Source organism: Gouania willdenowi, chromosome 5 (assembly GCF_900634775.1).
Source record: "Gouania willdenowi chromosome 5, fGouWil2.1, whole genome shotgun sequence".
Classification (NCBI taxonomy): domain Eukaryota; kingdom Metazoa; phylum Chordata; class Actinopteri; order Blenniiformes; family Gobiesocidae; genus Gouania; species Gouania willdenowi.
In genome coordinates this window covers 27,743,432-27,805,662 of record NC_041048.1, presented here as the reverse complement: position 1 = coordinate 27,805,662, position 62,231 = coordinate 27,743,432, and the positions used below count along the sequence as shown (strand labels likewise).

General features: G+C 39.7%; 2 protein-coding genes across 4 annotated transcripts; one reads left to right on the top strand and one right to left on the bottom strand.

Moving 5' to 3' along the window:
• Positions 1–1,672: 1,672 nt before the first annotated feature.
• On the bottom strand, positions 1,673–33,766 carry LOC114462961 (trypsin-like). Of its 3 annotated transcripts, XR_003674046.1 has the most exons (7): positions 33,636–33,766; positions 25,692–25,856; positions 25,422–25,578; positions 24,737–24,878; positions 6,016–6,221; positions 3,802–4,842; positions 1,673–3,168 (listed from the first exon to the last, which is right to left on the bottom strand). XR_003674046.1 is itself a non-coding variant. In XM_028446106.1 (6 exons), exons 2-6 carry the CDS (start codon positions 25,756–25,758, stop codon positions 4,743–4,745), a joined length of 672 nt encoding a protein of 223 aa, XP_028301907.1. In that variant the 5' UTR covers positions 25,759–25,856; positions 33,636–33,766; the 3' UTR covers positions 1,673–4,742. The 3 variants fall into 3 exon arrangements, 2 of the variants coding, with proteins under 2 accessions (XP_028301907.1, XP_028301906.1); XM_028446106.1 differs by having other exon boundaries at positions 1,673–4,842; XM_028446105.1 differs by lacking the exons at positions 1,673–3,168; positions 3,802–4,842; positions 6,016–6,221 and adding exons at positions 16,038–16,622; positions 20,863–21,120.
• Positions 33,767–49,299: 15,533 nt separating this feature from the next.
• Positions 49,300–51,688, top strand: LOC114462965 (calcium/calmodulin-dependent protein kinase II inhibitor 2-like). The gene is made up of 2 exons (XM_028446111.1): positions 49,300–50,090; positions 50,669–51,688. Exons 1-2 carry the CDS (start codon positions 49,922–49,924, stop codon positions 50,740–50,742), a joined length of 243 nt encoding a protein of 80 aa, XP_028301912.1. The 5' UTR covers positions 49,300–49,921; the 3' UTR covers positions 50,743–51,688.
• Positions 51,689–62,231: the final 10,543 nt, after the last annotated feature.

The following is a 62,231-nucleotide window of genomic DNA, read 5'->3' as shown; positions in this document are numbered from 1 at the left end:
CTGAAAATGTATTGGCTACATGTAACTTGTCTTTATTTGCATGTTTAATTTGAAGAAATTCAAAAGCAATCGGTTAAAGTAAAATTAGAACAAATGATAAAGGTATGTTTCTGTTTATGGTGTTAAAGTCTGACCTGAACAGCATAAAACACAGAAGTGGAGCCAAACTGCATGCAAACAAGTAAACCTTTTTTGTTTAAGGCTTTTCATTTGTTTGAGTTTATACTAATGGCATTAGGGATTAAAGATTGATTTTAGACTATTAGATTTTGGACTAACTCAAGGTTCTGGGCTAATGAGAGGATTAGAGCTATCCTCATATATGAGGATATCAGGATTCTAAGTTAAATTTGAAATGTAATGTCCACATATTGTTTGAATATTCATTATCAGGTAGTGTACAGGTCAATGGCTACCATGGACTGTCAAGGAAGTTTTGAAATCCAATTAAGGTTCAAGGTTTTAATTATTCATTTTCAATGTTTCCATGAAAAACCAGCAGCAAACACGAGAAATAGTAACGTTAAGCAACCGGTTTATGTCAGACATAATGTGTGTTGATGAGAGATGTTTACAGTCAAAAAGTAGGCATGATCTGAGATCCCCATGAATCAGCATTCATGCTTCACAAAGCCTGGCCTATGAGGATGATACATCAGGATTAGAGGAATGGGACTCCAGTGCATCTAGATGGCTGCTAATTCTATTTATTGATTGGGATTCGTACCATCCATCCCTTCATCTGTCCAACTGTCTGTCCATCCTTCTGGTCATCCATCCGTTCTCCTGTCAGTTTGTCCAAGCTGGAACTTTTCCTTGCAGACTTTGGGCAAAAGTCAAGGTTTCTCTAGTTAATCACTGGCACACAAACATACACACCTTTGAAAACATAGGAGTCGCAAATTAGTCTGACAGGCCTGTCTGTTGAAAAGCTGTACAAGGAATAAACTGCTATTGGTGTTGCTTAACAAAACAATTCTTGTTGGTTTGCTGATTTAAACCTTAGACTTTGGTGCTGTAAAGGAACATTGTCAGTTCAAGGGAAAGCAGTGTGCTGTTATGACTAAGGGCTTTGTGAATTGTGTTACTGTGTTTTTTATCTTCTTGCTATTGTAATACACCCAAATTAAGTTTTCTTTAAAAATACATACAAGTGATTTCTGACTTCCATGCAGTTGAGTGAGGTATGTTCACAACCCCTAATACTAGTTGCCAATCAGTTCCTCATATATTAATGGAAAAAACCACCAGTTTACACCATTGCTAAATCTTTAAAGTGATTTTTTCATGTGTAAATTTATCACCCTGAAAAATATGTCAACTTTTTTTACATAAATGATTTGGAAGTTAAAGATACTCTTTTATTAGGGTAGCAGTTTTACCAGTATTACAAAGTTGTCATACTGGTGATGGTTTCAGAACTACTTTTATCTACACCCGAATCTATTATTGTACTATAGATATAATTGATATTAAAACATCTAAAACTATATATCGTAAAATAGAAGGGCACTACTCAAATATACAAATACAGTATACACTGAGAGTTTTTGAAGCTGAAACCGCTCAACACCATGAGGCAGAGACACCGACGTTGGTGAGGCCGGTTCAGCAGACCCTTTCCATGCTTTAGGTATTGGGCCTGCATGGATTTAATTTTTTTTTTGTCCATCTCATGCCACGGATGCTTAAGGTGCAGAAAATTTGGAGAGAACACAAAGACATTAAATTTGTGCTGTTCTTTAGATACTCCTTTAAGCATGCTTGCCTTGGCCTTTATCATCAGGTCATAGCATTTTACTACAAGTTGTACATGGTCTGAGACACAGCATTTGAACTGGATACGAGTCAACCTGGAAACCAGAGTTAATGGATCATGATAAACCATGTTGCCATGGGAGCCGTCAAAGCATTATTATTCTGTCATTAATTGAACCAAGACCAGACCTTCTTCTTCCACTGCATCATTGTCCAATCCCAATTATCATGTTCTTATCAAAAGTCACGACGGTTATTCGTACTATACTGCTGCTATGACACTCTAGATGCAACAATCTGATAAATTTTGGACTTCTGACACATTAAGATTTGGCATCAACAAATGTTAGGATTTTGCTCCCCATGTCTATCAGTTATCTGTGGCCTCTCATGATCCTGTCACCAGCTCAGCTTTTAAAAGACAGTGTCTGGAGACTAAAAACACCACACACAATTTTTTTTTTCCCCTGTGCGTCACTTCACCATGTTATTCTAAAATAGCAACTAAACCCACTTTTTTTTTTTGTTGAAATCAAAAATATTTATTTATTTATTTATTTTAGAAACTTTATTTGTTGTTATGGACCAGGTGAGATTCAAACCAGTGACCCCTTGTGTAAGATATGCTTCAGCTTGTGTCACTTGTTTTAACTAACTGTCACGTTATTATCTGATACACACTTGTTTTAACTAACTGTCACGTTATTATCTGTTTAGATGCACACTAGAAGAATGTGTGTTTGCAAAACAAGTCTGTTTCATCCCACTCAGTCTGATGATCTGGGTGCGGTTCACATCTGTCCTTGACTCTTATCTCTGTAACTAATAAAAACACTCCACTAGATAGATACACCAGAATAAATGGGAATTTCACGGGGAGGACTGACAGACATGAAATACTGGCACAGGGTTCACAAGAACTAAATCAACACATAGACCAGCTGTGTGCACGCATAAGACAGACATTCACCAAACCACCAAGTCATGACCCCATGTCTGTGAGGAGCTGGTGACCAAAACTTGTAAACCCAGAGTTGATTTAACTGACCTTCCACTGGATAGTGGTACTACTGTATTTGTTGATGGTTCTTCGTCTAAAGCACCAGACGGTACCAATCATACAGGGTACGCTGTGGTTACAGTTGACAAAGTTTTGAAAACAGGGAAGTTGGCAGGAAATCAGTCAGCACAAGCAGCAGAAATAGTTGCATTAACAGAGGCATGTAAATTATTTGAAAAACAGGATGTAACTATTTACACAGACAGCCAGTATGCTTTTGCAACAGTCCACACTTTTGCAGCACAGTGGGCACGCAGAGGAATGAAAACTTCGGGAGGCAAACCAGTACAACATGCCTCCCTATTGTCTAATCTTTTAGCAGCTGTCTTACTCCCACGTAGAATCTCCATCTGTAAATGCAAGGCACACACAGGTCATTCAGACACTATCTCACTTGGAAATGCCAAAGCAGATACCGAGGCAAAAAAAGCTGCACACTCGTCCTCTTTGTGTATACTTAATATCACAGAGAATGACCTTCCCCTCAGTCTGCCCATGGGAATTCTCAAAGAAATGCATGAGTCTGCACCACAATCAGAAAAAGACACCTGGCTAAAAGACGGTGCAACTTTGTCACCAGAGGGGGTTTATCGCATTAATGAAAAACTGTGCCTGCCAAAAGCCTTATTTGAAATTACTGCTAGAATGAGTCATGGGATTGCCCATGTCTCAACAGGGGGGATGATGGACATTGTGGGACAGACGTTTCATCTGCCCCTGGGCCTACAAACCTACTTTAAAACTTTTTGTAGGAATTGTATTGTCTGTTGTAAACATAATCCTCAAGGTAACATGAGGCCCCCTAGAGGCAAGACGCCAGTAGGCACCTACCCGTTTGAGGTCATGATGATGGATTTCATCACATTACATAAACATAAACAATACCAATATTGTTTAGTAATGATTGATTCTTTCTCCAAGTGGGTTATTATAGTGCCAGCAAAACATAATGACGCTATGACAGTAGCAAAGGCAATCCTTACCAGAGTGATCCCAGAGCACGGCATCCCAAGACAGATTTGGAGTGACAATGGTCCACACTTCAGGAACGCTGTAATCACACATTTGACACAAGCATTAAACATTGACCTGAGACATCATTGTGCCTATCACCCTGCCAGTGCTGGGTTAGTAGAACGGTACAATGGGACCATTAAGTCAAGGTTAAAGAAAACCATGGAACAAACAAATAGACCATGGCCAGATTGTATTTGTATAGTCGAGACATACATGCGCATCACGCCCACTCCACAAGGTCTGACCCCTTTTGAAACAGTTACGGGGAGACCTTTTCACCTCCCCATCACACAGTCGGTATGGGTGCAGGAGAATGAGGGGGAACTAGATCTCATCACAAAATGGATGCTAAAACTGTTTGAAGATAGAACTGTTGTTAATGCAAATAATCTGCCCAGTTCTCCCTTGCCTGTTTCAGATCTCCTGCGTCCTGGTGACTGGGTATTGGTGAAGGTGATAAAGAGAAAACACTGGTGTACGCCTCGTTGGGATGGTCCTTACACGGTATTGCTGACCACACCCACTGCGTTTAAGATAGCTGAAAGGGACACCTGGATACACCAGTCACACGGGAAAAAGGTACAAAAACCCTCTCCCCCAGATACAACTCCTGAACCATAAGTATGGGACCACTCCATCTCCTCTTGGGATTCCTGTTGGTCATCAGCTGCAATGGAGGCCTCATAGCTCAGCCATGGGGACCATATTTAGGCCGCTGCCCCACAACACTTGCGTTTGGTGCTGTGTACTGCGTCCCCCTCTCCGTTGATCCCAACCGTGTGGTAAAAATTGACATCCCTTTTAAGAGTCTCACGATCCAAAGCCATAGTGGTGGTAGGCTGTGGGGTGATTCCTACCAGGACTATGAATGGTATATACAAACACAGGAGAAACATGGGGTGTGGCATCAATCGTGGGAGAACGTACCTTTACATACTGCAACAGTAGGAACGGTGGGGTGGAAGTTATCCCACACCACCCGTAGTCTTACCTCAGTGTTTACAAACCTGGCAAAATGGAAAGATAACACAGGCGTGACCCTTCAAATTAACTCCACAGGTGTAAGACTAAGACCAGGTTGCATGCCAATACGTCTGCGCCCTGATGTTACAGGCACAGATCCCTGGTTCCTAATTTATGTATGCTTAACCCCCGCCAAATCGGTTCCGGTCGTTAAGATTAATGCCCCAAATTTACCCCCTGCGATTAAGAAATCCATTCAGGTGCGTAGTGAGACCACCAATTCTGGCAATAATGAAGATGATCCTCTTCTCTCTTTATTAATGGAACATGACGAGCACACACATCACCATTTCCGTAGGAATTCATGGTATCGTGTTGTAGAGAACGCCGCCAGGCAGGTCACAAACGATAGTTGCTATGTATGTTCCCATATGCCCTCTGCCGTCACCACGCCCACCTTAGTATCGGCCTCACTGCCTACCAAAGAGGCACTAGATGTGTATAACTGTTTCACTAATACTACTAACCCCACCTGTCCCACCGTTATGCCCAAATTAAGTAATATGGACCTGGTGGGCCATCCAGCTAAACATCTTTCCACACATTCAGTCCCCTGTAAGAGCTACACCCACTGCTACCCACTTTGTATCAAACTCATTGGGCCCGTTAAAAGAGCCGTTATCATACCTTCAGTGGATAACGACCACTGTGCCCTCACTGTTAACCTTACAACCACATTACCTCTAATCCCACGAGACTCTGTCTGGTTAAAATGTGGCACTAAAGTATATATGACACCTCCATTTAACGTATCTGCCATTTGCGTCCCTGTTGCAGTGACTGATGGCTCCTTCGTAGTTATGACACGCCCAACCACTTCTCCCCACCTCCGTTCACGCCGTGCTCTAACATTCACACCTAATGATCCCATTTGGGGCGCAGACGTCCCGCACGCGCATAGACACTGGTCTACTGGAGACAAAGTATTACACGCCTTATTCCCTAATATAGGAGTAGGTAAACAGGCCCTTATGATAGAAACCCTGCAGTATCGTCTACACATGCTGCTGAATTTGACCGTTTCTGTAGACACGAAATTGAATGACCGCACCTATGCAACCGCACAGTTTGCTATTCAAAATCGTATGGCCATTGATATGTCATTAGCCTCAACAGGAGGTGTGTGCGCTATGGTAGGCCCCACCTGTTGTACGTACATTCCCAACAACAGCTCAGAATCCATCGAGGACTCCCTCCAGTCGCTGAGGAACCTGGAAGGTGCCATGACTGCAGACGAAACCCCCGCAGCCTCGTGGTGGGATTGGTTTTTCCAAGGAACCTGGCAACAACTACTCTTTCGTCTGGTGACTCCCTTCCTTCTCATCCTGACTCTGTTGGGGGTGGTCTGCTGCTGTGTGGCCCCCTGCATCAAAAAAGGCATCAATCACATGATCATAGGTGCCTTACGTGTTCAGTCGTCACCAGATTACCAACTATATGTCATGTCTACAACCCCTTCTGCCCCACCACCAGAAGACCCCCTGTCACCTTCCTTACATCCCCCGCACAGACAGTAAAAGTCCTGTGCCACCGGTGGGTCATGTTCTGGAACCTCTGACCCCAAAACCACTACCTTTCTTCACACACTGGACACTCACACAACTCACGAACTGTCACTTTTAACAATGAACATTAATCCTGAGATCATGGATCAGAATGGTGTTCGCCACCAGCGGTGGGGACGAGGGTGGAATTTTTCCCACGTCACTCCTGTGGGTTTTCGCCCCCTCTCATGGTCTCAGCCCTGTTTTGTTTGACTGTTTGATGTCTCTAGGTAAAGCCGTCTGGAAGCCTATGTGACTGATGTTTTTCAAACCCACAACAGGGTGGATATGTAAGATATGCTTCAGCTTGTGTCACTTGTTTTAACTAACTGTCACGTTATTATCTGATACACACTTGTTTTAACTAACTGTCACGTTATTATCTGTTTAGATGCACACTAGAAGAATGTGTGTTTGCAAAACAAGTCTGTTTCATCCCACTCAGTCTGATGATCTGGGTGCGGTTCACATCTGTCCTTGACTCTTATCTCTGTAACTAATAAAAACACCCAGCACTGAAGCATCTCTTCAGAGCATACAAACTGAGTCCAGTGTCTGTGTCTCTTGTTTTGAATCTCTCCTAGCTGCAGCTAGTCTTACTCCACTCCTCCTTGGGGACTCTCATAGAAACCTTAGGGTGCCTAACCTGAGTGTTTTGTTAAACTATATTCAGTCGAGCAATCTCAGTGGTCTTAACGTATTTAGACCTGACACCTTGGGTAGGAAGTAGTGTTGTTGATTGATCCTAGTCCATTTCCTGACATATTTTGTTGTAAAAATGTAACAGTATTAGCCCTCTATAGGTTGAAACCTGCCTATTACAACTGAAGTTTGCTATTGGCTGAGAAAGGTGGTTTGTGACATACTAGTGGCTTCTTCTTCTGTCGCAAACAACCACTGTTAGCCCCACCCTCTTATAAAAACTGCAAGCTGTGGCAAGTAGGTTAGATTGAGAAGATTAAAAATAGAGAGGTATAGTGAGTATTGAGTAGGTAGTTATGGCATTTTTTTTTTTTTTTTTTAATTCTAACCTCGATGCACGTCAGCCAAAACCTCAGGGTGTAGTTCTGTATTATAATTTTTTTTTTTTTTTAGAAAAGTGTAATTTATTAATCAGTCTATGAACACCATGTAAAATAACATCATGCTGGGGCTTAATACATTTCATTTATTTTAAAAGCAGAAGTGACACAAGTTTATAGCTTGTGATGTTCCTACTTTAAACAACCTAAACAAGCTAACCTTCTTTTTCAAGCTGTTTGCAACACGCCATTAACCAAGAAACAAACAACAACTTTCCTAAATCATCTTTGAAATGCATTAAAATAAGATACATTTTCAAACAATCAAAATATGTTAACTAATTAAAGCATTATGTGTGCATGACATTATAATGTACGTTTTCAGAATATGAACGATCACATGGTTAACTGTGCTTTATTTCTTCCCTACATTTCTTTTGATCACATGGTTGTGTTTATGCATATTCAGAACCACTTGGACAGCATGCAGGTATTTAAAACATTGCTTTTATTTGTGTAATTTTTCAATAATTTATCAAGCATTGTCAGTGCGATGTAGTGTACAACAAAATGTTCCTTGTCCCAAAGTGTTAAAATGTAGTATTAGATTAGATTGGTTTATTTGAAAGGGGACAGTGCAATTTCTTATAACACATGAACAAACATGGTTAAAAAAAGCCAGAATTAGCCAGAAGGCTATTTTTCATCTGTAGTCCCCCTAGTAATAAGACATCTATTTTCAAATCAATGTCAAGGAAGTTTTGAATGTTAAAGAGTTAATACACCTTTAGCTACACTATAATAAAAACTTATACATATACTAACTGTATATCACATCATCACATACACGGAAGGATGGAAGTAAACGGCATAGATTTCTGGTGGTTGGGATATAATTAGCAGCAAGTGTACTGTTTAATCATAATAGATGTGTTAAGTAGCCAATGGCCATAAATTACCTACTCCCTTTTGCCCACAGCGATCAATAATTCACCGCAATCTAATAGCAAATAGTGTCAATATCAAACCTAAACCATTCATACAGTTTTGGTAGTTGAAAATGTATCTTATTTTAATGCATTTCAAAGATGATTTAGGAAAGTTGTTGTTTGTTTCTTGGTTAATGGCGTGTTGCAAACAGCTTGAAAAAGAAGGTTAGCTTGTTTAGGTTGTTTAAAGTAGGAACATCACAAGCTATAAACTTGTGTCACTTCTGCTTTTAAAATAAATGAAATGTATTAAGCCCCAGCATGATGTTATTTTACATGGTGTTCATAGACTGATTAATAAATTACACTTTTCTAAAAAAAAAAAAAAATTATAATACAGAACTACACCCTGAGGTTTTGGCTGACGTGCATCGAGGTTAGAATTAAAAAAAAAAAAAAAAATGCCATAACTACCTACTCAATACTCACTATACCTCTCTATTTTTAATCTTCTCAATCTAACCTACTTGCCACAGCTTGCAGTTTTTATAAGAGGGTGGGGCTAACAGTGGTTGTTTGCGACAGAAGAAGAAGCCACTAGTATGTCACAAACCACCTTTCTCAGCCAATAGCAAACTTCAGTTGTAATAGGCAGGTTTCAACCTATAGAGGGCTAATACTGTTACATTTTTACAACAAAATATGTCAGGAAATGGACTAGGATCAATCAACAACACTACTTCCTACCCAAGGGGTCACTGGTTTGAATCTCACCTGGTCCATAACAACAAATAAAGTTTCTAAAATAAATAAATAAATAAATATTTTTGATTTCAACAAAAAAAAAAAGTGGGTTTAGTTGCTATTTTAGAATAACATGGTGAAGTGACGCACAGGGGAAAAAAAAAATTGTGTGTGGTGTTTTTAGTCTCCAGACACTGTCTTTTAAAAGCTGAGCTGGTGACAGGATCATGAGAGGCCACAGATAACTGATAGACATGGGGAGCAAAATCCTAACATTTGTTGATGCCAAATCTTAATGTGTCAGAAGTCCAAAATTTATCAGATTGTTGCATCTAGAGTGTCATAGCAGCAGTATAGTACGAATAACCGTCGTGACTTTTGATAAGAACATGATAATTGGGATTGGACAATGATGCAGTGGAAGAAGAAGGTCTGGTCTTGGTTCAATTAATGACAGAATAATAATGCTTTGACGGCTCCCATGGCAAAATGGTTTATCATGATCCATTAACTCTGGTTTCCAGGTTGACTCGTATCCAGTTCAAATGCTGTGTCTCAGACCATGTACAACTTGTAGTAAAATGCTATGACCTGATGATAAAGGCCAAGGCAAGCATGCTTAAAGGAGTATCTAAAGAACAGCACAAATTTAATGTCTTTGTGTTCTCTCCAAATTTTCTGCACCTTAAGCATCCGTGGCATGAGATGGACAAAAAAAAAATTAAATCCATTCAGGCCCAATACCTAAAGCATGGAAAGGGTCTGCTGAACCGGCCTCACCAACGTCGGTGTCTCTGCCTCATGGTGTTGAGCGGTTTCAGCTTCAAAAACTCTCAGTGTATACTGTATTTGTATATTTGAGTAGTGCCCTTCTATTTTACGATATATAGTTTTAGATGTTTTAATATCAATTATATCTATAGTACAATAATAGATTCGGGTGTAGATAAAAGTAGTTCTGAAACCATCACCAGTATGACAACTTTGTAATACTGGTAAAACTGCTACCCTAATAAAAGAGTATCTTTAACTTCCAAATCATTTATGTAAAAAAAGTTGACATATTTTTCAGGGTGATAAATTTACACATGAAAAAATCACTTTAAAGATTTAGCAATGGTGTAAACTGGTGGTTTTTTCCATTAATATATGAGGAACTGATTGGCAACTAGTATTAGGGGTTGTGAACATACCTCACTCAACTGCATGGAAGTCAGAAATCACTTGTATGTATTTTTAAAGAAAACTTAATTTGGGTGTATTACAATAGCAAGAAGATAAAAAACACAGTAACACAATTCACAAAGCCCTTAGTCATAACAGCACACTGCTTTCCCTTGAACTGACAATGTTCCTTTACAGCACCAAAGTCTAAGGTTTAAATCAGCAAACCAACAAGAATTGTTTTGTTAAGCAACACCAATAGCAGTTTATTCCTTGTACAGCTTTTCAACAGACAGGCCTGTCAGACTAATTTGCGACTCCTATGTTTTCAAAGGTGTGTATGTTTGTGTGCCAGTGATTAACTAGAGAAACCTTGACTTTTGCCCAAAGTCTGCAAGGAAAAGTTCCAGCTTGGACAAACTGACAGGAGAACGGATGGATGACCAGAAGGATGGACAGACAGTTGGACAGATGAAGGGATGGATGGTACGAATCCCAATCAATAAATAGAATTAGCAGCCATCTAGATGCACTGGAGTCCCATTCCTCTAATCCTGATGTATCATCCTCATAGGCCAGGCTTTGTGAAGCATGAATGCTGATTCATGGGGATCTCAGATCATGCCTACTTTTTGACTGTAAACATCTCTCATCAACACACATTATGTCTGACATAAACCGGTTGCTTAACGTTACTATTTCTCGTGTTTGCTGCTGGTTTTTCATGGAAACATTGAAAATGAATAATTAAAACCTTGAACCTTAATTGGATTTCAAAACTTCCTTGACAGTCCATGGTAGCCATTGACCTGTACACTACCTGATAATGAATATTCAAACAATATGTGGACATTACATTTCAAATTTAACTTAGAATCCTGATATCCTCATATATGAGGATAGCTCTAATCCTCTCATTAGCCCAGAACCTTGAGTTAGTCCAAAATCTAATAGTCTAAAATCAATCTTTAATCCCTAATGCCATTAGTATAAACTCAAACAAATGAAAAGCCTTAAACAAAAAAGGTTTACTTGTTTGCATGCAGTTTGGCTCCACTTCTGTGTTTTATGCTGTTCAGGTCAGACTTTAACACCATAAACAGAAACATACCTTTATCATTTGTTCTAATTTTACTTTAACCGATTGCTTTTGAATTTCTTCAAATTAAACATGCAAATAAAGACAAGTTACATGTAGCCAATACATTTTCAGGTTAACAGTTACGCTACATTAAAGGAAATGTTTTTAGTTTATGACATAGACCACCAACCTTTCTAAAACAGGAGCTACTTCAAAGTGCTAATACACGCTGCTTCAATTTTCCAGTTTTACTTTAATTAGAGGGAAGACTTTGTTTTATTTTTGAAAATAAACAGGGAGTCATCGCGTTCCCACTATACCTGCCATCAACTGCTCTTTACCGTGTTTTTGGATTGTAACAATTATGTAAACTCCACCTTCTTATTTAATTTTATTGCCTTAAACACCAAATCTGCAGCATCTTTAATGAAACACTGCTGGGACAGATGTCTCAGTGAAAATAAACCTGTTAATTTAATTGTTTATGTAATGCTTATCGTGTCTGATTTAACTCTAACTTAAATGTAGATCAAATGCAATTATTGTGCATCATCTGGCTGAAATATTTATAATTTCACTAAACCATGATTTGTTTTTATCTAAGCGAGTTTTTACCAGAACAAGTGGATGTGTGCCGCTATTTCTGTTCAGGCAGTGTTGCGGGCGGCTAAAGGGTCTTGACGTTGGAGCAAAAGGGTAACGGAACATTTCGGTACACCCTGTAGTGTTTGGTGACTGATGTAAAGTTTAATAGGTAACGCGTTGATGAAGAAGAAGTGAGTTTGTCTCAATGTGAACGTGTTTAACTAATTGTTTGTCTGTAATAAACATCACGCTAGAGCATCATTCATCTGTTTAATAGATGTTGCGCGATTTGCCGGCTACGTCACACAGGTCCTGGTTTAGTAGCAGAATGATTTATTGAATAAATGGACGGAAATCTAAACACACGGACCTCTGCGCGGACACACGGCAATTATAAACAGAACAGACTTAACCGAAAGGCCATCATCAAACGGAGTAAATGTGTCCATACTGTTTGTGTAGAGTTTAATATCACCAAGTTTACCAAAGAGCAACTATTTATTCCTAGTTATTGTTTCTAGAGTTTTATTGCCTTTATTTGCCTGTTATTAGTTCCTATCTCCTCAACGCTCCACTAATCAGACAGAAACAGAATAATTCAAACAACCCGTCGTTATAAAAAAACAATCCAGTGCTCCATCATTTCAGAAACTATTTCTATTCAAACGGAGCAAAACTCTTGAACCAAAAAAAAATCATGCAACCACACACACACACACACACGCACTGCCCCCCTCCCTTTGGAACCACGGCTGCTGCAGAGGATCCAAGGGGGAAAAAAACAGCGGCTGCAGCGCGGTAAAACTGTGGTCGGCGGTGCAAAACCGGGTCCGTCTTAAAAACATTGTTATTCGTGAATAAATCATGATATTATAATCAAAACATATTTATCATCATATTAGGTACGTATTCTGCGTAAAAGTATATTCTAAAAAGCTCACACAACCCTTGAATTTTGCTTTATTTGTATGAGGGTTTTGGAGATATCTTTATTTACTTTTTCAACTCCGTCAAAGTCCCATAGAGACTCATTTTCTTTATATCAGTAACCAGCAAATGCTCAGCGTCAATCACCCTTAAAGAGACAAACGTTGTCTCTCTCTCATTCAACTGTTTAAACAAATTAAAAACAAATTAAACAAAGTTACGTTGCCTTCAAGGCAATAAAAATGATGAATATAAGAAATAATATTATAGTAATTTTTTGTATTATGAATATATTAAAGAAAAATAATAAAGTTGAAATAAGAATAAATAGAAATAACTAGTAATATAAGTACAAAACAAATAATTAACCCGCCGGTGTTATAAGTTTTATGACATTTACCTTCTTTGAATATGTCCCATTCAAAACAGATAATTAAACTTTAAAAACAAGTCATAGCTGGCGCACCAAGACTGCTTTTTTTTTTTTTTTTGTTTTTTTTTTGTTGGTGGGATGGTTGAAATTGTGCCTGTGTGTGTGTGTGTGTGTGTGTGTGTGTGTGTGTGTGTGTGTGTGTGTGTGTGTGTGTGGGTGTGGGTGGGTGTGGGTGTGTGTGAAAAGTTCAGAGGTAAGTCTGATGTTCAAAGCATTCTTATGCATAGTGATGGTCAGACATGGTCATATTGCTGCTATGAATGGTAAGATTTGGAAAGCTTTTTGTAAGATATGCTTCAGCTTGTGCAGTCACTTGTTTTAACTAACTGTCACGTTATTATCTGATACACACTTGTTTTAACTAACTGTCACGTTATTATCTGTTAGATGCACACTAGAAGAATGTGTGTTTGCAAAACATGTCTGTTTCACCCCACCCAGGGTGCGGCTCACTTTCTGCCCTGACTCTTATCTCTTCAGAGCTTACAAACTTTCTTCGGTCATTGTGAACATCTAAGGTCATTCAAAAGATCACACACATTACACGACAGGAAAAAGAAAGAAAGAAAAAAAATATGTATACATTAAGAATGTCAACCTCTAAATGATGCCTGACCGAAAAGGGTTTAAGCTGAAGTCTAAACTTATTTTGCCTTTTACAACTGAAACACTACTGTCTGTCCAAAGATGACACAATTTCTCTCATACCAACGATGTAAGCACAAAACTTAAACAATCAAAATTATATTAAGCATCCTCGATCAACTAATGTTTCATTCAAGTGTTCTATAATATTTAACTTGTACATTTTCTTAAATGCATGAATAGTTTTGGAGCAGAAAGGTGATTGAAACCCTCTCTCTCTGTGTGCGTGTGTTTAAAGTTCAGAGGTAAGTCTGATGTGGAAAGCTTTTTTTTTTTTTTGCATCTTCTTTTCAAAGCAAAACACTTTTATTTTATGCCGTCTGAACTCAGGGGTTGTGTTGGATTGTTAATTAGTTTATTTCTTCGGTCATTGTGAACATCTAAGGTCATTCAAAAGATCACACACATTACACGACAGGAAAAAGAAAGAAAGAAAAAAAATATGTATACATTAAGAATGTCAACCTCTAAATGATGCCTGACCGAAAGGGGTTTAAGCTGAAGTCTAGACTTATTTTGCCTAACCCCATTTACAACTGAAACACTACTGTCTGTCCAAAGATGACACAATTTCTCTCATACCAACGATGTAAGCACAAAACTTAAACAATCAAAATTATATTAAGCATCCTCGATCAACTTCTTTTCTAATGTTTCATTCAAGTGTTCTATAATATTTAACTTGTACATTTTCTTAAATGCATGAATAGTTTTGGAGCAGAAAGGTGATTGAAACCCTCTCTCTCTGTGTGCGTGTGGTTTTCTTTTATTTGGTGAGAAACATTGTGCATTTATACCTTTCTTTTTCTTTAAAACAGTTCAGTGAGGGGCTGGTGAATTATGTGTGTGTGTGTGTGTGCGTGCGTGTGCGTGCGTGTGTGTGTGTGTGTGTGTGTGCGTGTGTGTGCAAGAATTTTTTTTTTTTTTTTTTTTTTTTTTTTTTTGACTCTAAGGCGGGACTTCCGGTTGGGGGCGGGACTTCCGGTTTGGGGAGGCGGGACTTCCGGTTTGGGGAGGCGGGACTTCCGGCTGTCAAAAGTTTGACGAGAAGTGGTTATTATCTCTCTCTGGGGAGGTACGTCCATGTTTGTTTATAGTAGAACAAGCTGTTTGTGGAGTGCTGACATCACAACCTAGAGTTCAGGGAATCTCACTGATTGATATTGTCTTGGCTTGTCTGGCTACATTTATTTATTTTTACTAATTGATTAGGAGTGGGAATTTATCCTATATTAGATTACCTTACATTAGCTAACCCTATCTTATCATATCATCTCATCTCACCTCATCTAATCTTACTTTACCTTACCTTATCTCATCTTATCTCATGTTATCTTACCTTATCTCCTTTAATTTTTTTTATCTTATCTCATTTTATGTTATTTCACCCTATCTCATCTAATTTCATCTTATCTTGATTCATCTCATCTTATCTTACCTTATCCTACTCATTTTATCTCAGCTCATCTCATCTTAAATTACCTTACCTTCCTTACAATACCTCACCTCTGTATCTTATCTCATCTCATATTATCTTATATTACCGTATCATTACTTACCTTACCTCACCTCATCACATCTCATCTAATTTTACCTTACCTTACCTTATCTCATCTCATTTTATCTTATATTACCGTATCATTACTTACCTTACCTCACCTCATTACATCTCATCTAATTTTACCTTACCTTACCTTATCACATCTCATTTTATCTTATATTACCGTATCATTACTTACCTTACCTCACCTCATCACATCTCATCTAATTTTACCTTACCTTACCTTATCTCATCTCATTTTATCTTATATTACCGTATCATTACTTACCTTACCTCACCTCATCTCATCTGGGGAGTGATGGCCTAATACTTTTTGTTTTTCCATTTCATTTAATCTAAAAACAATTTTGGCAGAAAGAAAAGTTATATTGACCATTAATGTCTCTATTTACTCCAGTTCCTTCCTCTTTTGTAACTCAAGAAGTCTGACCTTCTTGCCTAACCTCAGTGACTGATATTTAATTTCACAAACTTGGGGAGGAATGGTACGAAATTGGTTTACTCCTAAAGTGAGTTCAGACAACAGAAATATACAAACAAGATATGAAGTGAAAGCTGTTCCTGTATTTAAACACAGTTACATTTACAAACGTTACATTTCTAAAAATTGGTAGAAATACAAATAAAGATACCTGATCTTTGGCTTTTGACCTCCTCAATCTGTCTAGTCTGCCTTTCAATGCGTTTACAGAAGTTGCTGGAACAGTGTGAGCCAAATCTTACGGTTTGCAAAAATCTTTTATAAAGGACAAAGGAAATGTTTCTCGAAACTCTCGAAGATATAAATCACAAGGTTTGAAGGTGAAAATATTTCCCTTTTGTCCAACAGATTAGTGAAGCCAGGAACATCCTCCATTTGCTCATTATGTGTAAACTAATGATATATTCATCTCATTTACTAATGAAAAATAAAATAAAACAAGAAAAATGGTTAAAGACTTTGTGTCAACTGGAACTTCAGTGTCCTTTCAGGTCTTCTTTAGCTGTTCTGTGTGACCAAGCTAATCCATTGGAGGTAGTTTCGGACTTTGGTGTAGACACCAGGGTAGGACCTCCAGCCACAGCCAATGCCCCAGGACACTATACCTTCAAATTTACCATTACAGATAAGTGGTCCTCCTGAGTCTCCCTGAGAAACACAAAGCAAAATTCCTTAACATGACCAACCTGTTTTAAAGTAAGAAGCTAAAAAATCAATCTATCAAAATTCTTTAGTATAGTTTGGTCAGTTTACGTGAATAGTATGGGTTTAGTGTAAGAGTAAAGACAGTCATGTCATTAACAATAATTGGTCTGAGTTCATAATATACTGTATGTTGAGAGGTGTGACTATCACAAACAGTTTGTGCTGCTGAATCACCAAATTACACCCATCTCACTAAACCAGGGTTTTTTACACTGTGTCAGAGATAGTCAGGTGTTCAGTGCGACATTATTGAATTTCACCTAATAGTTCTAAAATACATTTTTGAAAATTAATTCATTATTGTCTGCAAATATGCTATTCCCATACAAAAATAGAATATTTAAAAAGTTCCCAATGTTCATGCTAATAAACTAGATTTGTTTCATTCTTGAAAACATCAAATCCCTCTAGCCTCCTCCAGCCTTTGGATCAAATCTGACACTCTTACATATAACAATATTTTAATAATATTTATTATATGTATATATATATACTGTATATATTATAAATATAATATAAAGTTAGATAGTGTTAAAATCATTATATAAAACAAAACAATATTTAACAGAATAAAGTTAAATTGTAGTTCTAATCATATTTAATGATTTGGTTTTATTAAACTTACTTTTATCCCTCCCACAACATCAAGTATGCAAAATGTGAAAGATGATAAGAATGTATGGTAACATTTTAGTTTAGGGAACATCTATTAACCATTAATTAGTTGCTTATTAGCATTAGTAACATATTGGCTCTTAATTTGTAATTATTAAGTACTTATTAATGCCTTATTATACACTTAATGGCAGTCTCGCAGTCCAAAGAGGGTTAGGGTTAGGATTAGGATTAGTATTTGGGTTGACCTTAATCCTAACCCTAATCCTAACCCTAGCATGTTAAGATTGTAATCCATATACAACAACTTCCTTACTTAATACCAATAAGTAATAATTCTGAGGTTATTGAGGGAAAACTCTTAGTTAATGGCTTACTGGTTGTATATTAAGGCCATGCAGAATAAGGTACTTAATAATGACTAATTAAGAGTCAATATGTTACAAATATGCATGCTAATAAGCAACTAATTAATGGTTAATAGGTGTTCCCTAAACTAAAGTGTTACCGAATGTATATATATATATATATATATATATATACTAAGAGAAGTACTGTCAGAAAGTCTCATCAACCATCACTGAAACCAAAGAGCTGATATACTCCACAGCAGCAGTGATCCTAGAGACGCTTGGCTATGGTAACAGCAACCATGAGATGAAATACCCACCATGGAAAAGAAGGCTGGAGGCTAACATCAAGGCAGCACGGAGAGAAGTGAGTCAATTGACAGAGGCTTTGAAAGGTGCAATGAAAAAGCAAGTACCCAAAAGGTACAGCCAGATGCCCATACCTGAAGCATTGGAAACTGCCAAACAAAGGCTCCAAGCCTTGGCCAGCCACCTAAAGAGATACACAAGAGACAACGAAGCCAGACGAGTAAATCGTCTGTTCGCAACTCAACCAGCGAAAGTGTACGCTCAGTGGCAGGGTAACAATAACAGAGCAGACCCACCAAGGCTGGAAACCGAACAGTACTGGAAAGGCATATGGGAGAAGGAGGCAGCACACAACAGTGATGCACAGTGGCTGGTGGCTCTGAGAGAGGACCACAGCAACCTCCCTGAACAGAATCCAGTTACCATCACAGTGGCAGACGTCCAAGAAAGAGCCTCAGGTATGAAAAACTGGACAGCACCAGGCCCTGACATGATACACGACTACTGGCTTAAGAAACTCACGGCACTCCATGAGCGCTTGGCAGCACAAATGAACCAGTTGCTGAGAGATGGGAATCACCCTGAATGGTTAACCGAAGGGCACACATTCCTGATCCTGAAGGATCCCTCAAAGGGTACAGTCCCATCCAACTATCGCCCAATAACCTGCCTCTCCACAACGTGGAAGCTCATGTCCGGCACCATAGCGGCTAAGATAAGCGGGCACATGGATCAATACATGAGCACAGCTCAGAAGGGAATCGGTAAAGATACCAGAGGTGCCAAACACCAGCTCCTGGTAGACAGAACAGTCGCTCGAGACTGCAGAACCCGACATACTAACCTGAGCACAGCCTGGATTGATTACAAGAAGGCCTATGACTCAATGCCACATACTTGAATCATTGAATGTCTGGAGCTATACAACATCAACAGGACTCTAAGAGCCTTCATTGCAAACTCGATGAGGCTGTGGAAAACCACCCTTGAAGCCAATGGCAAGCCACTTGCGCAAGTCTCCACCAAATGTGGCATATTCCAAGGAGACGCCCTGTCCCCACTGCTGTTCTGCATAGGTCTGAACCCCCTCAGCCAAATAATCAACAAGACTGGCTATGAATACCGACTCAGGAACAGGGCCACCATCAGTCACCTCCTCTACATGGATGACATCAAGCTGTACGCTAAGAATGAGCGAGACATTGACTCACTGATTCATACCACCCGTATATACAGTGCAGACATTGGGATGTCATTCGGACTAGAGAAATGTGGTCGGATGGTGACTAAGAGAGGGAAGGTAGTCCACACAGAAGGGGTCTCACTCCCAGAAGGAACAATAGCAGACATTGAGGACAGTTACAAGTACCTCGGAATCCCACAAGCAAATGGCAACCTCGAAGAGGTGACAAGGAAAGCGGCTACGGCCAAATACCTCCAACGAGTACTGCAGGTCCTAAGAAGCCAGCTCAATGGCAAGAACAAGGCCCGGGCAATAAACAGCTACGCCCTGCCAGTAATCAGATACCCTGCAGGAATACTAAGCTGGCCAAAGGATGAGATACAGACCACAGATGTTAAGACGCGAAAGCACCTAACCATGCACGGAGGGTTCCACCCCAAATCCAGCACCCTGAGACTGTATGCTAGCCGTAAGGAAGGAGGCCGAGGACTAGTGAGTGTGAGAGCCACTATCCAGGATGAAACATCCAAGATCCATAAGTACATCAAGGACAAGGCTCCAACAGATGATGTGCTCAGTGAATGTCTCAGACAATGGGGAACAGAAAATGAGGTGCTGGAGGTTCCGTCATGGGAGGACAAGCCCCTACACGGGATGTACCACCGAAACATAACTGAAGTGGCGGATATCAAGAAATCCTACCAATGGCTAGACAGAGCCGGACTAAAGGACAGCACAGAGGCACTCATCATGGCTGCACAGGAGCAGGCCTTGAGCACCAGAGCAATAGAGGCCCAGATCTATCACACCAGACAAGACCCCAGGTGTAGACTGTGCAAAGAGGCCAATGAGACAATGCAGCACATAACTGCAGGGTGTAAGATGCTGGCAGGGAAAGCTTACATGGAGCGCCATAACCAAGTGACTGGTATAGTGTACAGGAACATCTGTGCAGAGTATGGGCTGGAAACCCCAAGGTCAAAGTGGGAAACACCTCCAAAGGTGATAGAGAATGACCGAGCCAAGATCCTGTGGGACTTCCAGATACAGACAGACAGAATGGTAATGGCAAACCAACCAGACATTGTGGTGGTGGACAAAGAGCAGAGGAAAGCCGTTGTGGTCGACATAGCAATACAAAGCGACTTCAACATCAGGAAAAAGGAACACGAGAAACTAGAGAAATACCAGGGGCTCAGAGAAGAGTTGGAGAAAACCTGGAGGGTGAAGGCATCAGTGGTGCCCGTGGTAATTGGGGCACTCGAGGCAGTGACCCCCAAACTGGAGGAGTGGCTCCAGCAGATCCCAGGAAATACATCAGACATCTCGGTCCAGAAAAGTGCAGTTCTAGGAACAGCAAAGATACTGCGCAGAACCCTCAAGCTCCCAGGCCTCTGATAGAGGACCCGAGCTTGGAGGAAAAAAGAGACCGCCCTCGGAGGGTGAGGAAGAGTTAGTTATATATACATTTTTTGATATTTTGAAAAGAATTACTGCATACTGTTAATTTCACTTTTTATTAGAAAAAAATGTGAAAGATCATAACACTTTGATTAGAATGACTGTATATTGTTATTATATGTGACAAATTTATTTTTTTAAATATTTTCGGTTGGTGGTACGCCTTGGGATTTTTTTCAATGAAAAGATGTACCTTGACTCAAAAAAGTTTAAAACACTGCACTAAACATCCTCCATCTACATGTCCATTACACTTTTTTCATACCTGACAGGAATCTCTTCCCCCAGTGGTCGAGCCAGCACAGATCATGTTATTTGTGGCCCTGAAGTGATAATAGCTCCAGCAGCTGGAGAAGAGGTCCACCTCCACAGACCTGAGTTCAGGAGACAGCGTAGGGCTGTAGACCCAGGTCACCCCCCAGCCGCTGACCGTACACTGAGCTAGGGGAACCAAGGCAGGGGAATCCACATCTGGCAGAGACACTGGCTGGACTTCAGTGCTGATGTTTGCAGGACGATCCAGCTGTCCCACAGATTACATGATGGTCAACATGAATCAGTGCTTATCATTCAGCCACATACTGCATGCATTTTCTTGGGGTACTTAAGTTTCCTCCTACAGGCCAGAAACATGTACGTTAGATTATTATCTGGTTTACAGACGAGCTGAGAGGGCTTAAAAGGTCTGGCTGTGTCCTGGAGCATGCCCGCAAAACATCTTGCCTGACTGTGTAAATTGGCCTACCGGGAACATTGTAGGGCTTATGCCAAAGCACTCTCCAAGGCTAGGTCAGAACACTACTCAACACTCATAAACAACAGCTCAGGTTACTCCGAAAAATTGTTTTCCACAATTAATCACGTTCTGAAACCACAGGTCTCCTCATTCTACACCCACACAGATACAAAGATGCAACCGGTTTCTTGATTTCTTCACATCAAAAACTGACAATATCTGTTCCTCATTCCTATTTCTCAATAGCACATCACTTGACCTGCCCACAACACCCATCGCACAAAACCCAAGACAATTCTTCCTCGCAAAGCAGCAGGAGGTCGAGAATATCATTCGTAAATCTAACCCATCCACTTGACCCCTCGATCCCCTCCCATCTCCTCTGCTTAAAACTCACAACAAATCCATCAGTCCCCTCATAACCAAGATAATAAACCTGTCCTTAGAAACAGGCCATGTTCCAAACTCCGTCAAAACCGCTCTCATTAAACCCCTCCTCAAAAAACCCACCTTGGACCCTAAACCACTGTCAAATTACAGACCAATTTCAAATCTCCCATTCATTTGAAAACTCCTCAAAAAAGTTGTTTCCATGCAGCCCCACAATCATCTCAAATCTAACAGACTATATGAGAAATTCTAATCTGGTTTTCGTCCCTCCCATAGCACAGAAACAGCTCTCATCAGAGCCACCAGCGACCTGCTGATGGCTTCTGATTCCGGTTCCACATCCCTCCTCATTCTTCTCGACCTCCCTGCTGCGTTTGACACTGTACACCACCACATCCTCCTGGACCGACTCCAGCACTGGTCTCTCTGGCACCGCCCTTCAATGGTTTCAATGCTATCACACTGACAGAGCCGAGTGCGTAGCTCTGGGGGACACAAAATCCATACACCACACTGTCACCTGTGGGGTCCCCCAGGTCTCCGTACTCGGTCCAACCTTCTTCACTGTTTACATGCTCCCCCTGGGTTGTGTCGTCAGCAGGTGTGGAATTAATTTCCATTGCTATGCTAGTGACACACAACTATATCTCAAAGTCACTCCCTCCTGCCCCCACTTCCTGCCACGGCTGCCCGCCTCAGCTCCTGCTTGGAGGAGATAGGGGCGTGGATGAGTCAAAACTTCCTGTAGCTAAATGGCTCAAAAACAGAAGCCATTCAAACTGGAACCTCTCATCAAATCTGCTCCTCACTCACCTCTGTTTTATTTTCTGGACACAACGTTCCCTGCATTCTTTCACCTGCCTAATATTTCCAAACTGCGCCCCTCCCTCTCCCTTCCTGCTGCAGAGAAGCTCATCCATGTCGTTAACTCCTCAAGGCTGGACTACTGTAACGCACTTCTCATCGGGATCCCTGGCAGGAGCCTCCAAAAGCTTGAGTATGTTCAGAACAGTACTGCCAGGGTCCTGATGAGGGTGAGAAAACAAAAGCACATCACTCCCATCCTCCGTACACTGCACTGTCTCCCCATTCGGTCCCACATAGAATATAAGATCCTCCTGCACACCCATCACTGTCTGCATGGTGCAGTCCCCACTTACCTCACTGAACTGCTCACACCACACACGTCAATCAGGACCTAGTCAGGCCAACAGCACCGTCTGGTCATGCCCAGGACACGGCTCAAAACACTGGGCGACAGGGCCTTTGAAGCCGCTGCCCCCCGCCTGTGGAACACTCTCCCAGACCACCTCACGTCCCCGCAAACGGTGGACGCTTTTAAGAAAAGACTTAAAACTCACCTTTTTATGCAAGCTCATTTTAACAGTTAATGCTTCTTTTTAGTCCTGTTTTCTTTTTCTTTTCTTTTTTTTTTTTTTTTACAGCAAATGCTTGTTTTTAGTCCTCTCTTTTAACATATGTTGTGTTGTATTGTTTTAATCTTGTAGCACTTTGAGATTTGATATCAAATGTTAAGTGCATTACATATCAAATTTATTATTATTATTATTGTGGAATGCAAAGCATTCCCACTTTTAAGATCCGTTTTTTCATTATTATTTTTCTTATTCTTGCGACCCTTTTTTGCCGCTCTACTGCTATTATTTGGAGCCTCTAAATTGGCCTATAAGTAAACCAGAGTGAGTTTGATCACCTATGAGTGTATGCCCAGTGATAGAGCATTTTGCTCAATGTCTGCAGGATTTGAAACCCTCAACAGAATAAATCAGGTAAAGTGAAGGTGAATTAATAAATAGTGTTATCTGAGCTCTATTTTGTATTTCTGAGAATGATTTAATCTCAATACGTAACTGAAACAAGCTGTTAGCGGAGTTTCAGATTCTTGCCAGCGGGGGCCAAAGAAAAAGACAGAATTGAATATACAGACCGTCTCAAGATTCGAGCCAACCACAATGTGTGTAACATATACAATAATGCAAAAATGATTCGTAACATCATTGATAATGTTGACGACAAACATTTGCATTGACGCGTCATTTAATGTTGTAAATTCAAGATAAAATCACGCCGACTGCTGCTTTCTGATTCATTTTTGCTGCAGTACCATACATGAACTGCTGGGTTCAGTGTCGCTTCACCATTTACATTGTGAAGAGGAATTGCGCAAAAGAAGAAGAACCAACCTAACGTCTCAAAAGTTTGGGACCATTTCCCTAAAAACTTATACTACACACCTTACTGGACCAGGAGTGGGGTTGGTTTTCTTTCTGTAGAAATCCAAACATGAGGAGAACATGCAAACATCACACATACATTTCCCATGTCAACCTCATTAGTTTAATCTGGGAACTCTTCGCAATAAGGCAGAAAAGATCAACACTTTAACCCACAAAGAATTTTCGAGGAAATATTACGTGTTAATCATAACCTGCATTTTTTTGTTTTTGTAATTATTTTCACATCAATGTTTTTCTTCTGCTTACTGTGTTTGTTGATCTGCCAGGCTTTAAAATTCCCACTTTCCTCGATGAAGTAACCTTCTGTCTACAATAAATCTGACAGTCATGTTTTGGAGAATGTGATTGAACAGTTGAGTGCTTTGAGCAAACCCTTACACATTCAGGGAGACACGAGACACTATTTACTTTTCACTACGTATATACCATTTCTTAATATGTAAATGGAAGTGTGATATGTTATTATGTAGGTAAATATTTTATTGTATGTTTCCTGTAATTTTTTTCATTCTTTTAGGGTGACATTTGAGCATTCTGTCCAGGGACTACAGATGAAAAATAGCTTTCTGGCTAAATCTGGTACATTTTCTGTATGGATATTAATGTACATGGTCCCTGTTAAATAAACCAATAAAGTAAAAAATGTAGGCCCTCATACACTTATTGTTTAAATATTTCATTTTTTTGGTATCCTAATACATCCTTATTCTTTCCACAAGCACATGGCATCAGTCCTGTTTCATATCCCCTCTCACCTTGAGCAGCATGATATCATTGTCAAGCATCCAGTAGTTGTATCTATGGTGCTTTATGACCACGGAGACGTCAAACATCTGTTCAGATCCATCGCTCATGTCCAGGTGATGCTCATTAAGAACTACTTCGATCAGGTGACTCCTGTAAGACCATGGGAGAGAGGTAAGGGACTCAATCACAACTCGGCCCAAGTGAGTCTTTACAAATCTGACAGCAGCTCAGGTTTTCGTCAAACATTTAAGATTAATGTTTATTTGGGGTGGGGGAAAAATTGAATCACGATTTTAATCATCCACGATTCTGAATCGATTCATGAACATCAAAAATCGATTTAAAAAATATACAAACAAGACAAAAGACAAGGACAAGCAACAATGCGCAACAGCATACCCCCCTAGTCAATGGGATGAAGAGAGGGGAAATTAATACTAATAACGAAAGAAGATATAATAATAACAAGAAGAATTATTTTTTAAAAAAAATCTACATTGTCTCAGCTGGCAGCCCCAGCGCCCCAAGAAGCTGAGGGGCCCAACCCAGCAGACACAAGGGGGCCACTGTACCCACCTCCCCCCGAATCGTGAGACACCCAAAGATTCACATCCCTAATGTTCATTAAAAATAGACTTGTAAGGGGAAACAGTCTGTCTGTTGTCCTGCGATAAGGATGGTGCAGTAACTTACGGTCTCCAGCAGTGGGCAGCAGAGGCCACCCACTGTGGGTGGATGAGGGTTCCTCCACAGAAGTGAGAGCCAGTTTTGGTGTATTTCAGAGAGGCCTGATACTTAATGGATTCAGGTAGAACAACACTTCCTCCAATTATTCTTTTGCTCAATACTCCTTAGAGACAAACAGCAAGTTAGATGCAACAAAACCAGCAGCACCAACCAAATACTGCACTCAGAAATGTAATATTGTCAAACATTAAAGTATCACAGTGTATGTTTCCTCACCTGAAAGGTTCACAGCAAGCAGGATTATTAGTGAACAATAACATGGTGGAGCCAGGTTCATCTTCATAGCTCCAGCAGACTGGTCTATTGTAATGGTCTTTTGACTGGAATCCCCCAAAAGAGCATCAAACAGCTACAGCTGGTTCAGAACACTGCAGCTCGGATCTTAACCAGAACAAAGAGGTCAGAACACATTACCCCAGTTTTAAAATCTTTACAATGGCTCCCAGTCAGCCTCAGAATAGACTTTAAAGTTCTGCTGCTGGTGTATAAATGTGTGAATGGGTTTGGTCCAGAATACATCAGTGAGATGTTAGTCAGGTATGACACCAGCAGGTCTCTCAGATCTATGGACACAAGTCAGATAGTGGAGACCAGAGCTCACAGTAAACATGGTGATGCTGCGTTTAGTTGTTATGCTGCAAAGAAGTGGAACAAACTGCCAGCAGAGCTGAAATCAGCATCCAATGTGAACATTTTTAAATCAAAGTTAAAGGCACTCTTTTTCTCTACTGCATATGATTGAGAGGGAGATTTTTGGTCATGTTGTTGTTGATGATTTAAAATGATGTTTTTATGGATTTTAAGCTGTTGAATTTTTTCTGTTGAACTTTTTGATCATGTAAAGCACATTGTGTTGCCTTGTGTATGAAATGCATTATACAAATAAATTTGCCTTGCCTTGACAGAGTAATTCAAAGTTATTTGTGTTACTTCCAAACAAAATGCATGAATAGATAGGTAATAATGTCATTTAGGAGTTCAATACATTTAACATGTAACTAGTGCAGTGCCCGTTGGAAGTATGCATTCATGTGGGAGCATAAGGGGTATAATTGCGTATTTTTGTATTTTTCTGTTGTGTTTTTGTGCATTTTTTGTATAATAATAGTTTTTTGTTGCCATTGCAGTGTGATTCTGGAATCCTTTTGTGTATTTTTGTATAAATATTTAGTTTTGTGTATTTTGAGTCATTTTCATATGTTTGTTGTTGTTTGGTGTATTTTTCTGTAATGTATAAATTTTTATGCATTTCTGTTGTCATTTTGTGTACTTTTTGTATAAATATTGTTTTGTTTTTAATTTTATTTTACTCATTTAGGATATTTTTATTATAAATACTGTGTGTGTGTGTGTGTGTGTCAGCCATCTCCTCCGTGCGTTATCTATCACACATGCGCGCACAATCCGTCGCAGGTTGTTAAGAGAGACACGGTAAGTACGGTTGCCAGTTAAGTCAACTATTTATCAGAATGTATGTCTATGCTGTACAACCCCTCGACTAACAGAGAAAGTTTGTCACACCAGTGCCACCACTGGATAAGTTTGTGTGGAGCCCTGATGATAATAAATATGTTGATGGGGATATAATATTAATAGTGAAAGTAGTAATAGTAATAAAAGTAATATTGTAACGATATTAATGGTAGTAATAGCAATAACAAAATGATAATTTACTAAAAACAATATTAATAATAAACAAATTTAAATAATTACAAGGTAATATAATGATAATATAGCAATGCTAATAATACAATGAGAACACCAGTAACTATAATAAAAAAAAACATATTAATAATGAAAAAGAATATAATGGTAATTATAAGAATAGCAATAACTTCAATACAATAGTAAAATTATACAATAACAATAACAATATAATATAATGAAAATCCAGTAACTATAATACAATAAAAACAATAACAACATAAAATAATAAGGTAATAGCAATAATATTAATACAATGAGTATACCAGTAACTATAAGATAAAAGAATAATACAATAAAAACAATAACAACATAAAATAATAAGGTAATAGCAATAATATTAATACAATGAGTATACCAGTAACTATAAGATAAAAGAATAATACAAAAAAAAGAATAATATAAGAATAGCAATAACAATAATATAATACTGTGTGTGTGTGTGTGTGTGTGTGTAATACTCTTTGACATAATGATTACTCTTTGATATAATGATTACTCTTTAATATAAGGATTACTCTTTGACATAATGATTACTCTTTAATATAATGATTACTATTTAATATAAGGATTACTCTTTGACATAATAATTACTCTAACATAAAGATTACTCTTTAACATAAATATTACTCTTTAACGTAATCAGGTTCTCCGCAGACGCAGAGGGTAGTAACTGAGGTGTATTGACTGCTTAATATGATATTCATTTATGCTATACACCTTTTCACTTAAAAGCTGAGTATAGGCCTTCAACAGGTGGTCTTAACACTTGGGGCTTACAATCCAAGCCAGTTATTTCTGTAGCTCTGCTGTTGGGATGTTTATTGCCTGTCAATCGTGGAAGTTGCCTATTCTCGTTCTACTCTGCTGTACATGGGGGTTTTACCACCGTAATGAACATTTGTTGCTTTCCTTCTTTGTCTTAAAAGCTAAGGCTTTGGGGTCCACCTGTTGGGTTTAAAATTTCTAGTCAGTTCATAAATGTGATTGCCGAGCTGGATTTCTTTAAAGCATGATCTGACCCCGGTGGCTCTCACTGAACTGCTGTCTTCAGTTCTCCTGTTTTTGCCTCAGAGCATAATTTGACATCCCTTGTTCCCCCAGGGTTTCTGTCTCTGCCCTGGTTTTTGATTCTGCTGTTTTAATAAACATTGTATTATTATGCGAGCCAGTTTAATTGATTACCTTTTTTCCACACTACACCTTTTTTACCTGCATTAATTTAGCTGCATTTCCTCCTCCCATTTTTTTGCTCCCCTTGTGAGATCCGCCTACACTAGCATGTGGAATGACGTTTGCACATTTTAATACCCCTAAACCTTTAAGGCTCTATTCTCCCTTGCGTGTCCAAAAAGCTGTGTGCTATTATCCCCCTGTATTTAAGTCAGTTGCTGCGTGCCTTCATCCCAGTTACGCATTGTGGGCTGAGCGTCCCTGAAATGTGGGTGTTCCTATTCAAATCTGGCTTTACTTGCATTCTCCGGTGTGCACAAGTCCTTTTCCTCTTACGCATTTCAAACCCTGGAATAAGTGCAGCGCCCCAACAAGGTGAAACATTTTATTGCCCTAGAAATATGGAGTTAGTTACATTTGAAGCCACACGCACTTGTGCGTCACGCAGCAACAGCTGTGATCACTCAGCTGCTGCTGCGCGATTAATTAAAACTCTGACAGATGCAGACTTCTGTCCACATTGGTCACAGTGATTCAACTATTTCATACTATGTCCAACGTAAAGTCACAGTTTGATTCACTACAAAGGTAAACAAGCTGTCATATGCAGATGAGGATGGACCACAAACTGTTCCCACACATATTTTAATGAGGCTTAGCTCAGGTCGCTTTAAACAATTTGTATTTAAAACTGCGTATTATGAAAGCCAATAGTTCTGTTTCACTGCAAACATCCCTCTGCAATAAAGCAGGACGCTCTGCGGCCGGGTTATTTCCTCATATCTCCAGCGCATCTAACTCGGTCACGCTTTACAGCGATGATGAAGATGATCAAGGCGAGAGATTTTGACTGTGACTCAAACACAATGCGGCCGATCCTCAGTCACACTGCAAAAATCTGATCAAATCAATCTGTTACATTGTTTATCAATGAAGGCGTTTTAAATTAAAAGTGAACTTCATCATTTTCACAAATTTCAATGACATTTACAAGCGTTGGGAAAACTTCATGTTCCGTGATTTCTAGACAGCCCCAAAAAATGACATCACCACCTCCTTTCCTTCAACCCGCCTTCATTCACACATACGTGCTTTTTGGCTCCTTACGCGCGGTGGGCGTGTCAGCAGCCTGGACTGGAGAATACACGTTGGAGAGAAGTGCGTAATTGCAGGTGTGCAAAAAAGCACTTAAGTATTCTTAGTGAATATGCCCCTCAAAGCGCTTTATATTGATGTGCATTATTGATGGTGGTAAGCTACTATTGTAGCCACAGCTGCTCCAAGGTAGACTGACAGAAGCAAGGCTGCCATAGTGCACCATCGGTCCCCCCGACCACCAGTAACACTCACTCACACATCGCATTGATACTAGGCTGTGTGGGTGAAGTGCCTTGCCCAAGGACACAACGACAATGACAGTGTGAGTGGTTGTCTGTGTGTGTATTTCCCTGCGATGGACTAGCTCCCTGTCCAGGGTATTGCATGGAGTTGTGGGTGAGTGAGGGGAAACAGAGATGGCTTGAGGAGAGGGTGACTGCGGTTGTGCTTGGAGGTTTGAGGTTGGTTGCGGTATATCAGCCTCTGTGGGGTATGGATGTGGTAAGTATGGAGCGATACAGAAGGGAAATGGAGAGTCAGGTTGCGATTGGTGGAAATGAAAAGCTTATAATTGGAGGTGATTTTAATGCAAAGGTAGGAAGAGGGTACGATAGAGATGGAGTGAATGTGAGGTATGGGATTGGAACAACAAATGAGGCTTGAAGACATTTAGTAAACTGGTGTGGAGAGCATGACTTAGTGAATGTGAACAGTTACATGAGCCATAAGAAGAGAGGGACGTGGTTTAATGTGATGTATGGAAGGTGGTAAAGGTTGGATGGTTATATTATGAGGAGGATAGACAGACACTGGATGGTCTAAAAATTAGAACGGATGAAGAGTATGTGTTGTCGGACCACAAACCAAAAATGATGACTGTGAGGGTGAATGTGAGAAGATGGAGAGTGCCAGGAGTGAGACAAAGGAGGGTGCCAAAGATCAGATGGGAATTGTTGAAAGAGCGGGAGAAGAGAGGGGAGTATGAGGAGAGAACAAGATAACTGATGTTAGAGGAGAATGTACGAGGAGATGGAAGGACGGAATGGGAAGTACTTTCCAAGGTGATGATGAGGTAGTGAAAGAAGTGTGTGGAGTACATGAAAAGGGGATGCAAAACCCATGGACGATTGAACATGAAGAGGAGTTGAATGTGATGAATGAGAGAATAAGTGGCGGTGAGAAAGAAGAATGAGAAGGTACAACTGGTGGGTAACAGAAGATGGCTGAGACCGAGGAGAGATGGACAAGTGATGAAGAGAATGGAGGGCGAGATGGCGGAAGGTTGAAAGGAAGTGAAAGAGGCAAGGAAACAGCTGAAGAAGTGCTTGAGGAGGCTGGAGGAAGAATGGTGAAGAGAGAAGTTAAGAGAGTGTCAGGAAGCAAATGAGACTGGCAGGGTGGGTGAGATGTATAAGTTCTTGAGAAAGATTGGGATTAAAGGACGTAAGGCTCCGGCAAGTGCAAATATAATGGTGAATGAATATAAAGAATATTTCCAAAGGGTGACGAGTGAGAGGAATGAGGAGGAACCTTGATGATTGAAGAGGCGGTGACTGGAGTGACAGATCTGCGTGAGGATGAGAGAACGAAAGAGAATGAGATGCTGAGCGAGATTCCTGAAAGGGAGGAGTTGAGGAAGCAATGAACGAGATGAAAGAATCAGCGACTGGTGATGATGGAGTAAGAATTAGATATATTAGGATGGTGAAGTGAAAGAGAGGGTGATACAGATGGTGAGAGAGATGTTTGAGAAGATAGCGGGCAGATGGGATGAATCTGTGAAAGTGGAGTTGATGGTACCTTTTTTTTTAAGAAAGGAGACAGGAATGATAGGAACAACTATAGTGGTGTGTGTCTGTTGAGTATGGGATGCAGGATTTTAGCGAGAGTAATAGCAAAGAGGGTTGCATGGTGGGCGGAACATCTGGAGGATGTGGAGGACTACAAGAAATGGATGGAAGGATGAGAAAATGGAGAGATGAATGATGATGATGATTGGCCAGTTGCTGGGTTACTAGATTTGAGAAAAGCGTATCCGAGAGTGAGTAAGCCTGGTCTGTGGAACTTGTTGGGAAAGTATGGAATGAAAGGCAGGTGTCTGGAAACGATCATGGATTTGAGGATAGGGTGAAAGAAAAGGAAGGTTTGAGTGAGAGTTGGTTGCGTCTCCCATACTGTTTAATGTTTATCACCAGGCAGAGGAAGAGAGTGGGAGGTGACATGGGGGTGACGTGGAGATGGGTACCTGGGGGATCGTTTGCGGGAGCGAGTGTGTGGGAGAAAGATTGTTTGGAAGCAGTGAGTGTGAAAGTGTTTCTGGCTCTGTTTGGGAATGACGCTACAATTGTGGGGTTGAAAGGAGAGATGGATGAAGGGGTGAGAGCGGTGAAGAGTGTGGTGAATAAATGGGAAGAGAAATAATGAGGATAAGGAGGAGGTGCTTGAGTTTGGTACGAATGAGGGTGGAGAGATCAGAATATTAGGAAGTTGGGTGAGTTCGGAGGTGGATGTGAGAAATAAGATTAGGCAAGCAGGTGGTTTGTGGTGGAGAGTGAAAGGATGGTTGAAAGGGTCGAGAATGTCAAAAAGGTGTCAGGCGAGAGTAGTGGAGATGTGAGTGAAGAACAGTTTGATGTATGATTGTTAGGCGCGAGTGTGGTATGTGAGAGACATGAATAGGTTGCAGAGATGGATGGACCAGTCAGCAATGGAAAAAAAATAAAATTAATGGAAATATGGCTAATTTAACAAACAAGGAGCAACTTTGTGCACTTTGGAACATCAAGTTGTGTTTTCACACAGTGTATGAGCAGCACAAGGCTGTGTTGGGAGTCGGAACAGAGCTGAATTTGAGGCCTGAAGAGAGAGGCTGTTTTTTTCCTGTACATGCTGCATAACTAGGTAAGCTATGCATCTGTGTACAGTATTAGCCAAATGTTAATTATCTTTGAATAGACTATATATAGGCCTTAATATTTATCCCTCATCTTATTAAAACAATGAATATATCTGTAATGTTTAAATTAATTTTAAATGCTCAAATACAGTAACTTCATTTAATTCAGTCTTGGGCTTATGTGTTATATATTAACCAATTTTTGGTATCAGGGATGCTGTTCTTTCTCCTTTACAAGTCTTCTTAACATCCTCATCACAACACCAATGACAACTTTATAATGAGAGAGGTGCTTCTTAACTTTAAAGATGATAAAATATTTCCTTAGGAATATTATGGCATAAGATGGCCTCAATGCTCTGCTTTTTTGTTCTCAAAAAAAAAAACAAAAACCTGAGATTCCTGATTTTAACACTTGAGTCACTGAGAAATGATCCACCCAGAAAGCAAATACCAATTGTCCATCCCTCCACTCATCGTTATACGCTCACCTTAGAAACACTAACATCACTCACTCACACACACTGTTCATGTGTATAGATTCAGCTGACCATAGATTCAGCTGATTATTGTATTTGATACCTTTCCTTCCAGAAGCATGCATGGAGCATTACACGATTGAAAAATGTTAATTTACTTATCTGTGGAACTGGTAATTTTGAGAAGGAGATTATCAATACTGTTAAATTATAGTTGTCGTCTGACTGTTGATTAGAATTCATATACTGGACAATGGGAGAGAAACAAAATGTCACATGATCAGCCCCCGCAAGAATATTTGTCACCAGCCGCCACTGGTCTCTCCTCTCCCCTCTGGCAGAAGGTTTTGTTCTATCAGGACCAGAACCGGTCACCACAAAAAAACATGTATTTCTTCACAGTTCTCTCTAATGTACTGGGACATCTCTCCTGCACAAAGCAAGCAGCGCTGGCTCACAAACTTTAACATTCATGGAATTCAAAGCAGAAGATTGAGTTTTGTCAGACCTCCTTCACTGGAATTATTTTGTCAATTAAAAATTAAAAAAATACGTGAAATACATGTGGTTGTACACTCCTCTAAATCCAACACAGACACAGGACATTGGTTCAAATGCCAAACTTATTCAACCCTGTTCAAGAAGCCATACAGGGTATTGTGTTACTGTCACATTTGTGTGTGCACGGTTCTAAGTTGCGTTAATCAAGCATTACTCTAGAAATGTAGCTTAAACTGAACATATGAAACTACTTCTATTTTTTGAAGGTCTGGGAAATAAGAGGTATAAACAAACAAAAAGTGGTCTCACCTTAACAAGTCAAAGTGAGGATCGACCCAAATCCAGCATCCGTACACTGTCTCACTTACGCTCTGCTGCAATCCTTTCATAAGAGGAGGAGCTTCTTTTATGCTCTACTTATATTGTCACCTTCATTGTCCTCAAATGGCTTCAATGGCTTTTGAACAGAGGAGAGTTTGACCTGACACTGAAAAAAATCCTGTCTCTTCCTTTTGTTATAGTTTTTATTCTGAGGCTGTTGTCACACTACAAATTATTGTTATTAGAGGTGTCCCGATCCAATTTTGATATCGAATATTGGTCCGATATCAACCAGAAAATGTAATATCCGATTTTATCGAACTAAAATCACAGATATAAGCTCTCCAATAAAATTTTCCACTCCAGAACTTCTATCCATGGGTGACTTTGGTTCAGACTCCAACAACGTAACCTACTGTTGCTGACTATTGTTCTCTGCTTGAGTAACATCACTTGATGAAGCCTTTTTCTATCATTCCACACTATAAAATAAGTATTAAAAGTATGTATGATTTGTGCTGATATCGTATTGGATCATTATCGAAATCGGCCGATAGACAAGGCTGCAATATGGGTATCATATCGGAAGTGAAAAAGTTGTATCGGGACATCCTTAATTGTTATTGTGTAGATGAAACCCTATACTAGCCAGAAAAAATGTTGCTGCTATTAGTGCAGTTAAGATGGGAACTGGGCAGAAAAAAGGGAAAATATTTTGCCAACAAGTGCCTTCTCAACCTGAGAAACCTGGTCTGTGTTGAAAGGTCAAATCCAGCAGTAATCAACCTCCAGTTGGTCTTCTTTCTCTTTTCCAAGCCGCTGATTTGCCTCAGATGCCCCTCATGTTCAGGTTCACAGCACCTTTTTTCCAAACTCTCTTCCCACACATGCATGCTTTTATTCAAACCGATACTCTCTGCTTATGGAGTTCTTGCTCCCCAGAAGTGTGAAGTGGATGTTTGGTTTATGGTTGCATACCTCTAGAACCAGTGACGTGCCGTCAGGGTAGGCAAGGTAAGCAGTGCCTATCCAAGAGTGAATTGATATTTTGATTATTTGTTTTAATTATAATATAATTATGAATGATTTATTTTTCCATTTCCAATAGCCTACTGTACTTATAAGTTTGAAAGTGTCTGCATTTTGTGCGTTTCATAGCCCAAATGACTAAACAGCGCTATTTCTTGCAACAGCTGCACAGTCTTTTTTTTTTTTTCACTCCGCTGTAAGGCAGAGGGAGGCCACGCCCCCTCCCAAAGGCACGTTGCTCCTTTGCCTCTGTTCCCATTGCGTGTTTTTACGTGTTTGCGCATGCCCAGTCAGGTCTCCAAGATGACAACCATTTACATCCAAAGGCAGCGTAAAGAGCTGCCTTTGGACGTAACCACGCTATGCTAAATGCTATACGTAAGTTCACAGTACATTAGTGAATAGACGCCATGTGACCGTTGCTGCTACGTTCTCTAGCTAGTGGGCAGGATAACACTACAGACAGGATGACAGTGCCAGAGATGATAGAGAAACTTTTTTTGAGGAAAAATGACCGCTTTTAAAAGATGGGAGACCAACACCTGAGTTACCAGACCTTCAGCAAAGGTAAGGTCAGAAAATGTTTCATACTTTCTACAGTGAATGGTACAAAAGGCAGGATTGGCTTTGTGGATGCTCCTCACTGAAGCTGTTCTGAGTTGTCGTTGTCATTTTCTCTGTGTTTCCAACACAAACAATGCATGTGTTGTCATGTCATGAGATATATCTTGTTGGGAGAGTATGGAGGCTATATAAAATAATTATTTCTGTTTCTTTAATGGTGTTTATGATGTTGATTTTGTTAGATGGCTAAATGCTTGTTCATGTGGATCTTGTTGGGTTTTTTTCTTTCTTATTATGAATTTTATATTTTGATAAGTGCATTGAGATGACTTCGTTGGAAATTGCTTTATAAAAATGAAATTGATTTGAATTGAATTAACACTTGCCAGCAGAAACATATGAAATTGTCATTGGTGGTCTAGATTTGCAACGTGCCTACCCCACCCTAGTGGTCACGGCACGTCACTGTCTAGAACTCAGAACCAGAGAATGGGCTTTCCACCTGGCTCCCTGAGGTCTGTGGTACCAGACGATCTAAGAGTTCCCCAATCTGTGATCACCCAAACAAAGAGGGCTGAAGACCGTGACTCAGGTGGATTGTCTTCTGATTGGGGGTTGGGGGTTAGATCCCAGTGCTATACACTGAACCCTAAGTTGCTCCCAATAGTTGACTAGCGCCTTGCATGGCTATATAAATCAAGTCAATTTACCATTTACCATCTTCAAGCAGAATACAAGTACTTTGTTTTTCTAGATATAAATTTGTTTTCTATTCAACCCATTCATCCATTTTCACACCCGCTTGCTCTTTTTTCAGGGTGGCGGGGGTCTGCTGTTGCCTATCTCCAGCTGTCATTGGACGTAGGCCAGGGTACACCCTGACAGGTCGCCAGTCCATCACTATTCAACCCTTTTTTACAACCTGGACTGGAACACACTCCAAAACGCTTACACCATTTAGCTAAAAAAGAAAAGAAAAAAGATGTCCTGAAATTCTTACTTTTGCTATATGGAATAGGTTAAACTGTGAGCATCAGTTAAATTTGTTGGAAACCTGTTGTTGTTGGCAGCAGAAAACACGTGATTGCAGAAGGAGACACAAAGCAGTCTCTCCCTTTCCAGTGAGTAAAGCATGAATTATTCAACTTGGTGTAAATGTAGGACAAGAGGCGGTCGGCTTTGATCCTCCCTCATTGCCAAAGAAGTACATGTCGGTAAAGCTCACCATCAACTGTTTCATTATTGCCATCATTGTTATTGTCGTCATAGAAGTCTTTGTCTTTGATAGAAATAAAAGATTAAATGTTTGCCAATGACGCACAAACACACACATTTCAGCAGTGATAGCCAGGAGGTTGACAGAGTGAGCTGCTACAGTACAGATAAACCTGCTTGGCATGGCACCCTCGGTTACCATGGTAACACAGAGAAAGAAAGTGAGTCTTCTTCGATGTAAACTTAGTTGAACCTTGTAGCGCCAACACCAGTCTTAAACACTGTGGATGTACATAGAAAAAGGTATTTGGTAATATAATGTTTTTTGGTAATGTACTGATGAAATACAAAGATAAGGTTTGATGGAGCTTACTCCACTGTTGGCAGAGAGGGATGAGATAAAGTCGACAGTAGTAGAGGTAACTGTGGATGTGTGGAAGTGTGTTTCTTTTTGTGTGTGGATGGTTCCCTTTGCTTTGCTTTTAAATCTGTGTTTGTATTCCCTATTCCCTCTACCTTATTTAATGTTCTTTACTATAATGGAAGGTATTTTTTTCCACAGAGGTTTTGCATGTTAATTATGAGTTTAATCATTCATCCACCATGTCTGTTGGTTATAGCAGGAAAAAAAGTTCTCTATGTTCCCTCCATGTCTGTGTAGCCTAAGGCCAATGTACAGTAGCTGAACTGTTACGTAAGACAGAGAAGAAGAACAACCGCATTTCAAAGCCCAGAGTTGTATAGGTCAACTAATATTGCATTACATACATTACGCAGCAGCCTCCCAAGTGACAGGCCTGGTGAAAGGATGAGGAAAGGGATTAGGTGGATCTCCAGCTCTTTATGTTTCCCTTTTGTCTGCTGAGAAATTGCAATGGTTTATGAAAACGATTCTAAAATATGACACAAACCAATATCCGTAACTATTTTCATCTATCAAGGAAGACTTTATCCGTATTGAAAAATAAATCACAAGGGAAATGTTGTTTCTACTCGAAATTGAACTTAAAAAATGCAGTAATCTTAAGTAATCTTTGTTGTTTTATGAGCATGTCTGTTATGCAGGTAGATTTACGCCTTTATTTTTCAATCCCCAAAAAAATTGCTTAAATCAAAAAACACCACTTAATCAAAGAAAACAAGTGTTCACACGCAATATTTTTTCAAATATTTGTTAGCATTCCAACACTTTTTTGATTAAAAATGTTTTATTTCATTGAAGTGAAATTTGTTTTTTTTTTTTGATTGAAGCGATATCTTTTTGGAATTGAATAATAAAGACATAAATGTCCTACATGTAATGTGGCACAAATACAAAAAGATGACTTCAACCAAAGAAAATAACCCACTTCAATCAAAAAATATTTTCAATCAAAGAAAATGCTATTTTTTTAGTTTGTTAAAGATGTATTCCCATTTGGAAAAAAAAAATATAATAAAAATGTGTTTTTGATTCAAATGAAGTAGTTTTTTTAATTGAATTTTTAATTTATTTTTCCTTGGGATTGAGGCAACTTTTTTTTAATTGATAAATGAAGACAAATATACAGTACCTCCATAGTCTGTCCCCACTTCATACCAGATTCAACAAACTAAAAACACATGGTTAACAGCAGTTATCAACCACAACCTGAACTTGGCATTATTTTTATCTTCGGTTTCCAGATGATATCACAGTCAAATAATTTATTTAACATAGTGAACTTCTTTCCCTGGTTAGCAGTCCACAGTAGAAACAGAAATATTCAATGTGTGCTTGTTTGTTGGCCGACTTTTAACCAACTGGTCATGTTTGCACAGGTAAAGACAGAGATCTGCTATTTAATGACATAAATGTCATATCATTAAAATTAAAAACACTTTTTGAAGGGTTTTGAACCCCAGGGATTCAAATATGATGCCTATTTGACAATAACCTTGACTGGCATCACCATATTGGAAAATCCAATATGCATATATGTCAAGTCTCAAGTTTTGGCCAAAAACTACCTTATTTTACCCCTCTTTCCCGCCATCCTCCCGTATTAGTATTCTCCCGTAAATGTCCTGTATGATATTGTAATAGTAATTCAAAGATAAATAAATAAATAAAATCCTCTGCCTTTCCAAACTGAATGATTCACTAGCCTCAGGAGAACTGCCACCTGCAATGGCCTGTGTGGCAGTTCCTGTGAGATTAGTGCCAACAACAGGAACAAACCCGAAATCAACTAAGAAGAGAGACGAAAAAAACAAAAATCGTGTAAATACTTTATGAGTATACCTTCCTAAAGAGGAGCAGGATGAGGCACAGTTACAAGTTCTGTAAGATTTGTTACTGAGATTTTAGCGTCTCTCACAAAATCATTCTTATTTTTCATTCAGCATGAAAAAGCCACCAAGCACAAGCGCCACAAATATACACTCCTCCCAAAAAAGTGTTGAAGGATGTAAAGTCTCCAACAAATCTGTATAATAAGCCATTCGTGAATGCCAGAGAACCACATGAGTTAGCATGAGAAATTAAAAGAAAATATGTAATGAAAATAAAAGGTAAACATCTAACTTAAAGATGAGCAATGTGAAACAGTATATATGCAATGTATTGACTTGTATATGAACTGTAAGTATATTAAATAAACAAATGTGCTTCATATACCCATTTATGTTTTCATCTCTTCAGTATCACCCAATAATTTAATCCCGTTGAGATTAAAAAGATCATCATTAAACAGAGAACAGGTTCAGAAAATTAAACAGTACAAATGTTTGCTTACGGTAATTCAGAGCACATGCATGAACTGAAGCTGTTGACTCATGCCTTTCCATGATAGTTTGATGCATGTAGCAATCCTTCCAAATGGGTGTATTAGCTGTGATAGTTGAAAGGAAATGGAAAAATCCAATGTCTTTAAACAGCGTAATAACAGGCTGATTTCCATTTATAGTAACAAACAACAGCATACTCTGATATAGATCAGTAACTTCCTCTGCCCAGGCATTTAAATGAGTGTAAAATTACCGGTACATTGAATTCAGTGAGTGATAGACCAGTGGGTCACGTTTTGCCTTAGGTAAAGAACTGAGTGACTAATTAAAATGTGCTGTACTTAACTCTGCAGCAAGCAAGCTGGTGAGATTTGAAGTAAAAAAAAAAGGAAATCATGTTTTCTGACCACAATACAGGACAATTGTAAAACTGCAATGCTATACACATATTTATTCAGTTACTTAGGACATTTAAATGTACACATTAAATAAAACAAAAGATAAACTCATTAAATGTTAAAAAATAAATAAATAAAATGAATGAATAAAACTGTATTCGTTTTGGCAAAGTTGATGAGAAGCAAATTTTGGGAGAGTGTTTCTTGAAAGGCTTTGTCATAAATCACAATACATTTTACTTTGATAATTCTGCTTGCCAGGTTTATTTTCCAAACCAAATTGCAGTTCATCCTTTCAGACAGTGGCAACTGCAGAACATTGTTTGTATTTTATTCACAGTAAATATAAAACCACACGTCTGAGTCATTTGACCCACTGGATTAAAAAACGCTTTATGGAAAAATCTGGCTCTGAGGATCCCACTGCTCACAGTCTTTGTATATTTTAGAGTGTCCTGTGACACAGATCAAAGGCATTGAAGCAGATTTACAGTCACATCATGTGAGACTGAAAGCCTCTCTCAGGAACATTGTGTCATGGTAACTGATAGAGGGTGCGGTCTCATATTTGTGGAGATTGAGTGGCTTTTTTCTGGGGTAATATTTGTGATGGCGTTAGGTTCTCTGGAGTCTATGGGGCTTTTATCCATAGTCACACCATCTGTGGGTCACACCTACATAAGCCTTTGATGGATTTGACGTGGCGCACTTATGCACGTACAGTTGGAGAAACTTGATTCTTAGAACCATTTTCTTGGATTGTTTTGCTTCACATTTGTCTTTTTTGCGTTGTTTTGTTCCTAAACAATTGATTTGTTTTGATGGGTAATGGTTAGTGTTGCTTTTTCCCAGTGGGAAGATTGGATTCAAGTGATGCTCTTTGTGTTGATACTATAGAATACAATAGAGAATTAAATGATTCTGTAAGAAAGTTCTTCATTTTTAGACTGACTCAATAAACACTGATATAATTGTGGCCCTTCAAAGTAAAATATGAATTTATATCAAACAAAGTCTGCACTTATCAGTTATCCCAGCTTTCCTGCTGGCTCATGATGGCAATATTTGTATAGTTGGAAAATATAATAAATTAAATCATAGCCAAAGGGAGTTTTGTGTGTGTTTTTTCTTTTTAATAAAGAGTACAGTTTTATCTTATCTTGTCATAACAGCTTCTTTTCTGTGAAGCATTTTTGAGGTCACATTTGTCTAGATCTCTGTGCATGGGAAAGCATCCTGCCTGTCTTTTACCACATGATCTCCACCTTTAGTCTTTTTGTGTTGTAGTGTAATCCCATAGTTTTGTTGTTCTAAGAAAGAAAAAAAATCCCAAACATTGGCAAAGCTGTTTTTATCCTCTGACTTTAAACTATATACACTTTTGAGATGATGCAGACTATTAAGTCATTGGTTCTAGACAACCTAAAACAGATTATTTTTTAATGAAAGAAAATTGTTGTCTAAAACAGATGAAATTCTTTTGAGAATAAATCTTTTGAAAACAAAATTCTAAATTGAATATTATTTTTCATGTTCTTTTTGGTTGTCTATTTAATTCATTTAATACTTTAGTTATTTGTATTATTTTTTAACTCCAAAAACTAGAATGAGTGAAAACTAAAAATGAACTTGCATTAGTTTGAAATCTTGCATATAACATGAGTGTAGTTTTAAAAGGTTTACATTAAAAATATTCAAATATTTATTTAGATTGCCTGCTATTGGTCTCAGTTGAATATCTAAGACACAGTGCTGTGTTTCTTACGGACGCCCATTCCCGCCAGTAAAAAAACTAGAAGAAGTAAAATAATAATTAATTAATTATGAGATACTAAGTCCTAATTATCAGGTTCAGGTTCTGGTGACTTTATTAATACTCATAGGTAGATTTGTTTTGCAGTGAAAAACAGAGGATGGCATCTACATTGACATTAAAACAACAGACCACAAAGCACTGACAAAAACAGACAATTCACAACACGACATTGTACTCACAGGCTGACCAGGACCGAAGGAAAAAGGGGCAACTGAGCAATTAAAAAATTATTACTGGGGATCACGTGATGCACACACCCGAACAGACGTGAGTTTGTCGGCTCCCTGCAGGACTGCTATAAACTTTACTTTTCAAACATTTTCTGACCAGTGGAGAGGTCCGTCGGGTGCACGATAGATTTATCATGTCACTCGATGCTTTTTTTGCGCACCCTGGACCGAACAAGAAGAAGAAACACGAACAGAAGAAGGGAGCTAAAGCTAATGCTAATAAGGCTATCGATAGCTCGAACGATGAGCTGGGACCGGAGGACGAAGCAGTGCACGGGCCTGCTTCCGCCAACAACGAAGAGTTAAGTGAACAACGGGACAAGCTTATAGTGAACTGTGTTACTGCAAACATAGAGAAGATGCTGGACAGCAAACTGGCCAACATAATTAAACCGGTTAGCGAATTCTCGGGGAAGCTCGACAGCTTAATACAGAGGATGGGAACGGCCGAGCAGCGCATCTCAGACCTCGAAGACACATCGGCGGCAACAGCACCCCGGGTAAAAGCTCTGGAAGGCGAGCTGCAGAAGGCATTGGATCGTCTGGAAAACTTCGAAAACCAAAGTCGACGTCAGAACCTGAGAATTGTTGGTCTTAACGAAGGCTCGGAGGGCCGCACACCGGTTGAGTTTTTTGAAAAGTGGATACCAGATGTGTTGGGTATGCAAACCGACCGCATTAAGCTCGACAGAGCCCATCGCACGGGCCCACCGACAAGACTTTCTGGTAAGGAGGGGCCAAGAGCCGTCCTGGTGAGGCTGCATGATTATACCAACAAACAGAAAATCCTGCAAGCAGCTAGAAATAGAGGCACATTGAGCATCGACGGCAGCAACGTATCATTCTATCAGGATTTTTCTGTGGAGGTTGTAAGGAGGAGGAAGGAGTCCGCCAATGCTCGTAAACAGCTGAGAGAAGCTGGAATAAGATACTCGTTTCTGTACCCCGCTGTCATCAAAGTTTTTCACCCTGACGGCACCAGCTCCTCATTTTCCACCACAAAGGAAATTGATGATTACGTCAACAAAATGTCTGCATCTGAATAACCTCTGATTGTCTGGTTAACCACATTTTGACAGTTCCAGGTATGACCCGAATGCAATATAAACAATGAGCTTCATGGCTTAAGAAGAGTGCTCTGTATTTAAAGGTTTCCTTTTTCTTTCTCACAATGTGATATGCTGGTAATTGCATCTGCAGTCCTGCGGGGGAAGCTGTTATCTCTTGTTGCTTTTGACCCCCACAGCTGTGCTTTTTTTTTTGTTTATCAAGAGTACATCTAGGTATATTTTTATTTATTTGTTTATTTCTTTTAATTTAATTTAATTTTTTTTTTTTTTCTTTTTTTTTTTCCTCTCACTTCTAAGTTTTATTCTGAGGGGAGTGTGCGTTCGTAATGCACTCTCTTCATGTGTTGATGTTCGTAGTGCTTCTGGGCTTGTTCAGGTTTTGCTCAGAGCACATTTCTATGTTGGTTAAACTTATTATATGTTGGAGCTGCAGACTGGCCTCTTCCACAAAATGGTTAAATTTGATGGTGACTCACAATTCATAATATAATTGGGTGTTAATGTTTATTAAGATAAATACATGGAATATTCGGGGCTCTAATAATGTAGTCAAGAGGAAGGCTGTCCTAATTTCTCTTAAAAAAGACAAGATTCAAATAGCCTTTCTCCAGGAAACACATTTGAATGATGAAGAACACAAAAAATATCGTAGGGAATGGGTTGGTCAAATTTTCTTTTCATCACACTCAACAAATAAGAGAGGCGTAGTGATCTTATTGCACAAGAATCTTCCATTTACTGTTACAGCCTCTTTTAAAGACACTGAAGGCAGGTTTGTTTTGGTTAAAGGGATACTACATGGTGAAGTTATTGTATTGGGAAATGTATATGGGCCCAATATTCAGGATGAAGCATTTTATGCATCATTACTTAGACATTTAGCTGATATGGATTGTCCCAACATCATAATTGGGGGTGATTTTAATTGTGCGCTATCCCCAATGATGGATAGACTCCCCCCTCATGCAAATGCATCTAAAAATGCTAAGGCTGTTTTAAATATCAATAGAGAATTCGATCTGGTAGATATATGGAGGCATTATAACCCACTTTCAAAACAATATACGTTTCACTCTCAGCCCCACCTGTCTGCTTCACGTATTGACTATATTTTTGTTTCTAGATGTCTCCTGGGCTTAGTTGAACACGCTGATATAGGCCTCATTGCTCTTTCAGACCATGCTCCTGTGGTGATGGCAATGCATCCTCCTAGACCAAGTGAACGCTCATTCTCCTGGAGAATGAATGCAACCCTACTTATGGATGAAAAATTCGTTAAATATTTGACAGACCAAACTGACTTATTTTTAGAAATTAATGATAAAAATGGAGCTGATCCAAGAATTGTGTGGGATACTTATAAAGCTTATATGAGGGGTATGATTATATCCTATACAAGTCGAAGGAAGAAAGAGCGAGCTGCCAAACAACTGGAAATAGAAAATAAAGTAAAATTATTAGAGGAAACCTACTACAAGACAAGATCTGAGGCAACGCTTATTGAATTAAAATCTACTAGGACAGTGCTAAATAACCTGATAACAAGGAAGGCAGAAAGGGATATACTATTCACAAAACAAAATTTTTTTGAATTGGCTAACAAACCAAATCGCCTTTTAGCACGCCTAGCAAGGAATGCCCCTATCAAATCCTATATATCAGCTGTACAGGATGAAAATCAACAAAGACAAACTAATAATCGTCAAATTAATGAGAGCTTTAAAAGATTTTACACTAAACTGTACAGTAGTGAGATTGATAAGGAGAGACTTGGGGCAGGAAGCCTTTTAGATCACTTATGTTTTCCACAAATATAGAAGGATCAATTTGACCGTTTAGAATCCCCTATCTCTATATTAGAAATAGATAAAGCTATATCCACACTTCAATCGGGAAAATGTCCTGGGGAAGATGGCTTCCCAGTCGAGTTTTTTAAAGTGATGAAAGGGAAAATTAACAAACTTCTGTTAAGGGTTTTTGATAAATCACTTGAGGAGTCTGTGCTCCCTGAATCCATGTATGGGGCGAACATAACACTAATAGTAAAGAAGAATAGAAATCCAGAATTGTGCTCCTCTTATAGACCAATCAGCCTCCTTAATGTGGACAACAAAATACTTTCCAAAATACTGGCTCTTAGGTTGGAGAATGTTGTAAACACAATTGTGGATGCAGATCAAACAGGATTTATCTGCGGTCGAAACTCCTATCACAACACTAGACGCCTACTTCATATTATTCATCATCTTAATACTAACAAAACGCTGGGTGCTGTGGTTTCTATGGATGCCGAAAAGGCGTTTGATAGAATTGAATGGGAGTACATGTTTGAAGTAATGAAGAGATTTGGTTTTGGATGTGGCTTCTTGAGGTGGGTCAGACTGCTGTATAAAGCACCAACAGCTTCGGTTCTGACAAACGGTCTGCTGTCTGCTCCCTTTAAAGTGAAAAGAGGTACAGCTCAAGGAAGTCCATTGTCCCCTACTTTGTTTGCCCTGGCTATAGAGCCATTAGCGTTGGCTATCAGACAAAACCCTGATATCCAAGGAGTAACGATTGGTACTAAACAACATAAAATTTTACTGTACGCTGATGATATTCTATTGACGTTAACAAAACCCTCTCAGTCATTAATAGCTTTAACAACTTGTCTAAGAGAATTCAGCCTAATATCTGGATATAAAGTAAATTTTGATAAGTCAGAAATAATGATCCTAGATAATGACATTAAAATAGAACCACCTTATATTCAACCTTTTCGTTGGGCTCCATCTGGGTTTGATTACTTAGGAATTAGAATTGTCCCCCAACTCAATCGGTTATATTCAGAAAACATTACTCCTCTGGTTAAAAAAGTCCAAGAAATGTTAACAAGATGGAAGAATCTCCCTGTATCGTTCCTGGGTAGAATTAACCTTATTAAGATGACCGTCCTTCCAAAAATATTGTACCCCACATCAATGTTGTTTGTAAATTTAAGTGCAAATGACATTGCAAATATGAACAAAGCATTATCAGACTTTATTTGGAATGGCAGGAAACCGAAGGTCAAACTCGCAGGGTTACAGCTTCCGAGGGAGCAAGGTGGATGGGGCCTTCCTAACATAGAATACTATGTGCTATCTTTGCAAGCCAGGATTATCTCTGCGTGGGTGAATGGAGGCTCGGACTCTCCCTGGTTAGATATTGAATCGTTTATATGTAAACCCCTCTCTCCTGTGAACCTACTGGGCAAAAGCCTGAAGGAAATTCCACGCACAGCTAAGGATAACCCGTTGATAACTCATGTATTGTGGGCATGGAAGAAATGTGTGAAAATATTCAATAACACTCATCCTCTCTCACTCTTAATGACATTGGTAGATAATACAGAGCTCTCACCACAGGGAACAGGATCAAACTTTACACCTTGGCGAAAAGTGGGTATTGTTAGAATCCTTGATCTCTTTGAGAATGGAAAATTTAAAACATTTGAGTCATTGAAGGATCAGTATCATATACCAAATAAAGACTTTTACAAATATTTACAGATCAGGCACTTTGTGTATACGAAGAACAACTCATTGGAAATCCCAAACGACTCACACTTACTGGACCGTTTTTTATCAGGTGTAAGCAACAAAAACACTTCATATCCAAATTCTACTCTGAGATATTGAGCTTGAACTTGAGCAAATTGTCATGCTTAAGGACATCCTGGTGCACTTTGCTTAAATGTGTAATAGATGATGATGTATGGGATGAGATCTTACGACTGCCCTCCAGAATTTCAATTTGCAACAGATATAAAGAATTACAGTATAAAATCTTGCACCATATCTACATCTCTCCGCAAATTTATAGTAAGTATAGAACAGGAACCTCACCAAACTGCCCCAAATGTAAATCTTGCATAGGCACCAGGTTCCACTGTTTGTGGGAATGTAAAAAAGTCCAAACATTCTGGAGGGCAGTATGTTTAAGTGTTAGCAAAGCAACAGGTCAACAGGTGTCAGTAGACCCACTTATGTGTCTGCTTGGGAAGATCCCTGCCTCTTTAAAAAATAATGAAAATGTAATCCAGTCCCTTTTAATGCTAGCAAGAAAAGCTATAATGGTGAAATGGGTTGGAGAGGACCCTCCTTCTATCTCTGTGTGGAAATCTCTGATCTCGGAGGTTGTGACTCTGGAAAAACTTGGACATTGCATCAATGGAAGGACTCATCTTTTTTTGCAGGAATGGAGAAAACCACTGGAACTTCTTGGACTCAATTATAATCTGGATTTAAATTGATAACTTTATTTGATTTTATTTCATTTGTTGCCACTGAACGGAGGACACAAGTTTGATTTGGGTTTGAACATATTATATTGGTAGATGTCATCATAGGCTATGGGCAAATATGTAAATGTTGCAGTATTTCACTGTGCTGTGTTTGCCACATACATTACTATAGGGACCAGTCTCGCGGCTCTGTTATTATTGTTGTTGTTGGTGCAGTATCATTTGTTTACTGTGTAATGTTTGTGTAATTGTTCCTGTAAAAAAAAAGAAAAAACTGTAATAAACAGAATATACAAAAAAAAAAATTATTACTGCATCACAGTAAAAGACAGTAAAAGGATAAAACTACTATAAATAAATAAATATCTATAACTATAACTTGTTTAAAAGAACAGCTGCGGCTGGAACAAAGCTCTTTCTGTTGCGCTTTGTTCTGCTCCTTGGGACCCTGAACCTCCGATCGGATGGAAGGGGCTGGAACTCTGCAGACAGAGGGTGAGAGGTATCTGCCGTAATGGAGCGGGCGATCCGCTGAAACTGTCTAGAGTGCAGGGACTCCACGCTCAGCTGAGGCTCACAATGAGTCGACTGGACCATTTCACTATCTGGCCCAGTCTGTTTCTGTCCTTCAGAGGTAATCCACCAAACCATGACACCAGATAAAGAGATAAAACAGATTCAATAAAAGCACGGTAAAAAAGGGTCCTCATAGTTTTTTCCACCTAGAAGTAGGACAGCTTCCTTAAGCAGTGGTGGCCCCTTTTATACACAGCTTCACAGATCCCCTCAAAGTTCAGAGTGTTATCAGTGATGGTCCCAAGGTACTGGTAGGATTGAACACATTCAACATTGACTCCCTTGATGGTCGTGATGTCATGGTTGATCCTTGTCATCTTCTAGAGTGCACAACAGCTTGTGTAGATGTTTTTGTACCTCACGGGAATATAAAAGTGAGCTTTATGCAGGTTGTGCATACTTGTGCATGACAATGCAGGGATATAATGTAAATGATGTTTTTACACATGCTATTGCATCAGTTGACACACAGTTTCTCTGTCAGTAATTATCCCAGCCATCCAACATTTTGGCGCATCCATCTGTAGCCATGTTGCCTCCCAGACGTTTGCAACTGACTGTCTATAAAGGCTGCAACTTGAGTTTCATCTGTCTTATTTGTCTCCTCCACAGTTGGTTCTTATTCTTCTTCTCTCCAGGGTCCAGAGGCTGATTTTGATGTTGTGAGATTCCTCCAAAACAAATAGTTTCATGATTTGTGAATCCATGTCAAAAGTAGTCTTCCATGATGATATCCATCTGTAAAGATTTACCTCAACCCCGCATCACATGGAAGACCATTTGGACATCTCGGATAGTGTCTCATAATTATGATTTAATATCTCGTAATTATGACTTGGCAATGGTACCTCATAATCATGACTTAGCATCTCATAATTATGACTTAGTATTTCGTAATTGTGAGATACTATCTCAAAATTATGACTTAAAAAATTTGTTGTTGGTTGTTTTTTTTTACAGGCAGGAATGAGCTTCCATAGGTTTTATTTCTTTTTTATGACCAAATTGTTTAAAGTTCATTGATACTTTCCCCAAAACATCTGAGCAGGAGGATTTAAGGGAGCCTCAGATTTAGAAAATACTTGGGTTATGATTAACATTGAATGAATAATAAAAATGAAGTGAAATGTTGAAATGTCAAAGAGATTTGGTTTTCACTTCATTTAGTAACTGGTGCAAACATCCATCCATCCATTTTCTTACCCGCTTATTCCCGTTTAACAGGGTCGCGGGGGTCTGCCGGTGCCAATCTCCGGCTCTCATAGGGCGCTTGGCGGGGGTACACCCTGGACAGGGCGCCAGTCCATCACAGGGCAACACAGACACAGACAAGCATTCACTCTCTCATTCACTCCTATGGGCAATTTACAGACTCCAATCAACCTTACAGTCATGTTTTTTGGATTGTGGGAGGAAGCCGGAGTACCCGGAGGAAACCCACGCAGCACGGGGAGAACATGCAAACTCCACACAGAAAGGACCCAAGTGTCCACCCCAGGGCTTGAACCCAGGACCTTCTTGCTGTGAGGCGGACGTGCTAACCACTAAGCCACCGTGCGCCCTTGGTGCAAACATGAGAGCAGTTAAGTGCGCCATGGAGACTAAAGTTCATTCCTTCAGCCTGTGCAGATGCTGCCATCCTCTGGTGGGATTTGATAAAGAGGATCCGATTATCTCATAACGTGGATTGGTAAAAACGAATTTGGTGAATTTTAATTTTTTTTAAAAAATATTCGGGATTTGTTTTCCTCTCATAGTTTCGTCGACTGGTGGCGTCAAACCAGCATTTTTCCTTTCCCAAAGACCTGGAGAACATTCGTGTGCCATCTTTGAATTTAAAATCACCTTACGTTGGATTGCGTCCAGATCTGGCAGAGCGGGGCTTTGGTGCACCACCACCACTCCATCTGGAAGCTTCATAGGCTGCTGAGGAAGGAAATGCCCCGCACGGCACTCCATGGCACGGCACGGCTCCCTCACCACGTCTAAGATCCGTGTTTTGCATTGCTCCTACATTTGCATTTCTTCGTGAGACGTTTTACGCCGCTCCACTTCTCCAGAGTATACGCGATCCTCCATTTCCACAGCAGTGCACACACACACACACACACACACACACACACACACACACACACGGCAGCGTCTGGACGCCCTGGATGATGTTACCCAAGCTCCGGGAGCGAGGAAACTAAGGACATCTGGTGTTTCTGTGGCGGACACAAACGCGCGTCTCTGTGGATAAACAAAGGGCTAAAGGCAAGAGTGCAGATAGGGGTTTTATTCGTCAAACGTTGCCTCCAAGTCGGACTTTGGCGACACATTTCATTCAGTTTGTGCGCTTTGGTGACAAAGACGCATTTGGAGATGTCGGAAGTGCTGCCTTTCAACGAAGAAAATGTGACTCATTATGGAAATGAGGGCGACGAGGGACACCTCTCCTTCACCTGTCGTCTTCAAGACACCAACAACTTCTTCAATGGCTCACAGAATAAACGGCCACCGAAACTCGGACAAATAGGCAGAAGCAAGCGAGGTAATTATGGCAATATTGTGTCTTTTGTATGTGTTGAATGCGCACTTTGGCGCACAATAAAGCGCGTTAAACATGGTCGCGCGTGTGTGTGTGCGTGTGTGAAATAGCCTTTTAAATATTTTCGCATTGCAACACAATTTGGATGCGCAGTGCTGTTAAATGCCTCCTGAATGTGAACCCCTCCCTCAATAAGTGGATGCTGGTTGAGTGCTGTGCATTGTGTGTGTGTGTGTGTGTGTGTGTGTGTGTTTGTATGCATGCATGCTTGCAGGTTGGTCGTGTTGTGTGTTGTGCTTCCCTCTTGTGCCCCGCAGTCTAATAAAACACACAGTTGCATGCACATCAGTGCACAAACACGAGCAGACAGGGTGAGCACACACACACACACACACACACACATATGCATTTTTTTCCCAAGTGTGCACCAGATGCAAAGGACGGTGCATGTGATTTTTTTGTGCATGTGCTCATTCAGTCATACACCCTTCACCTCTGCACATACAGCCAAAGATTGAACGACGGTGATTTTTCAGACACAAAACCCCCCTCCATTAACTTTCTCCCCCTGTCATCTACAGTTGTGATTGAGGATGAGAATGGCGAGGATGGAACATTGAAAAATGGCACAGAGAAGACCCAGGCGGAGGCCTAAAGCACCCAGCTCAACACTCCACCACCCCCCCACACCCACCCCCCAAGACACTATTGAGATTTTCAATGGTGATATTTACCAGTTTTAATCCAAAGACACTGTAAATAAGCACTTTGTCTCATATGGCAGTAAGCAGCTCTTCCACATCTTCTTCACCCAGTCAGCCATGATCGTCGGGATGACACATACTGACAGAGGTGGGAGGTGGCAGCAAAGGAGACCCCCAGGTGGACCCCCCACCCCTACACTCACACACACATACACTGATACACACACACACACGGACCATTCTCTATTTGCAGGTTTTCGCCATAATTCAATGTGAGAGCGGGTTTGCGGGGGGTGGGGGGGTGGTCGGGGTCTAGTAAAGGAAGTAGGTAGGCGCTGTCATAATGCAGAAATCAGGGACAGGATACAGAAATAAACATAAAAACTAAAGCACACATTCTCCTTTATCTTATCAATCAAATTTATGGTGTCAGTCTGCTCTTCATATTATTAGAGGGCAATGAATAACTAGGTTTGTACATATGTAATGGGTAGCTTCTATTTTCTTGCACAAATTGGGAGTTGTAATCTGTTCTGTGTTGATTATTTATTTTTGATCTTTTTAGGAACAATTTATTTATTTTTCGGCTGAGGAAGTATCTGTATGCCGAGAAATCTTTGAGCAAATGGATCCTATTTAAAGATGTTGCTTGAGTGTTTTTTATTATTATTATTATTATTACTTTTTATTTATTTATCTTACCTTTACTTCCCTTTGGTTACGAAGATTTCTATGGTTGTGCGTTATTGTGTGCCAAAACTTCACGAGACATACTCTCTGTGTAATTCCTTTTTTGTGCTTTATACATTTACTCATGAGTTCAATAGTTTTCTCGTGTTGCCATTTTTAGGGCTCTTTCTTAAATCACTGGAATACCAACTCATGCATGGCGAATATGGAATCATGCATGCATGCAAAAATTCTGAATCTCTTGTATATTCTTAAGCACCTCGTATACAGCTTTGAATGACAAACCTCAAGAAGCAGTCTTAACTCTGTTGTACTGTATGACTCCCACTGATTTGTATAGCAGCCTATTATCTTGTTATAAAAAATATTGCAAAAGTTATTATCTTGTAATAAAAATTATAACAAAGTTACTGTTAGTGTTGATTGTGGTTTACAATGGGGAATGATGTATTCAATGTTGCTTTTCGTTTTTTTAAATGTTTGAAAAGTGTAGCAGAAATACAAAAAATATCTAGTTTTATATCAGAAAAGTTGAGAAATCAAGAGACCATTTGGCTAACTTTTGGAAACGTCCCTTGTACAGTTTCTCCTGTGAATACTGGATCTATGATCCGGCCACAAAGGACGATTATTTCAGCATTTTCCACTGTGAGGAAGTAGCACCCCATTCCTTGAAGAGAGCATTATTTTGAAAGGGATGACAATGAGGAAGACTGATGTGCCGTGGATCCCAACCAGATCTGAAATGCAGTCTGATTAGTTAAAAACACAGACGGGCTTGGCACACTTATACAACAGGCTGTCATCTCATGAAGGTGTGCAAACAATTGTGTGGGGAAAAATGTATAACTCTGCTTCCCAAATGCAATAAATGTCTGTTTGCCTTTCAAATCTCGGCTTCTCTCTTTGATCAAGTCGTCTTAAACCTCAAGTTATGTTAATTCCATGTTAAACATTCTTGTGTTCCTGCAGGTCAAACATGACCAGTCTAAAAACTCCTCATTTAAACTGATATAACATTTATTATCACTATTTTATGGTTTAATTTTATTATTAGTAGTATCTTGTGATTCTTGTAAATATCACAAGTTTCAAACCTCTATTTGTTATTTATGGCTCTATGCCTTATTGATCTGAGTGGAAAATCCGTTTTCCTTCCAAGTTGGACACCTTCACAAAAATGGCTTCAGTCTCAAACAGTTCAAGCATGATCTGATGTCATCAACCGGGGACCTGGCATATGTTGTAGGCCCTGCAGGGGTCATCTTGATGACATTTGAGCCAGCCATGACAGATAAAAACCAGGATAATTATGTTTCCATTAATGGATTTAAATGTGACGGCAGCGGCCTCAGCATGGCCCTCCTCTTCATCACTAGATTCCTCTTCATCTGTTATTTCATGCCATGGGTTATAGTCTGTGTCATCCCCACCTGACTCCTCCTTCTCTAGCCCAGTGGTTATGTAGTACTACCTTTCTCTTATTTATAAATCCAAGCATCCCCTTTGTCCGACTGCTACATTTTGCTCTGAATGATAGGGAAAAAACAACAATAGAGTGTAATGATGTAATAAATGAGTGATAACACACATTTGAAAAAAATGTCATTTTGTAAATAGTTGGAATGAATCAGTGTTTAGTGAATAGATTTATTTCTACAGTTTTTATCATTTCTGGTCTTTTTCCGCCTGAGACCAAGACGGTCTAGACTCTATTGTATTTTTAGGTAATGTTCTCATCAAGATAATTTCCATCATCATTATTATGAACTAAAAAAACATTGTAAAACTCCCTGTTTTTAATGCTTTAATTTGTTAATTATTCAATCTCTCTCATGTACCCCCTGCAGTTTCATCGCGTACCCCCATTTGAGAAAACACTGCTCTAACCCATCCTCATTGAAAGTTTCCTGGCCTCTCTCTCTTTCACCAGTGTGGGGATTTGATATGGAATCAAGAGCCTGATTTACAATATATTATATACTGTCATGGTGCGGTTAAACCCCAAACTGTGAGCTTTACGTAAATTAATGCAATTTATTTTGTGTTAAGATCGCCTGACCAAAGTCATAGAATCTTTGATCAGTCTGATGAAATTAACTACATTTACAGTAAAAGTTTGAGATCTGTCAAATTTTGACTGGAACACAAGGGTTAAATGCGCAGTTTCCAGCGATGTATAGACAATGCAGGGGCATTAAAGCATGAGGAACAGTGATGAGAAGTGACATTTCCAGCTCTGCTGTAGTGACTAAATGATTCATGTTGTGTGACAAGCCCCTGTCAGCGTTCAGAGTCTTAAAGCTAGCAGTGTGCAGGGTACAAATGCTTGAATCTCACACACAAACGCGCATTCACTCACAAACACAATCGTTCACATGTCCTATTCAGCACCAACAGCAGGCGAGACTAACATATTGCAAGTTTCTCTCCCTCTCGATCTTGACAGACATGAAAGGGACTGCCTTGCTGGGTGCCATGGTAACAGATGCACTTTGCACTGGATGGTGTGCTTTGGTGGCTTTTGGTTCTGAGTGGTCTTCTCTGAGCCTCGGTTTGATACCATCACTAGCTCTAATGGAATGTTCTCTTTTCCCTTATCTCTACCTTCTTCCCAGAAGACCTCCTATCACTCGGTTGCGTGACCGCATTATCCTGCCAAAATAGTAATTTCTAGGATTGCGGTCAACCCCGAGTGTGACTTTGTCTTCACAAACAGCCCATCGCTGCATGCCCAATGTGGGGACGTTACACATAGGGGGTTATGGTTTTTCATTGTGTATCCTTTGGATACACAATTATCTGAAGGCAGTAGACAAAACCAAAGAGAAACACAAAATAGTCACAAACAAAAACTAAAATAAGTCATTTTTACAGCATCGTAAAGCTCTATAAAAGGTCTTTCAATCATGCAAATGTGACGTTCTTTTTGTTCATCAAATTCTTAACTTGTTCCCTTTTCACAGCAAATTCTGGCACTTTGTACCAGTAAGATCAGCGTCTCTCACTCCCAGCGGTAATTATTGTAAACAGCACTTACAGTAACCCTTACAGTACAAAAGCAGACTCACCTGTTCCTCATTATGCTGACAATACTAATCAACAGCAAGCTCCCAGCAGTCATGGGATTCAGAAATAACACCTGTTAAGCAGCTTGACCATACAAACATACTTATAAGTCCCTCCACCTAACATGTGAGAGAAGTTTACAGGACTCAAGAGCACGACTCGGACTCGGTCAGTCAGTTAGGCTCATTTATTGAAACACACAATAAAAACCAATTAACGATCCAAAAACGAGAACTGAGAGTCGATACCAAAAACAGAGGTACGAGGGGATAACAACGTCTGGCAGGGAACAAGGCCAACATGAACAATGATAGAGAGGAAGAGGAATAAAAACAAGACAACACTGACTACAGATGAGAATACACAAGAAAGGACTGTTCAACAACTCAAGAATGTTTGACCAGAGAGACATGTAAACCCATGTAAATTTGCGATGGTAAAACAGGGGACGGGACCCAGATAAGCAAACTGCTTCTCTCGTCTCCCTTTTCGGCATGTACAAAAAATGTAAAAAAAAAAATTAAAAAAAAGTGAATGTAACCATGTCGGAAATAAACTGAATAAATAAAAAAAAATAAATAAATAATCCAAACGAAAGCTGATACACAATCAGGAGGGAACGCTGGAGTTGACACACTAAAACACAGGGAATAATCAGACTGGCATGATGTGGGTAAAACCACAAACTGGCAACAAGTGTGGGATGAACAGCACTTATATAACAGAGGTGATTAAACACAGATGAAACAAACGACAGAGGTGTGGTGATGAACAAAACCAAAACAAACACTTATGGACCCTGATATAACTAGTATCTGGAAGAACAACTTGGCCCAACCTCAGCAAATTTTCTATGCAAATATAGTTTATAAATGTAATTCCTATCAGGTAGATAAATTAATAAAAAAAATCAGTGGTGAGACTTGATTAAAAATGTACCTAATTAATTAATTAGCCAAAGTAAATGCCATCAATTACTTTGTGATCAATTAATCTTGATTAATCTAAATTAAACGTATACATATTTTAGACACGAGAAGCAACGTTTTTTCAATTTAAATGGATTTTGGTATATGATTGAATCAATGTAAACAATAAATGAGCTTAAACATTTGGTTTATTATTTTCATCACTAAGTGTTAACATTAAATGCAATATAGGTACAGAACATTATGATTTCATTGTTCACAAACTTAAATTTAAGTAAGCAATATTAATGCTTTTCCAGATTTTTTGCAAAACTTTCTAAAACTGATTTGTTTTTGTGTATTAAAAATTAAAACAAACCCTTATTATACTACATTCCAGAGAAGTGGAAACAGTGCGAAGTATTTAGAATATCTGTGGCATGAAATAACAAACCAACTGATAAAGCTAATTAATTTTGTTTGAAATCTGTCTGTAGCAGAGCTTGTAGCCCCACATCCTCTACTATCAGGAGTGGTCGACTGTCCACTACAATCATTTATACAGTGAGTTTGTTCATTTGTCAGTCATGGACTTATTAATTTAAACACATTTAAAAAAGAAATGACATCTATCTATGAAGCAAGAAATCTCTGTCTGTGTGTGTGGGTCAAATATCGCTGCGATTCAGGGACAGACAGAGCTGAGACTTTCAACATGGCTGCTGCTTGGTTCAATGGCCCCACGCCCCACCTCCTGAGTAGATGGATCCCTTTGGTGATGAGTAACAGGGGCAGCAGCCTGACGAGCCCGAGAACAAAAGAGCTGCACTGGAGCCAAGCAGTGAAGAGAAGCACAGGTGGGTCTTTATTATTATTATTATAAATTCATATCCTTGAATCTGTTTAGTTACTTAGTTAGTTATTTTTTTTATCAAGTTACACAATTTAAAACAAAGGACCTGATAAGGAAGTGCAACATATGATCAATGGCTCAACTAGCCTGGGACATTTGGATTGCCTATCCTGTCTGCCTTTGCCCTTCTGTCCACTAACCCAACCAGTCAAAGTGGATGGCTGCCACCTCTGAACCTGGTTCCACTGGAGATTTCTTCCCATAAAATGAGGGAGTTTTTTCCCACTCTTGCTAAATGCTTGTTCATATGTATCTTGTTGGGTTCTTTCTTTCTTTCTTTCTTACTGTGGACCATATATTTTGTTAAGCGCGCTGAGATTACTTTGTTGTAATTTGTGCTATATAAATAAAGTTGAGCTGTGCTGATCTGAGTGATCATGCAATCAGTCCGAGCTCCACAGTGAGTGAGCTCTACAGTGATGCATACCTGTCAAGTATCCTGTTTTGGACGGGAAACTCCCGTATTTTGCCACTCTTTCCCGCCATCTTCCCGTATTAGTATTTTCGCGTAAATATCCAGTATATTACTGTACTAATAATTAAAAGATGCCTTACTAAACTGAACGCCGTCATTAGCCTCGCAAGAACTTCCACCTGGGTGGCAGTTCTCGCAAGATTATTGCTGACAGCTGCAAAAAACCCGGAAACAACTCAGAAAAGAGATGATGAATGAATGAAGACATTCCGGTGAAAAAAAACAAAGAACTGGTGTAAATACGTTGTAAAATGTGACAGAGAGTTTATCTTCCTAAAGAGCAGCAGGATGGGACACAGTTACACGTTCTGCTAGATCAGGGGTCTGCAACCTTTACTCTCAAAGGAGCCGTTTTGCCTCATCTCGCCTGGATTAAAGTCCTTCCGGAGCCGAAAAAAAACCTTCTCAATGAAGACAATACAGTGTATAAAATTCTACACAGTTAAAATAATATCAAATAATTTCATGAGCTACAAAAAATAACTTGAATTTGAGAACACATGATCATCTTGGTCAACACGTGTTAATTGCTAATTTCTTGCAAAACAAAAACCATGCATATTTAGGCGGCATGTTGGCAATTAAATACATCTTTCCCCACACAAATACAATCTCTATTTCCTTCTAAAACAGTCTTTTTGTTAGTTTAGTTATCTTACAAGGGATTTAAAACTTAAGGTTAGCTACAGGTGCAAGGACAGTTGATGGTCTGTAGAGGGTGTAGGAGTTGAAGCAGGAAGGTGGCAGAGTTATTGCACAATGTGATTTATTTTTAGGTTAACCAATTGTTTTATCGTAATTGTATTTGACATTAATGTCACTAATCATCAACACCCTCTGTAAGAAAAAACAATTAATTTTTTTATTTTTTTTATTTTTTAAAGCGACAAAGAGCCATTGCAAAAGAGTCAAAGAGCCACATGAGGCTCCAGAGCCACAGGTTGCAGACCCCTGTGCTAGATTAATAACTGAGATTTTAACGTCTACCACAGCGGAAGGAACGACGTAAGTCAGCATGAAAAATCAGCCAATCACAAGCACCACAAATATACACTGCTTTCAAAAAGTTTTAAAAGATGTAAAGTCTGCAACAAATGTGTCTAATAAGTCATTAGTGAATACCAGAGAACCACATGAGTGAGCTTGAGAAATTATAAGAAAATATATAATGAAAATAAAATGTTAATGTCTAACATAAAGACAAGCAATGTTAAATTAACAGTAAACATGTAATATGTTGACTTGTATATAAACTGTAAGTATATTAAATAAACACATGTGCTTCATATTAGAGCTGGGCGATATATCGAGATTCAAGACATATCGAGTTTTCTATTTTGGCGATATAGAAAACTATAATTTTTCATATATATATATATTATAGCTTTTTATGTATCAAAACTGTAATGTTTCATGTAAAGCTCAGTTAGATGGTTTTCTGAGTGCACATATTGTGCAGCTGTTTGTTAATAAATGTCCCTGTGTAGCATTTTGCATCAGCAAATTTAACCCAGAATTGTTTTTCTGGTGAGACTTTATTTGATAAAATTATCTAGATTTATATCATATATCACCATTTTGAGAAAATATATTGAGATAAGAGTTTTGGTCCATATCGCCCAGCCCTAGTAGGAATGTTCACAGCATTTGAATGTTAATAAAGGTCGACCTACCAAATTCTAATCACATAATGGTATTTAGTAAGTGGTGGACAAGTGGGTATTTTAGATTTCTTGTACACTTGTCTTAAAATATAAGGGATACTGGAGCTTGGTTGGGCAGGTGGGACTGCTCGTAGTGGGCGCCAGAAAATTTCCCTTATTTTTAAATCCAAAAGTTGACATGTATGCAGTGATGATGTCATCAGTTATAACATTTTAGAAACTCTATAGTTATGAGGTCATCAGTTATTATTTTTTTTTATTAATTTTTTTAGGAATAGATTATTTTACAGTGAGGGTGAGATGTGAAGTTGTAGAATATATTGTGCTTATTGTGTTGCGTAATCAAGCCAGTCTGGTGACAAGTGTGAAGCTTAGCCATAATGGTGGTGGCTGTGGACAGGGGGAAGGAGTGAGTGGTAATACCTAAAGCAGGTATTTGTGTCTAAGGTTAAGCCCAGTACGAGTTTTATCCCACATCCCAAGGCGTGCCAGTGCATCATAGACCAGTGTATGTGCAAAAACCGCTACTGCAAACCCGGGAGCCACCCCGGGCCCGCAGATGCAGCCAGGCCAGCAGAAAGAGTGGGGGCCAAGGAGTCCCAGACACCACTCCTACGGCAGAGCAGCCCCCAGATGCCCCCAAGATCCCAGGCCGAGAAGCAGCCACCGCCCCCCACACACACATCCGAGAAAGCCCCAAGGAGCAAAGCACTCAGCGCATCCTGCCACCGACCCCTACACCCAACACCAAGGCCTCCCACCAGCAGACGGCTAGAGCCACGCCGAATGGGCCCAGAGCCAGCAGGGACCAGACCCCAGGCCAGAAGGACCCGGAACGGAAGCAGCACCGAGAGCAGGTCATCAGTTATAACATTTTATAACTGACTAGTACAGTGCTCTTCGGAGGTAGGTATTCATATAGTGGGAGCTTAAGTCGAGATGTCAATCATGGCCAAATGAGTATGTGTTTGAAGGTTGGATGATCTAATTGGAACACTGATGACATCATCAATAATCGCTCCACAAACACACATGCGCACACACACACACACACACACACACACACACACACACACACACACACACACACACACACACACACACACACACACACACACACACACGGACCGTTCTTGCATTACACACAGAGTCTTTAGAGAGAGAGCTGCAACTTTGGTGTTGCAAAACGTTTAATTTTTCGTGGTACATCCGGGTCCCTTCTTTTTTCTCTCAACAACCTGTGACGGATTATGTGCATGTGCGTGGCAGATGCACGTGCATGTGTGTGAGAGAGAACGTAAGGAGGAGATGGACCGGAGACCGGAACAGACTCGGTCCAGACTCGTTTAGTGTCATTAATCCACAACAATCAAGTTTAGATGCACACATAATTTGTAAAGCATTTATGAAATTATTTGCTTTTAGAGAAAGATAATTCATTAATGGTATCATTGCAGTCCAAACAAATCTGATGTCGCACACCCTTGAGCCAAGCAGCAGCCATGCACATGTTCCCCAAGCATCAGTCACTGTGGAGGTAGGACTGATGACATCATCAAACTCGGACTGATGATTTCATCAGTTAGAACATTAGAACATTGGAACATTGGTCCTACTCTACAGTGATGATGTCATCAGTCCTACCTCCACAGTGATGATGTCATCAGTTAGAAATAATTTATTAGCCAATCACTGCACACCGTAGCCACATGCGGGCCAGAGCCAACCACTCCCACACCCCACCCATTTTGGAACACTGGAATATTAGAACATTAGAACATTGGTCCTCTCCAGTGATGATGTCATCAGTCCTTCTTTTACAGTGATGATGTCATCCCTATGTTCCAATTTTGTCATCCAATCACTGGAGAGCACACCCCCACACCCTCTCAGCTCTGTCTAAATTACTCCAAAATAACAGATGCACACATTCGGGGTATGCGCAAGACATCGACAATGTTTCAGGTAGATCAGACACTGCATCAGGGAGATATTTGCTCCACGGACACACACACACAGAGATGTCTTGCATTATAGATAGATGACAGTTATAAATGACAGCAGACAAATTCTAAATTTTCATTTGCCAATCCTGAATCCTGTAGTTTTTTTTTTTTGCAGTCCAATTTGATCTTGGATGTTAACATGCCGAAAGCCAATCGTACAAAGAGAGAACAAAAACATCAGGCAATGTGCCATGCACGTGATGCTGAGTCAGCTGAAGCACAAAATGCCCGCCGGGCCAGCGACGCTGCACTCCACTCGAGGCTCCGCGTGGCTGAGACAGACAACCAACGAACCACTCCACTAACCTGCAATGCCGCACTCCAGTCAAGGCTTCGAGATGCTGAAACACCTTAAGTACCATCCGCCAGATGCATGACCATGAACAACACCACCGCCACAGAGGGAAGGAGACACGACATGCTGGCCAACATTTACAGTCCAACGTGGCTATGCGATCGTATCATGTTATGCCCAACTAACTCTGAAGTCGACATAGTAAATGAGTACATGACCACGATATTTACAGGAGAAGAACATGTTTGCAACAGCCTTGACATTGCAGATTCTGAGGGTTACTATATGTACCCAACTGAGTTTTTAAATACACTCTGCCCATCCGGAATGCCTCCTCATCGCAGAACTTTAAAGGTGGGAATGGTGATCATGCTACTGCAAAACCTTGACCAAAAAAATAGACATTGCAATGACTCAAGATACATCGTAGAACAAATACTGCCACACCTTTTAGTTTCAAAATCTGTTATTAGTGTCAATGACGGACGCACTGACTTAGTTCCACGAATCACCCTCATACCATCCGACAACATCTTTCCCTTCACCTTGCAATGGAAACCATTTCCAGTGAGACCCTGCTTTGCCATGACTGTGAATAAGTCACAGGATCAGTCTTTACAATACGTTTGTGTTTTCTGCACAAAATATTTCTTGAGCCATGGACAAGAGTTGGCAGATCAAACAGACTTTGCATACTTGCTCAAGACAAAGAAACAAAAAAAAGCCTCACTTTCTGAGCAATTTCATTTTTACAGAAGGGCTGACACAGTAAACCCTCTGACAACAATTCATTTAACACAGTTCTCTGGAACTGTAAATAAAGATCGATTGATTAGTGAACTTATTGATTGATTAGTTCTAATGCTCTCTCTCTTTCTTTCTCTTTCTCTTTCTCTCTCTCTCTCTCTCGCTCTCTCTCTCAGCAAGCTGCAGATGTATGCTAGCCTATATTACACTGCTAAATATATACATACATCCAATGGACACTGCAGTTTATCAAATTTTAGATCTGATGACATCCTAAGTACCACCTAAATATCCAAGCTGATTGTCTATTTCCATAAATCCTTCATGAATAAAGAAGGGGTGTAAATGACAGTGTAAATGGTTTAGAAGAGTGCAATCATGAGAAAGTAATATGTTTTTGTGAAAAGGGGCAGATGAAAGTGAAGTACTGGATAGCTGTTGTGTTATGTAAGCTTGAACACGTGTGGAGGAAGAGAAGCAAAGACGAGGACGACAAGGAGGCTGAGAGTGTTCATAGGTCACAAATGAGAGGAGAAAACCCACACCATGCAAATTCCCTGTTAACCCCCTCTACATATACTCACACACAGACAGGTTGAATTGACAGATTCTCACATGGCTATCCCTGTGGGAACCCAGAGCCAGGATCTTCTCTAGACCTCTGGATCTGACC

Coding starts and splice junctions, on each gene's coding strand:
- LOC114462965 (XM_028446111.1), top strand. CDS start 49,922: ATGTCGGAAGTGCTGCCTTTCAACGAAGAAAATGTGACTCATTATGGA. Junction 50,091..50,668: donor AATAGGCAGAAGCAAGCGAG/GTAATTATGGCA, acceptor TGTCATCTACAG/TTGTGATTGAGGATGAGAAT.
- LOC114462961 (XM_028446105.1), bottom strand. CDS start 25,758: ATGAAGATGAACCTGGCTCCACCATGTTATTGTTCACTAATAATCCTG. Junction 25,579..25,691: donor GCTTGCTGTGAACCTTTCAG/GTGAGGAAACAT, acceptor TTTGTCTCTAAG/GAGTATTGAGCAAAAGAATA. Junction 21,121..24,736: donor ATGATATCATGCTGCTCAAG/GTGAGAGGGGAT, acceptor TCTGTGGGACAG/CTGGATCGTCCTGCAAACAT.